This window comes from Papilio polytes, unplaced genomic scaffold (genome assembly GCF_000836215.1).
Source record: "Papilio polytes unplaced genomic scaffold, Ppol_1.0 DF821511.1, whole genome shotgun sequence".
NCBI classification, from domain to species: domain Eukaryota; kingdom Metazoa; phylum Arthropoda; class Insecta; order Lepidoptera; family Papilionidae; genus Papilio; species Papilio polytes.
Genome location: NW_013527693.1, coordinates 3,394,003 through 3,449,846, shown reverse-complemented (window position 1 = coordinate 3,449,846; position 55,844 = coordinate 3,394,003). Strand labels below are relative to the sequence as shown.

Below are 55,844 nucleotides of genomic sequence, written 5' to 3'. Positions count from 1 at the left end.
TCGGTGAGTGGACACGTCCGTTCACCTCAGCAGTCTGTAGCGGAGTGCTGCAGACGCTTGTAAGTCTTGTTGTTTTATAGTCTCGTATATCAAATGATTCTCTTACAGATGAACAGTGGAAGGTGATAATGATATGTTTTAATAACTAACTGTTCCCGTGCGACTTCATTCGCATAAAATTATGTAAACTTTACTTTATTGTTTACATGTCTCAAATTATCAATTGCAAATGTCAAAATGACCTGACGATGACAAACCACGGCAACCTTGCTTCCTTGATATTGGCAGCAACTTATGGTGTCTTTCGCACATTAGGGTTTTTATTTAAAATATTTACCCCCTAAGTTTAATGGCATGAAAATACATAGCCTAAAGCGTGACGTAAGTGTAGGGCTTTTTATTAAAAAAAGAATAATTCGAAAAAATGCAGTAATTGCTGACATCTTAGGCAACAAAGAAGTGTGTGTTTACGCCTTATTATATTAGTATAGATTGAAATGAATTAAGGATATTAAGAATTTTATGTAACACAAACTTCTATTGTTCGATAAGAGTTTTTTATACTCATAGTACTATGAACTTTAGCATATTCAGAAGACCTATAATAATGGCGTGTGACCGTCAAGTTTCTTAAAGAAAAAGAACCGATGCTTAAGCACGCTTTGTGGAGACGCTCGTTATTCCAATAAGTGGATCCTTTGTAGTAAAAATAAGGTTCTTTAACCGACGTCACACACAACAGGGACGGCGGGACTTGCTCTCTTTTGATATAACATTTAAACGAACTTTTGTCAAAATATAGATTACTAGCTGTTGCTCGCGACTTCGGCCGCGTGAAATTAAAAAAAATATAGCCTATGTTATTCTCAGATAAATTACCTTTCTGACGGTGAAAGAATTTTTAAAACTAGCCCAGTAGTTTTTGAGTTATTCCAATACAAATGTTTATCATTAAAATGTAAGTATAGATGACAAATATATTGTAATTGCTGACCTCAAGTTTTTGAAATAACTGTAGTAACGCACTTGTTACTTTAGTTAAAACTTTGAAGTTACAAAGTCCATCTAGAGTCATAATGTATTTATTTAAGTACTATAAAACGAAAAAACTTGATCGTATAGTGAAAATTAGACAAAGTGTTAAATTTGGTTTGATTTTCATTTGTTATTAAATGAATTATTCCCTTATGAAGTTTTGTGACGATGTCGGAAAATTTACTGACGCGGAATTGAAAGGCTGATTTTGTTGGGCTCAGTTTCATGCTCGAATAACTTTCGGCTTGCGTAAACTGTGAGCAAATATTATGTTACGAAATAAAATAGTTTGTCAATATTATAATTTTCTTTGAATAATATCGATTTATTAATCTAGTTAAAATTTAGTTTTTACGCTTTTAATTGTGAATATATACACGTATTTTACCTAGTATGGAATTTATTGATAAAATTTTATTAAAAGCATTAATTTCGTTTCACAGAATAAAGGAAATAAAATGCAGTGATTTTGTTATCAAATACAATAAAAGGGAACACCAATACAGTCATTTCTATGTAATTGAACCAAATGCCACTACGAAGTCAATATTTTCAGGAGCTTTCTTTGACTATACGATCTTACAAATAATTTTAGAACTAAATTAAAAACTTAACTACCATAGTTATTTTCATTCGAATGATTTGATACGTGCTTTACAGTGGTGCAGGAAACCGTAGAAAATGAGTATGTCTGGAAAATATCTCACGCCGGCAAGTTGAATTGTGCAAATTGGCAATCTGCCTTGGCAGGTTATGTCCTTAACTTTCATTAAAGAATAAGAAGAATTCTTTTAGTCAATTTTGAAGTTATATAGTTTTACAGAGCGTCGATAGCTCAGTGGTTTAAGCACTTGACTTGTAATCTACAGGTCTTGGTTCGAATCCCGCCATGTACCAATGTGATTTTCGATTTTTCTAATTTTCATATGTATATAATTTACCCGACGCTCTTACGGTGAAGTAAAACATCGTGATGCAACCTGCATATATCAGCGAAGAAATTCAAAGATATGTGTGAAGTCAACCAACCCGTGGGCCAGCGTGGTTGACTATGGCCTAGTCACCCCTTACTTAGGGCAGGCTCCGAGCCCCTCGGTGGGGACGTATAGTGAGCAGGTGATGATGATGATAGTTTTACAGAGATTTTACAGAGACCTGTTGTTAGACCATCTTGTCAGGCAGAAATCATAAAATTTCTTCCTAATCCTATTCACTCGATTCTAAACCACTAGCATCTACAACCATATTTATTTTACTTAGTTATAATATAAAATACATTGTTAATAAAATGCATATGCATTACGGCATACGGTATATACCATAAAAAATCTATCGTACAAAGTTGACAAGTTTGGTCATCAACCGGGATGACTTGATTTATGGATCAGATTAATGGCTCATCGCTCCGTAAAAATAAATATTAGATTGCACGAGAGAAACAGATGTTCGTGTTATATTTATATGAAATTTCTTTTTTAACTCAATTTTACAGAATGTGATATTCAAAAACCAGATTCCATACAATGAAGCCAATTTTTCAACGTGTCAAAACATAACAAATGCAATCGAGATGTTTTTAAATTGAATGGATTGTGCTCGTAGACTTTAGTTTTGAGTTAAAATATGTATGTAATTTAATATTTTTATTTAGCTAACATCTGATATTATAGCTACGGAAAATATGTTAAGCTTAGAAAAACTGATATTAGACTTTATGCCTTTACATTATGCTTTAAATTATGATTACCTACAGATGAACAGCTATTTACTAGTATGTAGATACTAGAGATTGTATTAGTTTTGTTCCTTTTATAAAATTAAGCACAAAAATATCTGTTAGTTACACATCTTTGACGCTCCATTCAATCATAAGGACAACGACTGAAGTTACCAAGATATTTTAATACTATCTGTTGCCAGCGACTTCGTCCACTTAATATTAAGATAAATATATTGACACTACTGGTACATTCAATCAGACTTTTGAACTTGAATCGGAAAAAAAAATTGCTAAGTATTTAATCTATTTTCATTAAAATCAGTTTTCTTAAATGTAAATTAAAGCCTTTGTTTTCTCTTTATTATATTGTAGTTTATATTTGAGCCGTTTATTAGAACAAAAGCTTATTCTAAACTTCGTTAGAATAGAATACAAATGGTTAGTGAATGAGGCTGAAAGATAATAATTACTAAAACACCTGTCAAGCTGACTAGCTTGTGTTTCGCTTTTAAAGCAATATTGTGTTACATTCAAATATTTAATTATAACTGCATTCAATGCTACCGTAGCTTTTGATTTATTTTGAGACTTTAGTTTTAAAAAAAATATGTAAATGTCGTGTTGAAAGCGAAATTATTATGTATCCATATCATTTCTCAACTACGAAATATCGCCCGTCCACGTGGTATTAAAAAATATAACTAAGTAGCCTATGTGTTCTTCTTGACTATGCTCTACATCTGTGCCAAATTTTATCCAGATCCGTTTAGGCTACAAACTCTAACAAACATTCATCCATCTACTTTTGCATTTATAATATTAGTAAGAATAAGATATATTTATGAAAGCTTACTTTTGAAGTTGATTAAAACATGATTGTATGATTACAGTGACGTCACATTTCGTTCAATTGAAAAACGCTCAGTCAGTTGTTTCGTCATTCAATCGTTCAGTCGTGTACAGCAGCATACGTAACGAATCTGTCATGTTAGTTAACTTTATTAAAGTAAATTCTAACTGGAATATTTCAAACGAGCGAAATCAGAGCACAAATAAAGGAGAAGTTGGAAACTCTGTTTCTCAAACAAATCAAGTCACAGTGTAACACCGCTTTGTAACATGCTTACATTTTGAAAATGTTCATATAAAATTATGTAGATTTATAAAGTAATTTCTAATGGTTAAGATTTTATTTGTTTATTTCAGCGCCCTCATTAAGTTTTCTATTAATTTCAAAAACAAGTTTCGATGGATAGAAGAAATCCATACTAATATTATAAAAAAGAAAGATTTTTATTTTTGTATGCATTAGATTGACGTAAAAACTACTGGGTTGATTTAAAAATTCTTTCACAAGTAGACAGGTAATTTATCTGTGAGTAATATAGGCTATAGTTTTTTTTTTTAATTCCACGTGGATGAAGACGCCAGCATTCTCTAGTATAGAATATACTGTTGAGTTGATTTTCACACAACAATGAATAGAATATTATTTTAAGCTCTAGTTAACAAATTAAATAAATTGTTATACTGATTTGTTCTGTATAATAATGTCAGTACTAATAAAGCTTAGCGTGTGAACTGTTCCGATACAATGTGCTCGATTGTGTCCGAGTCAGAATTTTCGATAATCACGCAAGCCCGTTATTGGATGTTGCGTGTAGCGACGCATGCTAAATAAGCAAGGGGAAAATGGAGCTCAGAAATTCGTGGCTTGTTCCCGAAATCAAATTAAAACGTGACTGGTTAGTTTGCTTGAAAATTTTTGCTATCAAAAGTTATATAGGTTGGTCTAAATCTCAATATCAAATCGATATCAAACGTTGAATTTAAACTTTTCAAAGGATAAATGGGTTTAAGCTTTTAGATGTTAATAAACTTCAGATAATTAAGAACAGTTTTTTTGTCATTGACAATAAAAAATGTACAAACATAGTTACATTTTAAACTAGCTGATGCCCGCGACTTCGTCCACGCAATATTAACATAAAAAAATAGCCTATAATATTGCCTTGTATATCGTTATCAGCAACGCAAATACATCATCTTCCCGAAATCTTGAATTTAACAAACACTCTTCATAAAAAATGTAGATTAAACAGAATGGATGTATATCTGTAAAAATATATATATGTATGTATTTCGTTCACGTATTCTAACTCGCCAGCAAAGTGTGCAGTTCAAATGTAGGAAAATTTAAACTTTGTTACTAGAGAAAATTCGTGATAAGAAGCAAGTTACATTTCTGAAAATCGAAATGAATTACGGAATCTTTGAAATTTAATATTTCTATAGTTTATGTTCAGTAAAACTTTAGCATAAATTCTTATTCCAATAGGGTGAATTTTAATCAAACATTCACAGTTAAAAGACATACATAAAAATCTATTTTAATTGTAAAAAAAACTGAATATTTCTATTTAAAGACTAACTTTCACTCACGACTCCGTCCGCGTGGAATTAAAAAAAAAATAAGTAAGCCTACATGTTCTTCAGAAAATTGAGATCCATTTAGTAGGTTAGACTACAAACTCTAACAAGCATCCATCTAAACATTCGCATTTATAATACGAGTAATAGAAAGAATTAAGATTTGTTCTGCATCGATATCATGTTTTACAACTCCTTGTACGGATGTGACGAGAGTTAAGTTTGGCATATTGCCAACACTTCGATAGTCGTGCTGCATGAATTTGCAAATATGTAAACATGTTCGCAGGTTGTCTTTACCTCTTTATTGTAAGAAGCTGGCCAATGTCCATTTTATTCACAGTCTTTTATACATCCTGTATAAGAAGTGTTTTTGAAATTGTTAGAAAGACAAATACATTTACTGCCATCAATATGAGACATTGATGATAGATATAAGAGCAATTCGCACAACTGTTGTGCGATTGTCAATTGTTTCGCAGCCAATTTAACTGTTTAGTTGCACAATTAAAAATCGAGTAGTAAGCTCACTTCCACATATGCTCTTAGGACTTAAAGCGAGACAGAACAGTTGTGCGATAGTTTAGTTTCAGGTGTGCGCACGCTCTAAGACACGTAAATTAACCATAACAACACAAACAAGATGAGAACGTTACGTATTTTCTCTACATTTTGACTACGGTTTTTATATGTTTAACGAATCTATGAAAAACTATACAATTGGCTACAAAAATGATAGAAGTGTTTTAATTACAATTGCTTAAATTACATTAAATATATTTCAATAGCTACTACTTTATGTATTGCACGTTGAAAATGATACAGTAATTACTATAAGGCTTAGTAATTGATTTTATGTGTGTAAAAAACTATAATAAACATTTTGTCTAATAATTACGTCGGCGATTGTTAAAATAAGTTAGAGAAAAAAACATAACCACAGAAGCAATTTCCGATAGCAAAATAAGATTAAAAGATTTAATAGAATTTCAATATTTGTATCAATCAAAAGGGTAACAACCGACAGTGTTGATTCTATTTAATTGGAAACGGATGCCGTTGCTACGTTTAAAACGTGAAATGTCTACCAACTTATCTGGCTGTTATCAGGTGATTAATGAACGCCAGCACACGTCGCTCTCATTTCATTAATCACATGTGATGAAAAGCTATTGGCGAAAGTGAAAATGTATGTTCCACATTGCTACGACTTAAAAAGAAAATCTATTTGCTAGGGACTGAAATGCGCATTGAATTTATACATATGTGAATGTATCTATGAAAGAGTTTGGAGAAATGACTGGCAGTTTTTGTTAGTATTTTTTTTAATTCGCGTTTTATTATGAAGAATTAAACGTATATGGATGTAAAAAAAGAAATAAGTCGCCATAACTGAAAGGGGTTTTAAGGCCATTATTTCTTATTGATAGTGATTTGTTTTAGAGACATGGACGTCTTTTAATTGAATCAAATAAAGCAAAAAATTCCCTATGTGATTCAATTATTTCGTTGATTGTTGGTGATATAAAAAATCCCATAAATAATTTCGCCGATTCATACATAAATGTAGTTGAATAGAGTGAATTAAATATATTTCAGAATACGCTCAATACATTTGTGATATTTTGGGTAAAACATTAATCCTTTCACTCAAATGAACAACACAAGTAAACAGTGACATTCAAAGACACGGGTAAATCCGAAGTGAGCTGCAAACACTACCCGTGTCAACGTTGTGTGGGCTTGCCACGACATCATCTTATTACATACAAATTGATTTCAATTCTCAAAGGTCGAGAAATATTACGCAAATGTACTGAATATTAAATATTGTTGAAATTGAGCTTTCAGTCCTGAAACTATACTATCGCATAACTGTTTAGTCTCTATTTAATTACTATGAGTTACAGACACTACTAGATTTTTAGTTGTGCGGATAAACAGTTGTATCGGCTGCGAAACATTCGACAATCGCACGCACAAAACTTGTGCGATAGTCTACTGAAAGGTGTGCGTCCGCTCTTAATCCTTGTAGAGAATAGATTTACCTTGCTTTTCCCAAAGTATACAAAATTTATCTTAAACTCAGAATCGAATTTTATAATATCACAAATATTCCTACCACAAAAGTCCTTATTACCATTTTTGTCCAATAATTCTTAATAATAGCGAAGGGTACTTTATTATTTTATAAGATACGTTATGTACAGGTAAAACTTCCAAGCCGAGGGACTTAATTAGGGCCATTCATTAAATTCGGGGCAATGTCTTGGAAAATTTGACTTTCACTTTATCCCAGGTTACCTTATTTGCCTAATTGTTAATAAGCCGCTTGATAAACGGCTCAACGATTTTGAAGATAAATTTTATTATGAAGTTCCAGATTTTCTTTATTATTTTACACAGCAGTGATTTAAATAATATTAACTTAGTATTATACAATTTATTAAATTGTTTATTTGGTTTTATACATAAGAGTGAAAACTTAAACAATTTACATTAAAAAAATTACTCTCATATTTTAAGCGTAAATCATGGGAAATCATAAAGTTGTAAATAACATTTTCTTATTTATTTCGGTTATCACAATAAAAATATGGGTACTTAGAGGAAACACCGTTTTCCTTTCACTCAAGACGGGGCATTTATTAAAAGTTTTACCAAAACTCCGACGTTTATTGTCTTGTTTGGAGTGAATGTGCCATAAATTAGGATCTAGTTGCAGGCAATATACGTATTGTTTATAAGGAAGTTTGACTTACATAAACTACTTTAGTAAACGTATATTCGGATGTTATTGGAAACTATATAAGTATAGAGCTGCCTCGATGCTGGCCTGTTTTCGTTGTCACAATGTAGTCAATATACCTACGAAAACATCTTTAAGAACCATGGTTTACATTTATTTTTGTAGGTATCTGAATCGTATAAATTCTCACTTATTTAAACTAATTCTGACCTTGATTATATCATGCATACATAGAGCGGGCGCACACATTCGATAAAAATATCGATTGTCGATTGTTTCGCAGCCCATTCAACTGTTTAGTTGCACAAATAAAAATCGAGTAGTGGTCGCAAGTCCATATATTCGTAAGCTCATATGAATCAAAACGTGATTAAACAGTTGTACGATAGTTTAGTCACAGTTGTTCGTGTGCTCTATTTTCTAATCATTTACTAATATTGCGTTTTTTATATTTTTAACAATCATAGTAAAATCTCATCCTAAATCATATCTCCAAATGTTTGTCCGCTTCCAGTCAATTGCGCTCGGACCAAATAAGTCGTAATACATTTGTGGATATAGGAAACCCGTTTTCTGTCATTATCTTAAAAGCAGCTCCAGGAAGGAAACTATTTCTTCTCCTCTATTACGCTCATAATACTTAAGTGGATACTATTGTTGCGTATAGAAAATTGAATCATTTATTGCAGCAATGCTGTATCAGGATTTGAGTTAAGTTAATGCATATAGCTTTTACTATAATAGAAATAATCAGAAATAAAGGTCATTTTAATCTTACCTTACCTGTTAAACATTTGGTGAGCGATTTTATTACAAAAAAACCGGTTACGAAGAACGTTCTTTCCTCTCCATCGAATCTCTCGTGAAATCCTACTACTTCGTCATTAAAATGGGATTACAAGGGAAAGAGGAATAAAATTTGGCATTAAAACCATCGGTTGGAGTTTATAAAAGGGTGTTAAAAGTAAAACGTAGTAAGGTAGTCACTGGCCGGTGTTGCAAGTACAGTGTAGTTTTTTTATTGGCTACTATACGAGTCTTGTAATGCTATTTGTAAGTAGTCTATATGTGTATCAGACAGTGTGCGTGACATGTCAAAGTTTTCTGTTATCGGCAGATTGTCGGAGCTCAACTAACGATCGTGTCGACGTCCGCCCCTCAAATGTCACAGTGATTTATGACCTGAGCTTGCACCCTAAGCCAACGTAATTATTATGATGTTGAAGCCTCGTCGGTCGTTGGTGACCGTAGTTAGAAAAATCTCCTCAAAAATATTATAATTAAATAAAATGTTCGGTTTTAAAAAAATGTGAAACCAACATCACTTTCTTCGTCTATTTGCAAGTCTATATTGGTGTTGTTACTAGTACGAAACTGGCACTAGTCAAATAAAATAGATAAATAAAATAAAACCTCTTTATTAGACAAAAATATTTTGACAAATTCATTAGGTCTCTGTCTTCTGAACTAATTATAACAACTGTGTTTTATGATGAAAATTCTCTTATTTATTATCATATTAAGAGTAAGTTGCTACATTGCAAAGAAAGATAAATTATTATGTGTTAAAAATTTAAACCATAACTATCACTGTACGTCGTAATAACTCAAAAGATTACTTCCAAGTTGTTCGCGTACAAAGCTCTGGGCACAGCTTATTCACAATAGAGCTAAGTCAAGACAAATGAGCTCGTTGTAACTGACAGGTGAATGGATATTTTCTATTTGCACTTCGATAAATTGGAAAATGTTTTAGTTTAAAAAAACTAAATGTATCGGTTAACCATTCAAAACTATTTTACACCCTTTTCCATGCACATGTATGGAATTATCCAAGCTTTGTGCAAGAAACAGTAATGTTTGACTTTTAAACAAAAAACGCTCGGTTTTGTCCGTTTAAAGGGTTATTTATTAATGACATAAAGTTTAGTGGTTTCATAATACATTGAAGACAAACATACAAATGGTTTCTTTATTTCTATAGAGATAGTTTTACTTTAAATGTGTGTTGTATGGGAAATTTTCATTTTACTTGTCAGCTAGTTAATATTGTTAATGCGATGTTGAAGTATTTGGTTCTCTACAAGTCGTATCTTTTGTGCTTTTAAGGTTAGAATGTTTGTGAATGTTTGCTTATGGCACTTTCGAAGAACTTTTGATTTATTAGAATCATACGGTTTCAGAATTTTTATTCGTTATAAAGAAAACTTTAGCAATAACTTGGCACGTTTTATAAGTTGCGAGGATTCGTTCAGTCGCGTGCATCGTAGAAACTTTTCATGCAAAAACTAATGAATGCAAGTTAGTTTATTAATATTATGGGGAACAAAGTTAATTAATTTGAAAATTATTTTCCACTAGCTTCAGACTTGGAAACAACAGCTTAGTGATTACTTTAAAAAATAGACGAGGATTTTTTAAACTTATTTTTTTAATCTGCTTTATAAAAAACAATAAAATACCTCTTTAAAATTATCAATACGTTGTAATTTATTTAGCACAATCTCAGTCAATTATTTTTACATATAATGTTGTAACGCTGTTACGATCTTACTAACTCAAGTTTTTTTTTATGAGTACTACTATTCGTGTATTTGCTGAAGTATAGAATAATCCAATAGCTTAGTCACGTGCTCGATTTAAATATCACGCAGCCCGATCGGTGTATTGTGAAAGGGCTTACAAAGCTTTCCATTTTAGGTCATATTTTCCTGTTATCGGCTACTTGGTAGAGCGCGACTAACGATCGTGTCGAAGTCGGCCTCTCAAATGTCAATGTAATTTATCGCGTATGCCCAAAAGCACTTTTATATAAAGAAGTAAAACGTTGAAAATGTATACTGTTCGGAATTATTTTATTTAATACTAGCTGTTGCTCCCGACTTCACCCGCGTGAAATTAAAAATAATACAAAATATAGCCTATGTTACAGATAAATTACCTTTTTAATGGTGAAAGAATTTTTAAAATCGGTCCAATAACTTTTGCGTGAATCAAATACATACAAAAATACAAATGTTTCCTCGTAATAATATTAGTATATATTGCCTTATAAAATACCTTCCACGATATCACCAATTTTTAAAACAGCGTTGTTAATTGTTATTTGAACCTTTGCAGCTGATGAATTAAGCGTAAAAAATTTCAGAACATTTTAATTTGATTTCCGATACAGAGTGCTTTTTTATACATATACTTATTTTAGTAATACTAAAAACTTCTAAAACTAAACATTGTAGGATAGATGTTATCTTAAGCATACATTATCAACTAAAGTAGATGCCATTGTGTTACTATTTTTTTTTACAACGATGAACACACTCGTTACGAACCCTGACATAGTTTTCTATCTAGCAGCAGTGAGAGCGTACTTGTTCTACTGAAGATAATATCAAGTGTGGTTAAGAAAGTATAAGACCACTTTAGATAGATCTCGAAAATCTCGATGTAATGATGTATATGTTTAAGAACCGATAGTAGAAATACCAACATTTTATCGATCCACTTGTACCTTCTTACTACTGAAACATCATAAACATGTTTTCAGCCAATCACTAATAGACAACATAGTATAATATTATTATGCAAGACTTATAACAAGAGAAATGTGAAAATAAATGAGCTGCAGATTAACTACAAGATATTAAAATATGTTAACAAACCTTTTCTATCACTTTTCTATCTCGAGACTGCGCTAAAGTATTCGCGTCTTGTTGCTATCCTCAAAAATTTTCCTTCACCGACAAGGCATTGTAATTTAAATTTCTTATTAAAGTTACCAGATTATTAAAAATATCCAATCTATTTATTATATCGGCAGCTTAAATATATCGGTATACTCTTATTTATTAAATTAATTTTTAAATATTGTTTTTAAATCTTTATTGGATTATTTTATGGCATATAATAACTTATATCAATAAACATATTTCTTTTATAAGATTTCTTTAAAAATGTTGTTACATTTTAAGTACTACTTTAACACGTTACGACAAGGTTAACAAGGTTAACTTCACATTGTAACTTTTAAACTAACTACGAAGTAAAAGTATTAAGTGAGTCGAGTTTACATTCCACTTGTAGTTTATGCTTAAGTAAATCTTGTATAAAGTTTGTATTAATACTTCTAAAGGTGCCCAAACTAAAATCAGAATTTAGCAGAAATTATTACAGAAAACATAATTTAAAATTTTGTAAAATAAAATAAAAATATTTACTTGAAGCTACAAATTCAGCGAAATCTAAGCGAAATGAAATTTAGCGAAAACAAGCAACATCTATTGAAATAAAATTAAATTTACGCTGTAATAGGATCAATGCAGTGTTTGAATTCGGAACAAACCAACAGACATCAGACGGCATCAAGATTACATCAAAGAACATTCAAATTTCATTAAAGCGAGAAAATATAATAAGCATTGCTCCTTTAATATTGTAATATTCACTTTAGGATTACGGCAAAAATAAATATTAAATCTCGAATCATTATTCATAACATGCGGTATTTTTAATCTGCATTTATAATGGTTCGTCATTTGTTTCTTTAGGCGTACTAAAGATCGCAACAGCAAGCGAAAAACTTGATCTATTTTTGTATCTATACTCTATACTATTATAATAAAGCTGAAAAACACACTTCTTCGTTGCCTAAGATTTCATCAATTACAGCATGTTTTTGAATTATTCTTTTTTTTTTTTTAATAAAAAGCCCTACATTTACGGCTTTATAAATTTAGGAGTTAAATATTTTGGATAAAAACCCTAATATGGGAAAGAGATCTTTAGTTGCTGCCAACATCGAGGAAAATCAAGATTGCCAAAGTTTGTCATAATGTCATGTCATTTTGACATTTGCAATTGATCATTTGACAAATGAAAACAATAAAATAAAGTTTTTATATAATTGTATGCGGACGAAGCCGCACAGGAACAGCTAGTTGCAAATATTTTTAAACAGATATTGATTTCACCCGTAAGTTAATTGTTATTTATAAGATGCTTAACGTTTCATTAAAACTAAGCGTGATCAGCACAAAGGGCTGATTAAGATTAACGGCGGCAGGGGTCGGGACTATAAGAACCTCTTTTGTAGCGCTAGATTGAATGACTTGCTTAACAATGACAATATGTTCCTTAAGCGGATGCATCCAAGCTATTATCACGAAAGATAATAAATAACAATAGAGTATCAATTGATTATAATATAATAATATTATACTAACTCCGACTAAACTAGGTTAAAATTGCAGAGATATTGAAAGAACTGTTTTTCGACAAGAAATTTTTTAAAAATTATGTTAGTGTTTGCAAAATTTACGTCTACAATACCCTTTACAAAGACTATGACATGTAAGGCTCTTGGAAGCACTTTATTATGCAAGAGCACGGGCATATTGTAACACGAAAATTAGGTAACTAAATTATGTCTAGTGGTGTTCAGCCTTCACCTATATTGTTACAAGCCATGCTGCAGTTGCCTCTTTAATCCCACACCTTTATTTAAAAAAATACAACTAACTTTGTTTAATCTAATAATATTAAAATGAATAATTCTAGTGTTTGAAATAGTAATGGCCCACTACGTTTAACCATTGGTTAGAGTTTTGGTTCGATGAATTCATGAAATGCGTTTCTGAACTACCTAACTCGAGTATTACTCCCTCAAAACATAGGTCAACCTAACACTAATGAACCGCTAGGTAACGTATCAATAAATGAAAACTTCAGAAACCCAGCATTAAAGCTTTAGACATACGTTTATAACTTGATTACAACGCCATCTATTAAAAAACCGTTACGAAAGAGCACATCTCGTTTTTTATACAGATTATTATAATTTAAAGTTAAATTAAAAAGGCAATTTCACGTAATTTGAATAAGCTATTGGAAAGCAAACTGTAACCAGTTTTCGGTAAGCTTATCCGTCAGTCGCGAGCGAGGATTTTACCGGTCAGTTACTGCCAAACTCCGAACGTAGATTAATGAGTGACGCATACGTTATGAGGCTCACTGCTACGACTTTACGAAAACCCATTAATAATTCTCTATCAAGTGCGTAGATTGTGAATAAAGAGTAATAAATCACCGGAGCGTAATTTTTTTACTTTTTTAAATTCTACTTCACTTGAAGTTCCAACTACAGTCTGCTTTTGTTTTTATTGTCTTTAGAAGCAAAAAATAGGCGGTTAATTTGGTGTAATGTCTGGTTTTCAATATGCTACTTTTCAACTGTACTGACATAAAGACAATCTTAATACTTTAGAGTGCATATATAACTTCTTTAGAACTCATCATTATTTATTTTTTAAAGTTTAAAAAAAAAAACATGTTACAAACACTGTATATTGTTATCTGAACCTGTTATAAACCTTTAGTTGCAAACAGATCATCCAAGATCTCATGGAACGATAATCATTAAGTCATAACATTACGAATTCCGTGGGAGGTTACTTTAATGCGAGTTATAAATGAGGTGCTACAGACACGATAACAAAAAGGATAAAAGATATCTTAGTGTCACTCGCCAGATTGGTATTTCAATATTCTAATGATAAAGAATGTAAGAAATAAACGTAGTATATTATGTTCTCCACGCCGAATTCCCTGATTTAATATATTTATACCTTAAGCACTTTTGGTACGTTTTATGTACGTTATCCATTATTCTGAGACAGATGTGAGAATTGCAGTTGACAACTCAGTGAAGATCTCCTTTTCAATTTGCGCTCGAAGAAATGGAATAGCGCAATTCATATCAATGAAAACGATAGAGCAAATTGGTTTTCTTTTCAATTGAAGGAACTGAGGCTCTTTGTTAATCTCGTACTTTCACATCGACGATAACGAAGTTATAGGGCATTGGGATAAAACGAAGGGGAAATCTTGAACCAATTGAGTACGAGATTATAATTAAAGGTTACGCTTGTTATGTTAAATATTTTTAAACTGAAGCTCTGCGGTGTTAGAAGGTTTATGTTTGTGAAACGTTCAAAAATATGTTATAAGTTCTATTCATAAAAGTGTGTTCTTAAATATATCCGTTGATATTGTTTTCTTTCGAAATACATCTGTTTTTATAGAAATTTAGAAAAAATAACCAGTTTGCCAAAAAATCCACTTAAACATTAAAAATGCCGATATCAGTTTTAATCGCTATAATTTTAACGCCGCGTTATACTTTAGTTTAATAACATTTTTAATGTTTCAAGTAATCTCTTCTAGAAAATCTTGGTTATATAAATAAAAAGATTAAAGAATAATCTTGGCTCGCTGTGAATACTCACGTACAAAATCCTCTCAAAGCCGACGCCCGCGAACTTACTCCAGTTAATTGAAAAAAGAAAATTTGCAACGAGAATGTTGAGAGAACAAACCGACGGAAAACATTTGCCTCTGTTGCGCCTCGAATCGAAATTTCACAGCAAATGTAAACAGTCTGTTTCAAATCAATCAAACTGATACAATAAATTTACGCCTATTGTTTTCTTTTTCATTAAATTTATGAATACAAAAGTTTTAACTCAGACTTCTAGAGAAGTTAGTTATTAACGTAAGTTGAATAATAATACGTATTTTGGGCTAGTATTAACATATTTGTATTGATATAGCAATAGTTGAAACCAAAACTCCAATAATTACTCACATTACCTCATGATAATTTGAAGAGCAAAACTAAAAAAAACAACACGTTCAAGCCATTCAGGTTTTAATAGGCCTTAAAGTGAAAAACAGAGCTCGTACGAATAAAATCCCATTGTCTTTCTAAAAACAACTCGCACAGTTAAGATATGCATTTATGACGTTCCGTCCTTTTGAATAAATTACGAAATATAATAAATATGGACACAGAAAACCCTGTTAAATGTTGCAAACACAAAAAGCCAAGAGTGAAGCTAAGCATAAACTGCTCCAAACGATGCTGCCCAGGTGACTCGTTTTAGCGACTGGTCTGTTATTTCAAATAGGTTCTTGTTATAAGGGGCAAAAGGTTTCTTATCATTTGCACACGTATGACATGTCAACCCTTATTATGTTTGCCCAGTAAGCTTCTTATCAAGAAGTGTATGGTGAAGATAAAACGGACAACGCACCAATGGCCTCCGTATATGTAACGAAATGCACAATGTACAATCGTTTACGAAAGTAATTTTCTTTAAAATAACTTAAATACATCTTGATTCAAGTAATTGTTTTTATAAATAAAATCCTATTGAATTTTAAGTTTAAGATCAATATCAAGTTTTATGTTGTTTAATATTAAATAGGTAAGGTGGAAACTACCGACTTCTTGACTTATAATTCCTCTAGTAAACGACAGGAGTATGCCAAATTTACATTCATATTTATTTATAAAGGTTCCCTATAAATTTTTAGTAGCTATGATATTCATCTTTATGTTTCGTTATATGTTTTAATATTTTTTTTTACAAAATGCCACTTCAGTTTTATGTCTGTGATTGTACTTGTCCGGCTACCGGCAGAATGAAAGATCATTGCTGGAGCTTTAGTGCATGAAATTTGACAACGCCCACCCGTCTCTCTCCACCGTCTCCCACTTCCGCCAACAACCCCTTCACCCTTCTTTTATTAAGCTAGCGTTTATCAGACTCACCTCACCGGACAAATTAATAGACATAATTGTGGTGCGTGGTTTTAACGTTTAAAAAGAATCCCGTTCAGGTAAAAATGTAAAAAAAAATTGTTCATAAGAAAGTGAATACACGTACCATTTTAATTAAGCAAGATTGTTATGCGGAGAGATGATCACTTTAACAAGAAAGTATTAAGAACGTGTTTTAGAAAGTATTAAGAAATTAACTATTGATTGCCACAAAGTTAGAGGAAGACCAAATCCATACTGACTATTATAATAAAGCAAACACACACTTATTTGTTGCCTAAGATGTCAGCAATTACAGCAATTATTTTAATAATGCTTTTTTAATAAAAAGCTCTACACTTACGTCACGCTTTAGGCTATATATTTTCACGCTATTAAAGTTAGTTGGAAAATAAATTAGATAAAAATCCTAATGTCGGAAAGAGACCATAAGTTGCTGCCAACATCAAGGTCATCATGTCATGTCATTTTGGCATTTGCAATTGATAAATTGACAAATGTAAACGGTAAAATGAACTTTTTATAAATACATGCATGATGAAGCCGCATGGGAACAGCTAGTATTAACATAAAACGATTTATAACATATCAAACAAGACTGTATAGACCATTTCAAAATGATTAACACGAGAACTAAGATGTAATCTTTACCTTAAAGTGCCGTTACTGAAAATAGGGAAAGATTTTATTAGCATTTTGTTTCATAAATACCCACTTTAAATTAATTTTACCTTGTAAGGCCACTTAAGAACATTACCGTCTCATGAATATTCAAATTTTATCATCTTGCCGGATTAATAGGCCTTATTCATGTCAGCTTTTCTTAACTGTAGCTTTTTACTTGACGAACAACTGTATTTTTGGGCTTCATTAAAGACATTTTAAGACCTTTAAGTTTCCTAATAAATTTTATCTCCTCATATTATTGTAAGTGTACAGAGACAATGTTCTTGTTCTTGTGTTTCTACAATGGAAATTCGTTTCTTTTACATGTGGGTTATGTTTAAAATCTATGTTCTCTGCGTTATAAAAAGGATTTAGATAGGTTGCAGTTAAAATAGCGTTTAACAATATTTTGAGTTTAAATCAAGATCAAAAGAGAAATGAAAAATAGTTTCAAACCCTGTAACATGGAATTACAACGAAACTCTTTTGTTTATATTTAATTAAAAAAATCAAATTGAATAAAACAATTTGAATTTCGAAGGGATGAAAAAATATTACAGGATTAGGCGAAAATGAAACTTTAGAGAAAGTATAAGAAATCCCGGTTAAACTTTCCTTTGCGAGGGGAAACATTCGGAATCAGTACAAAGGCAACTTCATAAAAACGGCGAAACTTCATTCTTTGTACAGTAATCATCTCCTATTCCCAATTCTGAAACTTTTTTCATCTTTGTTCACATCTGCTCGGGTGCTTAGTGTTACATTTTTCGATTAGCTATCTTTATGGAAACAATTTGTTCAAATAGACTTAAAAAATATTGAATACATACGTATTATAATAGTCAAATATTTTTTTTATCATACTTTTTTAAGTATATCTTTGTGTCAAAAGACAGATGTTTTGGTAGAGTTTAAAAATATTTTCACAGAAACACTTGATGTCGAACTTATATTTGTCATGATCATAGAAGACATTTAAATACCTCGATAATTTTGCCATGAAAATAAAATGAACAATTCCCCAACATTTATATAACCAGAATAATTTATTATTCAATTTGGGTAGTATTAATTATTATTGATTTTTAGCTTATAAAAGCTGTATTTCAAAAAGCATTTCGATAAAATATGGCTTGTGTGAGCTTGATTTTTTAATTTGGCTTTCAGCCGAGAAAACTAGCCGCACATTGGCGAATAAATTATTACGGGCGCCGGAAAATACGTAGCTTATTTACTAGTTGGAACGTTAAATGCAACGTGTTTAAAACATTGAATATTTAAAATGCAATGCTTAAAATACTTGCTTCTTTTACCAGATCAATTTTGCTATGTCGTTACTCTGAGTGGTCCACTTAGCGTTCTCTATTTTATTTAAGCGTACAAAGCGTTCTTCTGAGTATGTTCTATTGAACAGAAGTTGACGGTTAAAATAAATATTTACTTCACAAAAGCTATAATAAATAAAGAATCTTTTTACTTTTTCTATTTATTGTGAAACATCAGTTTCTTGGAAAAATGCTACACAGAAGCAGAGAGAAAAGTTTGCGATTTAAGTTTATACAGAAGTTTAGATAGCCACTCTTTCTGAAGCTTCTTTTATTAATGCTTACAATTGAAAAAAAAGTTATAAGTAGCGAAATGTAAATTAACATTCGGAGATAAAATCCAATACACGATTATGAAAACTATAGTAGTTAGTTTAAAAAAAGTATTCTGTAATTAATTTAATATTTATTTGATTTGAACAATTACGTTCTGTAACATGAAATGGATTCATTTGAAGTACCAAAGGGGTTCTAGGACTTATTTTAGTGAAGTATGTAAGTAAGTTGTTAAATATTTTATAAGAGTAAGCTGGTATTCACACTTTAACGTATTCCCGTCTTAAACATTGTCGGCGATTGGTCGAACAGGGCTGCAAGTGTTGTGAGACGTGATCTGGAAACAGATCGAAAAATAATGTTTACCGACGTACCCGTAGACCAGTACATATACATCTTACCGTTCTAAGTAAACATAGATGAAGTTTCTAGATTAAAACGTTTATAAAATAGCCATTTTCCTTGTACTTGTTTCTGTACAGGTCTTAATATCTCTATAATCAAGTACATAGGTAAACAAAGTATCGTAAAATTCTGTGAAGATGACACTAAGAGATAACCAGTACGCTTTTGTTGTAATCTAAACATAAAATGTTACAGTTAAGTTAACGTAAAATTTCTTTTAAGTTACCAGTTTCGTGGATATCGAATTAAATTTTATTAGATTCAAAATTGAAAAATAAAATTTTATCTGCATATCTAATTTGTAACATGTTGTTATACCCAGAGTTGTAGAAAATAACAAAACTTAAATTTCTCTAACTAAACAAAGCAAACTTTATTGGCGACGTAAGGGTGTTATAAAAGTTGCTTACAAATTATTCTTCATAATTTGATTTCAAATCACGTTTCTCTGAAATCAAGCATTTTGAATCAACTCAAACAACAAAGCGAGAAACAGTAATTTAATCTTTTATGAATATTTTCTTTTAGTATTAGAATTCGAACTTATTTTCTGGATAAAATTTAATTGGCATTTTCTCTAAATTTTCCTAAAAAAACCTTGGATGGAAATTAGATATTGGATTTTAAATTAAAAACATTATATTTTGAGACAAAACATGGTTACTTAATATGTATAGTAGTAGTAGATCTAGTTTTAAGTTTTAAGATAACCTAACGAACGATTTCTGCCGCCCTAACCTTGTATCATGATTTTTTTAAAGTGATTTTTTTGGTTTATGTAAACCAAAATTTCCGTAATATCGGAAACAAGAACTTACCAAGGTATTATTAAACCAAACACTTGTTCATGATTTATCGTATACTCCTTTGTCGCGCATCCCTCGTGCCAGCTAAATATCAATGACAGTGGGAAAGATTTATTATGTTTCGCAAGAAACGGCGAGGGTAAAGTTTCCCTGCAGTTGGCTAACCGATAACTTGCGACCGGGAGTCGCTATTTAAGAGTACTTAATCTGTAAAGCGTCACTGCAAACACTCTGACTCGAATGCAAATTGCCTTTATTCATAATAATTTATGCTGAAACTTTGAACTGAGCGCAAAAAGTTTTAAAGAAAAACTAGTACGAATTCAATTGAAATATACTTTAGAAAATTATATTTATATTTTTTAAGATATTACATTCAACATTATTGTATAGTTACGTTTTAATATTGGAAAAGACAGTTTTCCGCAATCCGACTGAAACCTTTTAGTTTTATAAATACATCCATTATGTACAAATAACTTGACCTATAGAGGAATACAATGGGGACAATAATAGAGTAGGCATTTTTCCAGTAAGTTTACTTTTACGATAATTGCCAACGACCTCTTGGCAGCATCGTACTCGTACCTACTTTCAATAAACTGCGACGATTTCGGTTTATAAAGCAATCCATGGAACTATTAAAACAGATTAAGATTTATAAAGATAACAAGTATTTTCATAAATGTATTCAAACGAGTAAAGAAATTTCTCTAAGTCTCAGTCTCTTTAATGCAAAAACAGAAATTCATTTATCGTTAAACTTTTCAATGCACATTTCAGTCCAACAATATGGGGATATGAAAATATTACGCATGTGTTTTTTCATTTGTTTTTATTGTAAAAAATCAAAACGCAAAATTAAGTTATTAAATGAAACAACCAGCAAGAGATTCCTTTGTTTTACTTGAAATAAAATCAATAGTCGTTATACTGTGCGATGGCGTATTCGCGAAGAAAGTCCGGTCACAAACTCGAATGCCCCCGTACAGACGGTCGCTTAAAGAAGAAAATGCGATTAAATTAAATTTCCGCCAGCAGGAAGTCTCAAAGGGCTCTCCTATAGCCGCAATATCTTAAGCTAACTCCAAAAGGTCCGGCCATCGCTGCCTTTGCTATTCGCAAGTTCCCATTTCTCTTTTGTCTTCGGGTTTTTCTATCTTCATTATTGTGAGAATATTTAAAGCACATAATTAGTAATAAATTTTCATTTTTAATTGAAACCACAATTTGAATTAACTTTAATATTCTCAAAAGCCAGTTCTTAGTGCTCGCATTGGACTCCATTGCATAGATTTAATGTTGTTAGCTCTGTACATTTCAGTACACATCTATTTTGAATAAGCTAGCAAAAGCAAATATATTACATAGAAACTATGTGTGTTATGCGACTAAAGTAGTCGATGTTCTAGTATGTAAAATGTTTTTTCTGAAAAAAATATAAAGAAATCAAAAATTGAGTGTGAAAATATATGAAGTCTTTAATTTAGGAAACGGGGACGCTCACTTTGCGCGTACTGTCTTAATAGTTTTTCACATTGCCTTTCCGGTCGTTGCCTTTTGTGAAAAGCTCCGAATCGGCCGGTAAGTGCGATGCCCAGAGAATGATCGCTCTCTAATGCCCGATCCGATTACAAAACAGTGTACGACGTGGACTCCGGCTATTTTATTCAGATCTTTACGGAAAAAGAATGTTTTTATTTTGTGACAAATTGTTTTAAATGGCTACTTTGTAAAATAAAGTGAAAACTTGTTTATTATTTTAAGATAAGTATTAAAATTATGTTTTTCTAAAACTTTGCACACGTCAAAAACCTCAATCAAATTTGAAATAAAATAAAGCTATAGTAAGCTTAAAATGATAAAGGAATATCTCAAAACAAATAAAAGAGATAAATGAAAATTTATAATGCAAACTTAAGAAAACCTCTCAAAGTTTTCGAAGAATTTTTTCTTATAATGGCTATGTTATTCTTTGTACTATTATTTTATTTCTAAAATCCAGTATTTTGACACTCAGATATATTTAATATGAATTTTGTTTTATCTAGAATCGATTTGTCGTGTATCAGAATATTATTAAAAGAAATTGCTGTCTAAATCATTACTAAGATTAAAATAAAATATTAAATATACTCGTATCAGAATAAGTATTACATTCTTCACTACCGTATGCCGTATAACGACCGCTGTATAATCTCTTAATCAATATAACAGACATACTGTCCAGTCATTACAATATTCGATATGACAAAATCAATACCAACACCAACAAATGAAAAAGTGTTATCGTGTATTGATTAGAGTTCTTTGAGAAGCGCCCTAATTTTCCAATGCTAACGAGATAGATTTATTGAAAATTAATTGCGACATCTTTGACGACACTTTTTAATAAACTTTGATGGCTTAAATTTTCTAAAGACGAACTTTGTTGTATGTCTGCTGGGAAAGTCTGAGACGTGACTGATTGGCTATTACGTAATAACGATTTTTAAGGAATCTCCTACATTTTGCTATGTTCTTTTTCCTTGGAATTTTCAAGGTCGACCTTCGAACATAGAGCTACGAATCTAATTTCTAACAGACTTAAAGAAATAAATCAGTCATTATACAGGATGCTATTTTTATTTTTATAAAACATGAACTTTAACAACAATAAATAATTCGAATGGCAATTAAAGAAATCATGTTAACATTATAGCATCATGTATAGTGGTTTTATTTTTTTAAATAATTAACCTTTAAAAAATAAGATAATATAAGTATAAATTTAAAAGACATAGAGTGTACTGAATACATAGAAGTTTTGTCTTCAAAAATCTGTTACTATTTTGGAATAAAGCAAATCCCTTAAATTCAAATTATCGTTAGGGATTACAAGTTTAAATCGTTTTCTCTGTGTACGGTAACAGGCATACTTGTGCGTCGGCATTCGTTTCAATGTGTGGGTGAATCACCATTAATGTGCACGTCATTTACAAGCCCAAAAATGTTACTTTCCCGCTTCCTCTCGTAGCTCTCTTGTAAGAGTGTGCTTGTGTGCGCAATTTGGCGTGTACGGATGGCTCGGCTTTATGTGTGGGTGCACAGTCCGGGACCGCTAGCCCCCTCCAGTAGCGAGCGGATCGCAGCGGTAATACGACATGTTTGTGTTGGATGGAACCGCTCCATGTGCCCCTGTCTATATTTTCGGACAATAGCATCGGCGACGGATTGAACTATATTTATTTTTTGTAAAGTGTATAAAAGATAGTGACTAAGCAGCATTGAGATATTGGTAAGGAACTCTTCGTCTTCAAAAGAAATATTTCAGTGCGTTTACATAATTCGAACCTGAAAATTTATTGCCGAAAAGACACGATCGTTTTAATAGTGTTATGAAAATTACCCCGTTTTGTTTTATCGCGTAATAACAACAGATCATTGACTATTATAAATTACAATGACTTTTTAGTGATTGTGGGATAATAAACGAAACTGAACAATTTCTGCTCGAAAGTGTCATATTTTGGAATTTGGTTTAAGTTATCTTCAGTTAGTGTTATAGGTAAGATAATTAACATACTTGATATTAAAATATGTTTTTTTTTTTAAATTTCACTGTATTTCTTAAATACATTATTCTTTATTTAACAGAATATTGTAATTTTTTATTTGTATTGTGTTATATTTTTATTTGAAGTTTATTTAACTGCAAAATAATAATGAAGATCCGAAAATTTAACTATGAAATCAAATGTTTATTTTAACTAAAGTGTTGTTACAAATGATTAGTTTTAATTTTATGTACTTTGCAAAAGTAAAGGAGATTTTTTCCAATGTAGTTTTAGTAACCATTCACAAATAACCATTAAAGTGTTTATTTAGTGTGGAAAAAAACATAAAAATATTTCATTTGCGGATATTGTTGAATCTTTTCGCTATAGGGTCAGAGGTTTTCTGGACTGAAATCTGTTATTAATAGTCATCATCCACTTGCCTTTATCCCTTATGGAGGGTCGGCACAGTATGTGCTGCTCTTCCATACATCTCTATCAGCCGTCATATCTGAATTCACTCCTTTCTTAAGCATATTAATAAATCTGTTATTAATAGTAGAGGAATTATTTAAGCAATCGACAATTTTTAGGAATTCACCTCTAAATGTATTCAGTATAGAATGTATTCATATAGATGAAAAGATTATTTCATTAATTTCAAAGAAAAGTTCAAAATAATACAGATACAATGCACAAAACAATATTCGACGTAGAGCTTCGATACTGCTACCATAACTGCTACGGTCGTAGTACCATCTACGATGACTACGATATAATTTTATTCGAAGATTTTTACAAACATTGAACATGGTAAATCCTTTTGAAATGCTTTTTCAATTGAATGTACATTTGCTTAGAACACTTGAATCAGTTCTGCTGTTGTACGGGTCGTTTGTTTATAGAAACGAGCGATACCGCAATTGACTGGAGTCATTGTTTGATGCCGCAAGCGTAAATCTATTGTGGAGGGAAATGTCATAGAGCTTGCCGTATGCAAAGGTAACGTTACATGAAAAAGAGTTTACCTTCACGTTGGAATATAAAATGCGAGCCCTATTCAAATGTTTGTCATGTAAATTTTAACCACGTTTTATGTATTCCTTTTTTAGGTTATGTAGCTACGACTAATTTACATTAGTAATTGTTTCTGTCATCCTGTTTTTAATTTGTTTGATGTTCAGACCTTTTTAGACGTTTTAAAATTTTAACTATGCGATTTTAAGGGACTTTCCCACCAAATTGTACATTGTCTGTTAACAATCCAATGTGTAAAATGACGTTATATGTAATTTTTAAACTATCTTAACCTCTATAAGCCAGTGGAGGGACAAGCCCTAAGAGTTACTAGCTACCAATGTTACTCAGGTCCAGTCTACTTTTACTAACGGCTTCCAAATTATCAAAATTCACCAGGAGTTTAAAAAACAAAACAAAACAAAACCGCTTCAAAGATTATAATGGGTACAGATTAATGAAATAACCAAGCAACGGAATGCACGTAGCTAGCACTGGTTTAGGAAACATTACCATTTTAAAGAGATAAAAATGTTACATATTTCCAAGTTTAAATAAACTGCAAGTAGTGTATGATATCGTAGCGCGAATGTAACACAACACAATAAAGCTCATAAGCTACCGCCTTGAGAATGTGATCATGGCCGCGTCTTCCTTGCTACACTTTGGGCAAATATTTTCCAGGAAATTGAATTCAGTGTTGGCAGTTTACATTTTAACTTGCCTTTTCTATGGAAAATAAAAGATTTCATATATTAAAGAATATGTAATTTTGGTGAATTAATTTAAAATTCAACCTGTTCATTTTTATTTGAGACAGACTCAAATTTTATCCAGGATACATGCTAAATATAAAAACTTGATTACTTTTTACCGTAGCAATGACTCTAGAAACACATAATACATAATGTAAACACACATACAGGAAACCCACGAAAAATATTACCCTCTTGTCAGTTGGAAAAAAAAAAGAATAATTTAGGACAATATCGTGCCTTCAACTGTCGTATTCCACGTTATAAACGTTATAAATGTCATAACATTTATTATGCTCCAGTATTATTTGTAAATCTTGCACGAGATGATTTGAAATCACTTTTTCATTTGTTCTTCCTGCGGTTATTATATTTCAGATGTCACTGTGTTGTGTGACTAGATGAGATTCATTGTTTTGTATATTTTATACGAGCTTTTTCGTTGTTACAACCACGTTGAAAACGGTTTGCACGTCAAATTCAACACAAAAAACGGAAAGCTATGCGGGCTCTAGCATTCGAATGAATGCATAGAATTTAAATGTTTATTTATTTGAAGGTACAATTTTATTTATTTATGAAAATACATAGAAATGTAAAAAGATTCACATTTCCATGTTAGAGAAATTAATAGTCGCCTTTTCATAGTTACAAGGAAAAAAATTTAATTTAGGCATATAGAACTTAGAGTATTAAGTAAAGCCTAAAACATTTTATATGTTTGTTGAAATATGAAAGAAATCTATTATACGAGTATAATAAAATTAGAGTGTTTGTTTGTGATATGGAAATAAAATCCAGATTACGAGAAGATGATGTATTTGCGTTGATGACAACGAAAATCGCATTAAAAAATATTTGTCTGTCTGTCTGCAAGCCGCTTTTGTTACGGATCATAATCGAAACAGCTGGGTCCATTTCGACCGGACTCACTGAAGGGTAGCTGATATAGACGGGCATATTATAGGCTACTATTTTATCTTAATATTACGTAGACGAAGTCACGGTCAACAGATAGTCTCAAATAAATGAATACTTCTATTCAGAAAATTAAATTTTTAAAACATTTTTGCACTTAGTTGATATTTAATAAAAGTGTATTTGTACACGTAGACGTAAAGTTATATGGAACATTAAAGCAAAACTTTACATCATTAATTTAATGAACGCCACTTATGCATTCATATTAATGTCCTTCTACGATCGTTATGAACCTCGCGTGCATTTCACTCGAATAATGTACTCGAAAAGTAGTAAAGATAAATTTAAGTACCTATTACGTCCAAAAGTTCATCTGGCGGACAATTAAGCTATTTCCATATGAGATTTGCATACAGATTTATGATTATTGCCGGCAATTGCTTTAAACCGTAATTATGACGTGTAATTCTAACAGATACGTTGGATAAACCAAAGCGTCAAATGAGCGCACCAATTAATTGGGACATTTGATGTTATCTGTTTCATATTATAGATGCATGTCCATTTATTGTAATTAAAGTGAACATTTCTGTGTTACAATATTGCTCCTCCTCTCTTAATCTCGCTACAGTCAAAGTTCTAGTCCTTTTATTTATACTCAAGGTATTCTGCCAAGCTAATATTACAGATATTTTTCATTTTATATCTTAAAAGAAAAATATACTTTCCACTCTTTTCAATTTAATGTGCACAAACATCCTTGTGCCTTAAGAATTTCGCCCATTCTCTTTCGAAACGTGTACATATCTGCCGAAAAATCACCTTAAAAGGCAACCCCTATGTTATACAGCATTTTAAATTATTTCTTATCTCATAAAACATCGCATGCATTCCAATTCGCTTAGAAAGTAATATCTATTTGGAATGCAGAGGGAGGTTCAAACAGCTATTGATAACAAAATGTGTGGAAAGATAGCTATCCACTGGCGATCTCTATCGACGCTGTCTGCAACCCTAAAGAACGAATAGGCCGGCCCCTTTGTAATCAAAACAGTAATCAAACGATATGAATTTGAGGGGTTGTGAGTTAAAAGTTTATTTGAATTTTAAATGTGCCCTTTGGCGATGTACTGTTATTTGTGAGTGACGTAGAAGAATATTAATATTTCAATGTTATTCTTTGTGCTTTACGAAACGGGTCAGACCGCGACACAAGTCCCCTTGAAGTAAGTGTTGGACAAACAATATAAATAAATAATAATAGTTACCTCGATGCCCATTGCTGGTTCCGTTAGTTATGAAAAATCTTATAAACAGCTCCGCAATAAAAGCGACTGAGTGTATGATAACATTATTTCACAATACAAAAACATAACTCGTTCTCGAAAGTTCTAACTAAATTTGACAAGAAGAAATAATTTATAAGGATAATCGACCAGACTTAAATTTCATACGACTCAGAGAATACATAATACATTTAAATCGAAACTAACATCATAAACGCGATACTTTAGATGGATGGATGGATGGATAGATAGATGTTTGAGAGTTTGTTGCCTAAACGGCTGATCGGATTTCGATGAAATTTGGTGTAAATGCAGAGGATAGTCTGGAAGAATACATAGGCTATTCCCTTCTGTTTTTTTAATCCCAAGCGGAGTCGCGGGCTAAAGCTAGTATATACATAAATTGGATTATAATGAACCAATGAACAATTTATTGCGAACATAAAAGGAATTTTCATATAGAGATATCGCGTTCGGGCTTAATTTGGGCCACTGTTCGCTCGCCAAGCAATTATCCACTTGAAATAGTGACTGTATTAGGACCACTCACTTCGTGCTAGCTTAAGCAGGATTATGTTAACCGTCTGTTACTAGTTACTACACGCAGCGAACTATCCAAGGCTTTACGAATATTGCTCAAATAAGAATGTACGGGCTTGATAATCATAGTTTATTGCGCCTAAGTTAGGATTAAGTTTTGAAGTATAATTTTTGGACGGTACCGCTAACTTAAATGGTATAAAGTTACTTTTATGTTGTAGAAAGTTCACATTCATCGAATATCTTTATTTATTGTTTAATTTTAGAATATTTGATGTGTTCGGCTGGTTAGTAACATTAACCAAATCAAGTTTATTTGTAGGACCTAAAATAAATCTAGTTTATTTTGGTATTTGTCTTTTTTGACATTCACAGTTACACAAGAAATTAATAAATTGTAGTTTTATTTATAGTTAAAAATTCATGAATATTGATTTGCAGAATAATGAAAAGGTAATCAAAACAGGGTATGGATATTTTTAGATAGATTTATGGAAACGACTTGTTAAGCCCACATGGCATCTTGTAACAGCAGACAGAGCTTATGCAAATGAATAAAGGGTGTTTCAAATGGCTCCGCGTCCTGGATTAAGCCAGCTGACGTAACGGTCTGTTTTTACAACATCACTTAGTGTACGGAATTGTAAATAAAACAAGTTAATTGAAATAAAGTGAAAGCCTTAATACTACGTTTTAGATAAGTATTTTGTAAAAGAGAAAAAAATATTTTACAACATTAACTGCTCAGCCGTTTAACGATATTCCAATAGTCACTGAATGCTCATGCAGAATCTAAGCATCTTTACCTATTGTTTTTATTATCTAGCGGGAATCTACAAAAGAAGATAAATGTTTATTTGAGAAGTGTTAAGCTTACTTTTTGGTCATAGATTAACTTACTCTGATTATTGTAGTAAGTAAAATTCTTCTCCTTAAAGTGCTATCTTCTTTCGAAGTTTGCATTATATTTGAAACTTGCACTCTTGACACCTCAGCTCTAAAAAGTGATACTTTATACTTTAAGATAAAAGAACAGTAAAAAATAATCTTGTATTGTTATTAAATATTATGTTAATAATATTAAAGATAAAGCTTTGAGAGAAATAAAAGCGTACTTGTTTTATCTAAATCAGGAGAACTATTCTGAGGAACACTTTGGCGTAAAGTCTTTATAGCCCCGTCTTTCACAAGTCCGCGTGTATCGCTTCTAATCATCTCGTGCTTTCACGCTTTTGTTTTACGGAGACCTCCCTTGGGTATCTCGGGGCTGGCTCGCCTCTATAGCTTAAGGAAACATGTATGTCAATAGTACGTAATGGGAGAGCCGTTTTACGAAAACATTTTGTGATATCATATGTATTCTTAAAGTAAAAGACCCATGTGGGAACCATTAAGCGCGTCGAGATTTCTGGCCGACAAAGGGCCTCGATGTAGATATAAAGCTACGCATAATAGGGCCGTTCCTTTCCATTACGGGCCCTTTTCGAATTTAATACCTGCGGAGTGGCCTATATAAGTTATTGTGGAATTGATGGCTTGTTCCGTTTATTCCGGCTATTTCAATAATAAATGTTTAAATTATTAATGCTATTCATAATGGTATTAGTAGATTACTGAAATTTGCAACTAAGTTATAACCCTTGGGGGTGGTTTTCATTCATAGTGGATTTTAGATTAATTTGAATTAAGTTCATGATTGTTTCTAACGTACTAAATGATTGATGAATGGATGGATTTCTTACTACGTATCCAAAATAGGTTAACGGATCTCAATTAAATTTGGAATAGATTTAGGACATAGATTGGAAGAATACATGAGATATACATACAAATGTCTTTTTTTACATTCCATGTCGACTTTAAGAATTTATTTATATTTCGTATTTTTACTCTATTGAAAACGGTATTGTAAAAATGAGACTTCTAATATATCTATGTATGTGGCTTATACAACGAGAAAACATTTCAAAACGATTTATGGTTTCGATTAAAACAATAACAGCGAAAGTCTGTTCCATTTAGTTACGAAACTTGTTATTGAGTAGAAAATCAAATATATGGTTGCGGCATTAAAGGGGATTGATATTGCCATCGAAACTTTTATTACGCTCGATATACTAGCTCGGATCATAAGACAGCGATACAAAAATGGCTACAATTGACTAAAAAGAGAGGCCACGCCACAAGTTCATTCAATAAATATTCCTAACTGCCATTTCGCAAGGAAACAAATGCTCGAAAACACAATGATGGCCCCGACAAAATACAATACTGCTTGTACCAACTGAAGCGTGTTCAACATATTTTGTTTGTTGGAGAAAATTGTGACCACAAACCAGAGCTATTTCTACAATTCGTTTCTTTTCTTTGATCATTTATTTACTAATAACAGTCTATATAGAGATGATGTAACATGATGAATACTTTTTTGCTACAATTTCCATAGCTGTTGGCATACTTTATATTCATTCATCATTTATGTATTCATCGACACTGCTATTATACGACAAATGCATTTACATTTTCACGCTATTTGCGGTTCGTTATTCTTTGAGAGATTGGATACGTTTTGCATTTCGGCATTCACGTGATGCGGTAAATAATTTAATGTGAGATTTATACGAATCGTGTCCAAATTACAAACGAACAGTTTATAATGAATTTCTGAAATTATTGTCAATCTAATTAGAAAACGTTTTTATTAACATTTATAACTTATAGCTTTAAATCTTAGTAATTACGAATATTATATATGCGATAGATGGATGGCGTTAGGCTACAAAGTCTAACGAACTGGATGTTTGATGGAACGTACTGGACGGATCTCGATGAAATTTGGCATATATGTAGACGATAGTCTAGGAGAACACATACTTACTTTTGTTTTTTATTATTCCTCCTGGACGGAATCGCGGACGAAAGCTAGTAATGTTATAATACGTACCTTTTAAAAGGAACAACACATATATGTGTAGTAATAAAACAATGACATCTCCAAGTTCACAAAAGAAAAATGAAATAGCTAAAATTAAAGCGCGTAAAGAGAAAATTAATCAAAAACATTTTATTTCAAGGCTCAAGTCTCATCTGCGGTTGCCTTTGAATAATGTTTCGCATTAACAAGCTCGGATAGTTCGTCCTACCAGACTGAATGGAGGACGTAATTAATTACGTTGGCCGAGATAAGGAGACGCAGGATAGCAAGAACCGTCTTTTCGGCGGGATTGTCTCAATATCTATTTGGCACAACCTAATTCAAAGGATTAATAAGATTATCTAAACAACATTAAAGTTATCAAATAATTCTAAAGTACTAAATAACAAAATGTAATTCTGTGAATGAAACTTTTGAATAAAATCCTTTTGAGATAATAAGAACATGGCAATCATTTCATACTAATATTAAAAACGAGAAAGTTGAGATGTATGGATGGATGGATTTTTGTTACAGTTTGTAGCCTAAACGGCGAAACGGTTTTCGTTGAAATTTAGTACAGATGTAGAGGTTAGTCTAGTACACATAGGCAACACTTTTGTTTTTTCTTAAACTCCACTCCGATGGAGTCGCGGACGAAAACTAGTTATTAAATAATTGAAGGCCATTTTTATGGGGACAATTATTAACCGCGTAGGAGACATTGGTAAAGATATATTCCTTGTTAATGAATAGCCCATCAAGAAATGTGGTTTTCCTAGTTGGCAAAACACATCCAAGATTTCTCTTTTTAACTGTATTTATAATTCACTCCAAAATTTAAGCTTTTTCAAAAGAATTATAAAATAAAAACTGTAAATGTAAATGAAATAATTTACATTATTGAAAGTTTTGAGACTTTGCCAAAAATGTTTTTATTGGTATTAAAATAATGCAGTTACATTTGGCGCATTTCTATTATTTTCTTTTCATTCATGAATAATATTCATCGTATCTTTCGAGATTAATTTATCGGCGCGGCGGCAGAGTATTGATTTTCAATCAGTCACATGTGTTCAAAGTTTTTATTACGTAATATACGGTTCGTTTAACTTCAGTACATTTCAAATATACGAGTACTTATGTTTGAAAGTGAACAGATTTTAATTTTGCAATTAAATTTGGATCAAAATCTTCTGCTTTGAGTAAGATGGGAAACATTTTATTTAAACAAACATAAGACGATGTCATTAAAATGCCTATCGAAATAAATTTCAAAGGGTATGATTTTTTTTATTGTACTTACTCAACTGTTATTTTATGCGTGTCTATTTTCTTATTATAATAGGACTATTAGTAGAGAATTCAACCATACGCGTGTTGTTTCGAAGTTTCTCATGCTAGATGTGTCAGGGTCATTTATAATTGTAGTTTGTACTCAATCTTGTCACACAACGCGGAGACAAGCGTAATTAGTATACATTCGCTTGACAAATCACATTTCAATCTTTACAATCCATCAAATTAATAACATCGTATCCATCGCATTCAGGCAATTATTAATTATATTAATAAATACGAAACTTTTAACAGCCTTTAAAGTTTAATATTCAAAATTGAATTATTATTTCCGATTGCAATACGTATCTCAATTAACAACGAGACATGAAGGGTTATGAGTACGTTGAATTGCTCATTGTTATTTGCTAATTGAATGAATAAATTGCTTTTTTTAATAATTACATACTTTGAATGACTATTAAAACATACTTTGATATTAAAAATGTAAATACTTGATGAATTAAAACAGTTTTTATTTAAATCTATATCTTTACTAATGTTATAAAGAGGAAAGATTTAAAAGTATTGGAATAACTCAAAAACTACTAAGTAGATTTAAAAAATTCTTATACCAATTAAAAGCTATGTTATCTGTAAGTAATATAGGCCATAATTTTTTCACGCGGGCTTAGTCACGAGTAACAGCTAGTGCTTTATATTCTTACTACCTGTTCCTGTGCAGCTTCATTAAGGAATTAAAAAAACTTTATTTTATTGTTTACATGTGTCAAATTATCAATTGCAAATGTCAAAATGACATGACATGATGACCTTGCTTATAAAAATATATAGCCTAAAGCGTGACGTAAGTGTAGGGCTTTTAATTAAAAAAAGAATTATTCAAAAATATGCTGTAATTGCTGACATCTTAGGCAACAAAGAAGTGTGTGTTTACGCTTTATTATAATAGTGTAGATAGTGTAGATAATAAGTACCTGCTCAATAAAAAAGTTGTACAGTACTTTATTTAAATGATAATATAGAAGAGGAAATGTTTTTTAATTGTACAACTAAAATGTAAAGTGCAATTGTACGGTACCGTTGAATGTGTGAGCATTTATTTTAAAGGACTTATCCCTCTTTAGTATTTTTAAGTCCCGACTTTTTGTAAGCAATCATTATCACCGCTTTGTTCGTCATTAATTTGTCACTGTCCAACAAATTATCTTGGCTTATTCGAAGGGAACATTAACCTAGATTTATCTTTTTACAAAAACGGTTTAAGTGAATTGTTTTTTCTTTTTTAATTTGATTTTTAAAGCGCAATATGCAAATGTGTAGTATTCTGCAGTTTATTTCTAAAAAAACATTTAAAACAGGAATTAAAACCTACCCTATAGTTACTTTAAGGGTGTACAGAAAAGTTGAAACCAAACGATTGTAATAGGCACACATATATTCCTCATCACCAGCTCACTAAATATCCCCAATGATGGGCTCGGAGCCTACCTTAAGTTAGCGGTGACTAGGCCATAGTTAACCACGCTGGCCCACTGCGGGTTGGTCGACTTCACAGATATCTTTAAATGTCTTTGGCGATAATTACGACGCATATATTACGGGTATGTAATCCTAAACGTACATACTCTAAGATAATGATAAAATTCAAGACTAGCAGTTCGCATTTAGTGTTAAAAGCCACAGAATCAGTAGATTTATTCTTAATAATTATTTTTTATCCTGGTGCAAAATTTGATCACTTCAAAATGTTAGGCATTATTTGCGTAGCTTGTATGATGGATTTGCAAATTTAAACCCTTTGTAAGCACTCCGCATTTGGAAACACAAATTCGCTTTTACGGTCATTTGCATGTTGCTGTGTCACAGTTGCGGTGACTTCTGAATTGCCTCGACAAAATTGTGCGCCCAGTTTTACATTCACAAATTATTACATGCATGCAAACATTGCAGTTTAAAGTGTTCCATATAGTTATGATAATAACTATATCCCAGTAATCTATACTTCTATACTAATATAATAAAGGCAAGAACAAACACGGCACATTTTTGAAGAATTCTGTAAAAGGCTACACTACACCTGCGACACGGTTTAGGCTATATATTTTAACACTATTAAACTTAGGGAAAAATTCTTTATGTGGGAAAGGGACCACAAATTACAAGCTGACAACATCAAGAAAGCAAGGTTGCCATGGTAATTACTATTCAATGTCAAAGGCCTTCATTGCATTTGAATTTTAATATTTGCAATTGAAAATTTGACAAATGTAAACAATGATAAAAAGTTTTTATAATTTCATGCGGATGAAGGATCAAGGGAAGAGCTTGTCTACAATAAAAGAATCTTAGTCATTCAAAGTATGTATTTGTTTAAAAAAGCAATTTATTCATGCAATAAGCAAATAAAAATGAGCAATTCAAAAGAGTAGTCACAGTAGTAGAGTAGAACGGGCTCAAAACAAGTATTCAAAGGTCTTTTAATGCCTTGACTTATCTTAAGTTTTGACACGAAATTATTAATAAATCTTGTTTAATATTTTAAGGTTACATAATCAAAAATCACTTCAACAAATAACTTTAAACTACATTTATATAACTTAAAAAACAATTCGCAAATCTAAAAGGAACAGAAATCTCGGTTAGAAGCTATAAAGATTTTTTAAACAATAAAATGGCTACGACACATTACAGGGTATAAAGTTTAATATCAAAGCCCTTACATAACGAAAACAAAGTTGAATGTTAGACGTTACGAACAGATGTACACATGGTAAGTGCGAAAGCACAATCGACCCTCAGTAAGTAGGGCAATACATTCAGTAACCCTCGCCGTGCCGCCGACATGTGTGCACACCATAAATAATACTGCGCACCTGTAACTAGTTAGATTGTGCCTAGATAAAGAAATTTAATATTCGCATATGCAGTACCGTTGCTGATTTATGTTACGGCGAAATGTGCGCTACGGCCTCGTGAAATAGTACCGCGTTGAGTTATGAGGTATGAAAAGTAACACCGACTGCATATGTATGCAACTAGCCGCTGGTAACTTTACGTAACTGCGAACTTTAGATGTGTTGCTAGATTAACAGTGTTTCTATTTAGTCTTATGATAGCTTAATGAAGATGTTTCATTCTGAAAATTATCACTCAAATAGCATTTACATTTGCAGTTTTTAATTGTTTTTTTTTACTGTGCGTTTTTCTATCAGCATGATATGTGTTAGAGTCATCTAACTATATCTCATCTTGCTCGAAAATTTACAGAATTGCTTTCGTAAAATGACAGCTCTTTGCCTAATTATCTCCTACGTCAAGGGAGTTTTTTAATGTAACATAATTAATAATAATGTTTCTTTGTTTCAGATCGTACATCGATGTGGTAAAGGATGTTGTGACAGAGTAAAAAACGGTATAAAATGTGTTCTAAATTCTTCAATGACGGAAGTGATGTAAGAACTTTTTTGTTCATGATTGTGTTATTGTCATTAAAACTGTGCAGTCCACAGGACTTGAACGATGAATTTGTTAACGACGAAAATGTAGATTCCGTAACGGATGTTAGTGTTAACACAGATAATGTAAAATCCCCTAGCAAGGGTACAAGCTCTTGCAGATCTAGTGAATTGCTCTGTGATACAGGCCAGTGTATATCATTAGACAGATATTGTAATGGAGAAGATGACTGCGGTGATAAAAGCGATGAACCAAAAGCCTGTACACGTAAGTTGTTACTTTATTTTCTTACGTAGATAAAAAAAAATCTTTGATGACCTATAATTTAATTAGCAGAGAGACGGATTGTTAAATATTAAATTCGTAGAAAAAGACAGAAATTCCGTTAAGTGACTTGTGTGGTGTCTATCTATAAGTGGACTATCCTTTCTAGTCGTTAGATATAAAAGCCGCTGAATAATCTATTGATCTATGGTTTTTTCCCAAGATTTCGATCTAAATTAAGTGTAAAGTAATTTTATACTCTATGATCTTGTGTTAATAAGTCTATATAGAGTTGATTACGTAATATCCCCGACATGGAAATGCCAATAGCCTCGTTAATACGTTACGTAACCACAAAAAGTTATAAAGGGAAATGAGTCGACTTGTCGCAGACTTGTAACTTCACGGGGGACCGTGGAAATTGCTCATTTACGACATTCATGTTCCTAAAAGTTTACGCGAAGGCAATTGCAAGTTTTCCAAGTTGATAACGAACTGTGTAGGTCAATGTATTAGTTCATCAAAAGTATCACCGAAATGTTTCATCAATAAAGCGGTATATAATTATTTTGGGAACTTGTTATCTTAGTTTTGAAAGTATACAACATTTTTATACATATACATCACGTTTACACTAAGAAACCTGAAAGTTACGTTATTTTTATGAAAACGCATTTAAAGATAATTTCATTTGACAAGGTACCAAAAATTATGAAATAAATCAATATGTGCAGGTTGCATTATGATGTTTTCCTTCACCGTAAGAACGTCGGGTAAATTATGTACATGAAATTCGAAAAATCGAAAATCACATTGCTACATGGCGGAATTCGAACCCAAGACCGTGCTGAAACCACTGAGCCACCGACACTCTGTAATTATTATAATGAGGATCAAATTAGAGCAATATTTTATATAAGAACCCTTCACGCATAATATGCATATAGTGGAAAATCTCAAGACAATAAACTTTATATAATTACGGAGGTTAGCTGAAACGAGCTTACCCTTTATCGTTCCCACGTAAAAGGTCGTTAACCTAAAATATGACTTAGCAAAAACGCCTACAGTTTACATTAAAATGATGTTCAGAAGTTTTTGTGAAATGTTTTGGCTTTTTACGTAGATATCAAATTTTGTAATTCGCTGATTTTCATACTGAAATTAATTTGTTACTCAAATATTTAAAAACGGGATTTTTTATCCATATTCGTTGCATGATATTTTTTTTTATTCAAAGTCTCAAACGAAACATAAAACGTTCTAATGTCTGTTGAAAAATGTAAAATGTTTTCGTACCTATATTTCTATGAATCTCTTAAAACAAGAATAATTTATTGGCCTAATACTTTTTTGTTTACAAATACGTAAGACCTAGGGTGTAATGTAGTGCAGCATAACGAGCTAGTATGCACCTAACACCGACCGCCTCACGAATAAATTATGACGAAATAACGCGAACAACTGTTACTCTTAGGCGAGTACATAACCACGTACACAAGCGTGTCTAAGTATGCCATTACTCTGCTAAAATGGTCCATTTGTTTCGAGTCAGCACGCGTAGAACATAATGAAAGAAATTGCCTGTTTTTGTGCGAAATTTTCTTCGTTTCCAAACCAAAAAAGCATTTGTAGGCAGCGAACGAAGGTGTTTTTATTTAAAAAGGATTGAATTCGGTACTCCAGGTGGTTTTCTTTTACAAGTATTAACCAGTTATATTTATTAAAAACGTGTAAACTCAAAAACATTTTTTTTATCAGCGTGCGGTTATAATTAAATTATTCATACATAATATACAGAAACTCATAGAGAAATAATAAGATTAACATTAGTATTAACACAAGCAGATAAAATCATTGTTAATTTATTTTTCTACTTATTAACCTATGAAATAAATTAATTGGTTTCGTGGTAACAACAGAATAGCGTGTTTTATAAAACTTATAAATTCAACATAACCTTCTTAATATGTGACATTAATGTTTAAATAAATTTTAATAAATAGTAAAAAATAATGAACTATACTAATGTACTAATGGGTAAATTATATTTTGTATTGTAGCGTGTAACAGGACCTACATGGGAGATGTAGGTCGTACTTACGAGTTAGAAGTGCGCAGGCCAAGAGAGGATCATCTGCCGTTTATATGCAACCTCAACTTCACCGCAACCGGTGGAAATTATGGAGATATTATACAAGTAAGCTGGTGTCTGCTTAAATCTACAAAAACTATAGGAGTTTATCATATCGTTTGATAAATTACTACTTTTGTGCAGCAATGTAAGAGGCTACAATTGTCAGCATTAGATAGATTGCATTTATCAGCATTACACATAGCAAAAGTAACAATAGAAATGGATATCTCTAGCAATTGTTATTAGCTAAATTCACCAATTTAATTGTACATTATAGCGCCAATAGCTTAATGGCTTGGGGTACGGACTATCGATCTTGCGAGGTCGAGGGTTCTAATCCCGCCATTCGACTATTGTCGTGAACCATATTCTAGCACAAGCCTAAAGCTTAGTAGGAATGGTTAAATTAACAAAAATCTACTAATATTTTTACAACAAAAAAAAAATAGTACCCAAAAAGGACAGTCCATCTCAGATTCCTTTTGGTGTTGTGTGGAAATCAGCACGACTGATCATCAAACATTGCTTGATGGTTCTTCACTTCCTAGGGGACGTCCTAAATACGTCCATTTTATATATCTTAATATTTTCAGTTAACCTTCGACACATTTACTGTGGGTAAATTCGTGTCGTTTACATCTGACGGGTGTCCGGACGGGCACATGACGATAGTGGAGAACAGCCCTTCGCCCCCCACTGGGCAATGGTGTGGCTCTGCTTGGGGATACACCGTGTACTTCAGCGAATCGAATTCTATCAATATGTCGCTACGACTCGATAGATTAAGTCAGCAGGTAATACGTATTTGATTAGCGTTTAAATTTTATGTGTTACATGTTTGTACGTAATTTGAAAGAGCAATTCTATGTATTTTTGTATTTGTTTGAACTACCAGAACTGTTTATTATGTGACTAATTCTATATAGTTATTGTCATAACCCATAATTCTATTGCAATGCTGTTATTAAATATTGCATAATAGTTTTAAAATTATACGCTAACGTTAAAAGAGGGCATCAGACATGACTATCGATTAGGTAAATATGTAATGGTATTTGAATTTATTTCACGTCGCCGTTGTACTCGTAGTTCCAATGAGTCATCGATGTTAATTTAGCCATGGCGTGTGTACTGTAATTACTATTGCCTTTATATGAAACCCATAATTTCATACTTTGAAAGAATAAAAGGAACTTTCGCCGGCGAGTTGCTTTAAAGGAAAGTTTACCCTTCATGCCATAAAACCATAAAAAGAACTTATAAAAATGGATTAGTTTTGAAAAGAAATAGCTATAACCGTTCGTTCCTATTGCCTTTTAGACTTAAAACTAAATATAAATCTTTAGATAAGTTATCATACTAATATTATTAATGCGAAGGTTTAGATAGATGGATATTTGTTTGAGTGTGTAGCCTAAACGCCTTAACGCATTTTGATGAAATTTGGTATAAATGTAGAGGACGATCTGAAAGAACAAATAGGCTGCTCACTTTTGTTTTTTTTTTTTAAATCCCACGTCATGGGAGTCGTGGGCAAAAGCTATTACGGTCATAAATAATTGTAATTTGATGTTTTTATTCGATGTTATATTTATAGGTGTTCGTAATCCAAGTAATTATCTTAAATGATTGTAGTATTTATCACAAAAAGATATACCACTCGGTTAATCCACAAAATAATAGCTTTTACCTTAGTACAGTAATTAACAGATCTGATACATGGCAACATTAATCCCAAAAATGAGCAACGATATTTATCTTCATTAAGAAAGTTCGGCCCAAGATCCCTTTATGTTCTACGTTGTAACTAAGTGTGGGTTTGCGCCTGTGACTTAACTAATATTTCACATCGTCCCGCTTTTAACGCCTCGCTGCCCGTCCTTTATCTGGCGTTAGCAGTCGAATAATGTGCACCGAGGGTTGAACTTTCGATCAATTAATTAGACGATGATTACGGACACCCTCTAGAGGCTACGATAAGAATTTCCCCGCCTCAATAATTTTGCTTCAACAATTTGTTATGCGTCAAGGTTATTTATGTCTTTATTTCGTGTTTATTAACCGTGAAATTTTACTAAAGTAAAGAAAGATTATCCCTTAACAGTTAATAGAGTTTTTGAGGTTATTTACGCATACATAGAAAAGCTACCGATTTCAGATATGAACAGCTAATTATTTATACGTTGATATTCGGATTTTTCCCCGAGCAGAGTCAGTAAATTTGAAGAGGTTGGGGTTTAATGTAAGACAGTCTCCACTAATATCGTATTAAAATCAGTATGTTGTTTTATCTTCTTACTTATATATAACTTGATACAATTTCGTTCTCCAAACTAACACGTTTCGTGTTCAAGTTTATCGCGTGTAATCACGTCGCGTCAGAAATAATTACATCGGTACTGACGACGTTTGCTTTTAGGGAGTCGGGTACAATTTCGACTTCAAGTTGGCTTACAAGTTTCTACGTCGGAGCGAGGCCCGTCTGAGATACGGAAACGCTACGGTGGGCGCGTGGCGGGGAGAACGGGTGCCTGGCACTTACTGCGACCGCATTCTCACCGACTGCGATCTAAGAGCATGCCGCATCCAGTCTCCCAACTTTCCCGGCGTATATCCACGGAACGCTACTTGCACGTACCGCATTGAACATACTAAGGTACACAAAAGATACAACTTTATACGAGACCACTTCAGTCTAAGTTCTCTAGTGTGTTTGATAACATGCGAGTGAACATGGAATGAAAATGTATTATTGAAATATTTGAGTTGTAATAATACACAACTATTTTCAGTATTTCTGTGTAATAACATCAGTTTTTATTTTTAGATACCAGCGGACAAACATGTACTACTAGCTGTTAGACAAACGAACAGTCATAAAATACATATCAAAGATCAAATAGTTAAATATGACAGGAGTCAACGAGTTCTCAAGTGAGTACATGAATTCTTACCTAATTTAATTTGGGAATGAATTCGCAAAACACACTTCAATGGATCAGTGCAGTTAAATGTTAAATTGAATTCCGAACGTCGACGGAATTTCATTTTAAAATGACTAATGCTGGGTTTCTGAAGTATCTATTTATTTTATCTTTCATTAGTGTTCGTTTGACCTTTGTTTCAACGGAGTAAAATTTAAGTTACGTAGTTCAGAAACGCATTTCAAAAATTTATCGAGCCTAAAACTCCGAGTAATGATTAAACGTAGCTGGGGAATTGGCCATAAATATGGGGTGTAAAAATCTGAATTTAAAATAAAAATAACCTTCTTAGGATTTGGGATCAGTGCAATGTGGTTCAAGATTATCTCACTGTATGGGATGGAGCGACTCGCGAGTCTCCCGTGTTAGTTCGTCTGTGCGGAGGTGACGCGGTGCCCGACATTGTGAGCCGAGGCCCGCACATGCTGTTGGAATTCCACACATCCCCGTACGACAATCCCTTTCATCCGGTACCGCTGAGCTATTTACCGGGATTTGAACTCGAAGTACAGGTTGGTTAAATGTACTATTGATTAATGGTTTATTCTAAAGCTAGTAAAATGTAGTTTCTATAAAAATATAATCGATTCTTTATTGCATTGAATGTGTTGTTTTCTTTTACAATAAAGTTTTAGTGCGAGTTTTAGCAAGTGCTCAAACGGTTTTTCAAGTGAACATGAGCGTATCTAATGTTAAATACTTAATGTATTTTTTTCTATGGACAAGGCTTTTTTATGGCTTTAAGAACACATGTAAGTTAGTTTGTAAAAAAATAAATTATTGCTAGATAACCTACTAAATAATTTTGTTTAATAAATATTAATAATGAGTATGCAGCCCAATAAAGCGTGGGCTAATTCGTCCAGTCAGCCGTGTGAGCAACGAGGGTGACACTAATTCGATACATTTAGGTTTCGTGTTACGAGCCGACTCGACGTGAAATAAGATTGATGTTACTTTAGCGTGTAAATTTGATTTGGTAGGTCTTATACGTGGATAAAGATTCCCACTCGTACGTGCGCGCCGACGGACGATGTCGGTTTATTCTGCGCTCGTCTGACAAAACAAGCGGAATATTGAGGAACCCCAGGCATTCGCTACCGCCGAATACGTCTTGCGTTTATTTCTTTCAGGTACGTATTTAGAATACAGTTATTATGAATAAGAAATAACTTTTAAGAAATTGACTACAGAATTATACTGAAGACTAGAAAAATACAACCTGAGACAGACCTAAGGGATAAACAACCGATACAACCAAGTTTGTATAAACGCGCATACACCTTGACTAAACTATCGAACAACTATTTAGTCGCGATTATAGTAATTTATGCTTTTATGAAGGCGTGCACGCTACTCAATTTAGTGGTGCAACTAAACAGTTGAATTTCCTGCAAAACAATCGACAATCGCACAATAGTTATGCTATATTTTAGTCAAAAGTGAGCGCCCGCTCTAAATGTTGACTTTGTTATAGCTTATGTGTATAGAGTCGCAATTTGAGCTATGTTACCATTTTTACAGTTTGATAAAATGACAATCAAAACAAATAGAAACATGTATCATTCAAAAGTTTTTCGTCATATCCGAATTGGCTTGAAATGGTTTCGGCAATGTTGACTTGTTTGTGTTTGTAAAAGGTTGCACCGGAGAGCCAAAAGTGCAAAACTAAAACAAAAATTGCAGTTTATTTATGCAAACTGCAGCTAAAATAACAATATTCTATACCACTTTACAGAATAAACTTTCGCGTACAAGTCCAATGAAATTGTTCAAGAAATTTTTATTATTTTATACACTAACTTTGGAAGCGACTTGAATCCAGATTTTATTTACTGAATGGCAATATACTACCGTTACGTCAACGAAACATACCATGTCATAGACAATAACACATTGAAATTAAAGTTTACTATAACAAAATTGGCCACGTATCAAAACAAAACTAAATAAATTGAATGTAATTTATCTGGGTAAAAAAAATATGTTGAAAAGATTTCCCTTTTCCAGGGCCGTGCCAACGAGATTGTGTGGGTGTCATTTGTGAAATATCACGCTACGGGCACGGATCCGGCGGGTTTTGATCAGCAGAAAGACTGCTCCTCGCAACTCACCATTTGGGACGGCGCTGCCCCTGATGCCGATCTCGATAGGAAGGTATTCTAATACTTCATCATTTACTCGTATAATACTATATTAGTTATACATTCATATCGGAAAGTGACGTCATTTTTAAGCTATCTTAGCCTCTATCAGCCAGCGGTGGGACAGGCCCTAAATGTGCAGTAATTTCGCCTTATTGCAATTGATAGATAAAGTGAAAAGAGCATCAGTAAGAAGGTTAAGTATTGTAATGTTATGAAAGAAACAGATTAAACATAAATTAAATTTGCATTCATTGAAGTCCAGTATTAAAGAAGATTAATGCGATGATACAAATAAAGAAGTAGTATAAAATTAGGTAGCGTTTCCACTGCCTTTATTCGTGCCATTTCACTTTGCCAACTACCGCTACCTTACCACTTGACGGCGGCAGCCAAACATTAATTTTCTTTAATGTGTCTGAGTACTCTTACCGAGTTCTCTACTGACTGCAGTGCGGTGTTTCGTTCCATTCATTCGCAATTCCTTTGCTTGCATTAAGAACGGATGAACACTAAAACTTCCGAAAGAGTTTTTTTGGCGTTTAATCAACTAATTTTACTTTTATATTGAAAAGACTTTATTGTTTTATCTGATGTGAATAATACGGCTCTTTGGCTTTGTATAAGTCATAGAGCAGTAATAAATGTTAAATGTAATGAAATTAAAATAAATTTCAACAGAATTCTACTTCAAATGCTTATACTTAAATATTTTTTTTAATGATATGTAATTTTGTTGGATTGTTTAGACTCGAAAAAGTATCATTGTCAAGATTTTAAAATACAAGCTTACTTTGATTGCGAAAGACCTAATTACGTGTATTAAGAAGTTAAATGGAGGTTAATTAATATTTTTCTTACAGTTAGACATGAGCGATAAGAAGTTACTTCTGGGCTCATTCTGCCGCGAGGAGTCGCCTCGGCTGTGCGACCATGCACTCCTCTCCAACGCGACCAGAGCAACAAGACCCTGCGCGCCAAGCGAGAGCTATATAACTACGGGACCAGCATTAACAATATTACAGGTCAGTTGTAACTGAGCTGAACTTGACAATGAGTTACAAGGTTGTTTACAGTTCAGACACACAATTATATGATAAGATGCTTTCATTTCCGGAACCGATTCTGCTATTTTAAAATTACTAGCTTTCGCCCGCGACTCCGTCCGCGTGGAATTGAAAAAAAGAAAACTGAATAGCCCATGTGTTCTTCCAGACTATCTCCTACATCTATGCTAAATTTCATCGAAATCCGTTTAGCCGTTTAGGCTACAAACTCTTAACAAACAAACAAACAATCCATCCATCCATCTATCTAAACTTTTACATTTATAATATTAGTAAGATAGTAAGCATAATAGACAAATCACCTTCTTTTATTCGCACTGTAATCTGCACTATTTAAACCTTTCTCTATCTGTTATTCCCTTCGAATGTAGAATTCTCGAAGCGTTGAAACATTAATCGGGAAGTAGACAGATAAGTCACGCGCGCGCGGGCATTGCATTTGCCATAGTGAATAATGCAAGGGACACGTGCGGACTCCACTTTGCTCTCAGTCATGGAATGCTTAAGCGCTGTCGTGTTATTTCGAGATATATAAAAGTGCAACAGAATGTAATCTCATTTGATATGTATGGACAAAAACGTAACATATTAAAATACATGTGTGAAGGTGTAAATCGAGTGTTATGTATTCCTTTTACTTTGCGTGAAAATTGAGATTTATACAAGAACAAAACTTTTTAGATATTATTCAACAATATCAATTGAAAAAGTATATTAATTACATCCATATAATTTATATACTTTACATAATAATACAACCTGAAAATTTAAATGATTTAAATATACTCGTAGTAATAGATTATGTCTAAAACCATGCTTTTCAAGTAACCTCCTTTGTTAAGAAATATGAGTAAATCATATTTTATAAGCCATTAATCATAAATAAAGAAAAACAAAAACTAGTTAATAATTGTCAAAAGATATCTAACGATACTTTTGCACTACTTTCTTGATATTAGTTGTCTGAATTGTTCATTGCAGGCGAAGACTCAACTCAATATAGGAAAGCAGGTTTAGCCAACTTGATAAAGTCACTAGTTTGAAACTGTTTTATTATTCCACACTAAATACAGCGCAGTGACTTCGGGAAGTTATATAACTTTTGTATTCGAAGATATACTCGAAGTAGATGTTATTATCTTTTTATTTGAGTACATTAAATTAAAAATAATCTTTAAAATTATTTATTTCAAGCTAATAAGGATAAATGTGACAAGAGTGTTATTTCTGTTTAGTAAGTTTACAATTAAATAAACGAATTAAGCCATTTTTGGATATTTATTACTAAAGTTTATTGCAGGAACTACGTCAAGGATCCGCTCTGTATCCCGTATCATTCTTTCTCCGTTACGAATTTGTCGACGTAAGTGAACAAGGACAACCCTTGACGGACTCTCGCTCCGCTTGCGACAGAGTTTTCAAATCCGCACAGACCTATTCAGGAAGATTTCAAGCACCTCGGGCTATATTTTATTACGGTAGAGGAGGCGCACAAAATCTTACTTGTATTTTGAGGTAACATAGTCCTATATTTTGAGATGATATTTCGGAATTTTAGTTTTTAACTCGAAATTTAATTACAGATTTGAAGCAAAGTATGGAGAAAGAGTGCAACTCACATTTACCAATACATATTTTGGTAATAAATATTGTATTACTTACAAAGATAGCAGAAGCAGTCGCTGGGTATGCGACCAACCAATAAAGAGAACGATCGGAGGCGAGGGGTACGCTCAAATTATTATTACAGAGTATCCTTGGGAGGGGGTACCCATACAAAGAGACTGTCTTTGCACCAATCGATCGGAGCCGTTAAATATTCATACCTTAACCGCTCCAGTTGTGGAAGTAAACTTTACTGTGACTATGATGAATATTACTGAAGATTATGACGATTTTGCATTTGATGGTGAATTTAAATTTGTTCCCACTGGCTCGAGTGATGAATCAATTTGTTCGTCGGGATGGGGAGAGAGACGGTTACGAGGAAGCAGTGGCGAGATTAGACTATATGATAAAAGACAGATGCCCATACCGCCAGAAGTTATTGGTGACCGTAATGTTATATCAGAAAGCGTCAGAGCAGAAGTCGCTTGTGTACATCGTCCATGGCTTATCGAACCTGGAGGTGATGAAGTAACTCCACTACATGGCAGATATTTGTATATGAAACTGCCAGGATTTAAAATGTCATCTACTTCAACATTTTGTCCGACACCCAATAGAATATACATTTACGAAGCTCACGATACATCAAAACCAAATGAAATTTGTCCAGACGAAAATGAGTCTATGGAATTGTTTTCCCCTGGTTGGAGCGCGTCCCAAACGAATTTAGAATCATCTCTCAAGCCGCATGCACGGAGTTACGTAATTGATTTTCTACAACACGAACCGGCCGATTATTCAATCAAGTGGATAGAGGTCATGAAAAAATCCGCAATGGAGAACGAAGCTGACTCGGTATTTTTTCAAACGTCCATTTCCCTCGAGTGTAGATACAAGTAAGTGATTATAATTATATTCCTTTTTACTAATGTTTGAGTTTTTAACTATATTTCAATTTTAGGTGTCCGGAGTTGAACGCTTGCATACCTTACACATTGTGGTGCGATGGAAACGCGCATTGTCCTTCAGGTTATGATGAAGAAGACTCTAATTGTTCCTTCAGAATATCGTTGCCACCTCCTTACGTTGCCGCCGCTGCTGGCATAGGTTTGCTATTATGTGCTATAACTGTAGCACTATGTGCGTGTAGAAGACGGCGGAGAAAGGACAAGCAGTTTAAGGCGAGATTAGATGGTGCATTACCATCAGAAGAGAGACCATACGATCGTGTTAAGAGTAATGGGGTTGCAGAAACGATACCTCAATACGCGACCGTTCAAAAGTATGCAACTTTGGATAAATATAGTTTAAGTCAAAAATATAGCGCCGGATTAAATGACGCAAGATATTACGATGAAGTGTCACAAAGAGATAAATTAGCAGATACTAGATACGCTAGTTTAGGTCGAGGTAGTCGATGTGCTCGTACTGAAAGTATTCGAGGTAACGTTTCTAGAAGGCCTAACCCCGATATAGGGTATCCAGATTTAAAAGATGGTTTCTGTTGATACAAACTGTTATGTATCGATTGTACTTCTAATTTGCAGTATTAGGTATAAAATATTCTGTCTTATTTTAGTTTTTGAGAAATTAATATACTAAAGACTGAATTGGCATAAAAATCTCTGCTAATAGTCATGCTTTTTTATTTATTGTAAGATCTATGCTCACTTCATTGTATTAAATGTGTAAATGTAAATATTTTTTGTTATTGTTCGCATCATATTATCCAAGTAAAATATAACAAGTTTTCTGGAACAATCGCGAATAAGAAAAATCGAGTTTTCTTGGAGAATTCTTGTGACTTGTACGAGGGTTAAATAATTTATAATGTTATATAAATAAACAATTTGATGTAAGATTGCAATGCGAAGGTTGTATTTAGTATTTCCAATATTATTTTATTTATTCATTTATTATAAAATGCATCATCTACTTACATATCTGAATGTAAATAAAATGCTTGACAATACAAATTTAAGGTAAAAAAAAAAACTTGTTCTGTAAAATGATTTAAGATAATTGTAGTAAATGGAAGTTACGTATAATATTATGTATGAAAATATTCCTGAAATGAATATGTTAATAAAATGCTGAAATCGTAAATTATAAGCTTGTATAGGTATTTTAATACATAACAATAGTTTTTACATTAATAATATATAAAAGAAATGTGATATAGAGTGTAAAAATAGACCATAAGAAACTCATAACTGAATATAACTTATGTAACTGTTAAATAGGTTATGAAAATTTTGACATACTGTAAATTTCACTCAAAACAATATGCGTAGTATTAATTAAGATAGCGTAAATAAAATCAACATGTACATAAAATAGAATAAGGTTTTTAAATCTGTAAGTTATAACGGGATAAGCGTGTAATTTCAAAGTATGAGGAAAAATAAAACCGTTTATAAAAACTTTGCATTTTCATTTAACTCTTAGAAATCACTCCTAACCTCAGTTAAATAAGGAACTCACTAGATTTTATTAAAAATTATCCTGTATAAAGTATAAATGATTTTTTATGCTGTAAAGAGTTATTACATTTTTTCACGTTCTATGATAATAATTTCTGTAATTTGTGATGGATCGCTGATAAATAGATGCAAATAATGTAAGAATTTCCAGTGAAAAGTATATCTTCAATAGATTTTACATAAGTACTATATAATACTGTATACTGTGAAGATCATGCATACTCATACATACGTCTCATACATACGTGGCTTAATTATCATTTATTCGAGTAGTGATTCCAATCGACCTATAATTGCTTAATTGAATAATACAGTTTGCGCAGCGCTTGCTGAGTCGGAGAAGTAGAAACGCTAATGCATCAGCCTATAATCTCATTACTCGTCGACATAAAATCAATCGATAGCATCAATTTGTCTACGAAACATTAAAATTCTTCAGGAATAATGTAGGTGTGGTTTGAACTGGTGAAGTACAAAACAAGTACATAAATTTACTGTATAATTACAGTCAAATAACATTTGTTTTTCAACGGATTGTATAACAAACAGCGTACTGAGCTACGATATATAGTCCAGTACGTATGAATAGTGCTATGACAAATTGTAATTATATCGTGAAAGTCTAATGACATTTCACTAAGATCTGTATATCTCCTGTGCAATTTTTATTGTAAAACATCTATGTATATCTATACTAATATTATAAAAAGGAAAATTTTCATTTTTAGATTTGTGTATGTATTGAAATAACTCAAAAACTACTGGGCCGATTTTAAAAAATCTTTCATTATTAAAAAGCGACGTTATTAGTGAGTGATATAGGCTATATTTTTACTATGTTTTAATTCCACATGGACGAAGTCGCGAACAACAGCTAGTACTTAAATAAATTTCTAAAGTAAGCCATTTGTTTTTAAATATTCGCAAAAATTTTGTAACAAAAAGTTTTCCGAAATAGAAAAATAGAATATAGTTGTTTTTTTACTTACACGGAGCGCGGTATTATGAAAACAATAATCTTAACATTTGTATGTGTAAAAGTTTGTCTAGAGCATCCAATCGATAGCTATTACTTAGTAACACGGCCAACTGCGATGTCGTACACACCAACTGGATTTCCATATCTAAATGGAATACGGCCTTCCACAATCAATTTCGTTCCCACATTCCATTTGAAAAGTGCACCTGTACCTACAGGTAGGAATATAAGATTTTTTGTTGTTTTAGTTTGGTATTGGAATTGAAAATTGAAATCTACGGCCAATAACTCTTTATATTAGTGCGACGTTTGCTTTGTAATCGTGTAGAATGCAAATATAAAATATATATTCATAGTGCATTCTGCCAGAAAGCATTGTTAGGTTTTCAGTTAATTTCGTAGGAACAAATTCAATAATTTTAAATAGAAGTAACATTCGAAAATCTCATATTTATTAAATGGAAATTTTCCTTTATATTGGATTCGTTGACCTCTTGTTAAATCTATGTTCTGATATATGGTAGAAATGTTTTTGCTTACAAGTGGAATCCGATCCAGTTAACTAGAAGTTATTCGAGCGTGGCATGAACTTTCGAGTAAATGTAGCATGTGTTTAACCACGACCATAATTCCAGCGTAACGACCTTCTAGGGGAGGAAGATAAGTCGAAGTTTCGGCAGCGAACTTCGGACGGGTTTATCGCACGCACGTTGTAAGAAATTTTAATGATTCCGCTACAGTTGAACGAAGAATTTATAGCTACGAATACTTCATTGAATCTTGTAACTACTGATCAGTACTGTAATAATTCATATGCTAAAGTTTAAAATGTTATTTTTATCCAAGGACGTATTTAGTGTTGAAAAATAACTTCACAATTATAAAAATATTCTGTTAAAAGCTAGCTCATTTTCAATTAACTGATATTTTTTTGTCAACGTAGATGATATTAATAATGGAGCATTGTTTCTTGTGACAGGACTCACTGTCAGTCCCGGGAGGTTTTTATTTTATTAAAGTTCCGCCGTCACTCAAGCTTTCAAAGAAACCGAGATAACATTTTACGCAGTACTGTACATATTATGGACCATAGAAGAATAGTAGAATTGAGTGGGTATACAAAGATGATTTCATACTCTACTTTTATATTATTTAAGCAGAGGTAAGGAAAATAAAAATTGCGTTGGAAATACTAAAATTATGTCTCTAAATACATACTCGTAGATTATTAATCTTTTGAATAAGGTTTCTTAGATATCTGCAAATAAAAAAAACATTTATTATTTAGCAGCAAATTGTGTCACATGATAATTTAAGTAGAAAATGAAAAGCATTTTGAAAATTTTCAGAAATTGGTCTCCTTCTCTGAAGTCTCGTCGAGAACTGTCCTGGCCTCTGGAGACGAAGCCTGTTTTCTACGGTTGCATTATTTTAATATGCCTTTTAAAATTTTAAGATGACATTACAAAAACATGCAGCATTAAATGTTTATTTTATCATTTGTCCACAATGATTCAATCCACTTTTTCTTGGAAAGTAGATATTCTAATTTTATTAAATACAATTACAATCCTACCCAGGGAAAAAAACTTACGACCTCTACGCTGCCGTTGCGGTTGGGGACTTAAAAGATCTTCACACGTCTGTACACAGAGTAACAAGGCCACAAGCATCTCCCACAAAAACCACCGCAAGCTCCAACATATGAGATTAGCAAAGGGTGCAAAAAAGATGTAAAAGTCATTTTAGATACAACTGATATATTATGGAGTCAGAGCATAAAAAAGTACATGCTTAACAATGTTATTGAACCAATAAAATAAACGATAGTAAAAACTAAGATAATCTACAAGGGGATAGATATCATGTTAATCTTGGGTTTTGTAGATGTAGTAACAAACCCTCTTACGAACATCATGTTTGTTTTTCACAATTTAAAGTTACATCTTTGTAGACGTTTTTAAATTTCATGCGAATTAGATGGGCGGCAATAATTTTATTTAATGCTCTCTTTCCAGACTTTTTTCATTAATTATATATCTCGTGAAGCGATTTTCAATCCCCCCTTGTATTTGTAACTCGTGAAATATTGACGACGGGCTTCTGAAATATGGAAGTCTTAAAAGCAAAAGTGGTTTTCTGGGAGACTTGTTTGAAACAGTAGCTGTACCTTGATTTATCGCCCTTGAATTCCCTGTCGTAACGTCTGACCAACTTTACTAATTAACCCTTAACTTGGCAGAATTTTATTTTTTCAAATATCAAAATAATATTCATAGCACTTAACCTTGATGACCTAAAGTGTTTAGAAAAAAAAATTGATGTATCTCTACAGATACACTACCAAGAAAAGGGTTAAGAGAAAGATTAATTTCCTTTTCCCCTTAAATAATTTTCTTTAAAAGTAAAAGTTCCAAATATTTTAAAAATAATTGAAAAACTTATGAAACTAATTAAAAGATACCATGAAAATTATGTTTTAAAACTTTTAAATGCTTAATTCAAATGAAGTAATCAGAAGCTATTGAAATTAAACGCTATTTATCAAATCTGCAGTAACTAAACATATTGCACTTTTTATAAGGATTATTACTAAGGTGTAATGTCAATAAATGTCAGGTAAACAAAACTTTTTCGACACAGAAAAGATGCGCTTATACTCGAATTAATGACAGGATGAGCAAGAATTATTAACACGCTATAAACTCATTTAGCACGTCTCTAATCTTAGTTAGCTATGTAGTTAGTTTCTCATTTGAGAAAGCGTTAGCGAACTTGTACGAAATTAATACAGACTTAGTCGAATAATGAACTAACAAGATTAATAATGGTAACTATACTGTCATACTTAGAGTACAGAGAATATTTTATTTATATGTTTATGTTAAATTACACGCTATTGTGTAGAATTTTAGACGTTACATAAAATGTATTGATCGATGCTTGTATCGTCCCATTAAAACAAAAAACGATCGTTTCAATTTCAATATTACGAATCAAGGTACTTCATCGTGAAGTAAGCCGATGCTAATGCATGATTTAATAGCTTTTAGAACTTAATTCGTTAATAATCCGAACGTTAGATGGGGGATTACATCTTACTTTTGTTAAAGCCCCGAAAAATCTCCCCTCCCTACCAATTTAATATCCACATTTCCTTGTAACAGATGTTAACGTATTTTATGTGTTCTCATCAAATATGTACGGTGGCCGCAAGGATTTGGGATCGTTTCAGAATGACCTGTATTACCGTTCAATAAGATGCAAGTCGGTGGGGGCGTTACATTCAATACCTACGAAAGCGTACCGTACGCACATCGAATTCAGATCAACCGCGGACCCGCTTTCCACTTGATGGAATTTTGATGTCATCCTTTTGCAGCCATTATTTATTGCAGAGTCATTGATTTTCCCCTAAGCGTGTACTTAGATTTGTGTTCATTATAATACGTTTGTTGCTTGAATTGAGAATTAGACGATATTTTCTTTAACTCAGAATTTTAAATTTTATATACATTATGAATAATATTAACTGTCTTTTGTGATTACTGTGACAGAATTTAATTTCTTTTTCTTGTATTCAGTAGTTTATAGGGTCGTGCTTTGCTATTAATTTACCCATTAACAAGATTTTAGTTGTTCGAAACTTTTATCATGGAGATCTAATTCAGTCGTTTAGAAAACGACAGATGTAGGTACAATTAGTATTTAATGTACTTGTTGAATACATATTACTACAATATAATACATCAAATTAGAATACAGATATCCAATTTAGCATTTAGCGGTTACCTATCAATACGTCAGTTCTCGGTAAGCCGTCCCCTCATGTCATCGGATAAGCACAATCAGCAGGGTGGGATCGTAGCCCGGGCACGTCGCACCTCTTACGTCACTTGTCTTGCTCACCAATGCGAGTGCCTAATGGGCTTAAACAATACCCAATAGTCCCTGGACTACACGATTTATTTAATATAGATATCGTTATATTTACAGGGTGTAAAAATAAGAAAGCTATTTTTTTTTATTCGTAAACATATTAAAATCTTAAAGAAAAAATTATGATTTTCTTTTGCAAATAATCTTTTTATCGAAGTCGTTGAACTTTATTTATTCATGTGTTTTGTTACTAATAAATATAAATAATTTGTCATTCCAATAACTTTTTCTGAAGTGCCTCTCGCTATTTTCGAAGTAGTTCGTTCTAAAAACAACTAAAGGAACTGAGCAGCACCCACACTAATTTGTAAGATCTTACGGGTTTTTCCAAAGCCCACTGGAGTCCTTGTAACTGAAGAGACCTATTTACAAATAAAATTAACTCGAGTTGTTTTTTGTATAATTCTTTAAAATATTCCATTCATCAATCTGATTATTTTAGAACAGTACAAAGAATTCATAAAATCATTTTATACGTTCATGTAAATACAATACACAACATGAATAAATTTATGTTAAGTTATTGTATTGATATACTTTCATATCTAAAAACCTACATCAAAACATTTTCATAACAAAAGCTTTATCGAAGTATGATGATTTTAAAAGAATGAAAACATTTTAATAAAAAAGTACAAAAGCTTTCTACTCTTTGTGCTTTTTATTAATAAGTATAAAATTGCATCGACTGTTTTACTTTATTGTTGGTTGCAGTTTGAGTATTGTGCGTGAATATGTATTATAAAATACTAATCGAAATTTTAAGAGCTTCTTATCGGGGTAAAATAGATGAAATTCTGTCATAACATCGACTTAATATGAACCTCGCAAAACAATAATGACACTAAATAAATTTTGTTTCAAATCAATCTATGAAAAGGCAATAAATGTAATTTAAGTTACTAAATTAACTCGGACAAAGCAAGTTAATTCGATTTTAATACGTAAATATCGATTAAAACAGAACTAACACGATATTTTTTCATAAAGGAAATCGTTCGACGAGTCGACAGGATAAAACAATTGTCTGCTTTGCCAATAATCAGAATGGAGGTGCAATCGACGTTGTTAGATGGAACTCAAGTCACGTATGCAACGTGACACTCACTTTAAACGAATCTCCTCTTTGTTAATCGGTAATACCATGTTTCGTATAGTTATAACTGTCGCTTTAATTAACACTTATTATATGAAACTAAAAAATTGTTGATTATTAAAACATTTTTAGAAGAAACTTTGTTTGTTAAATTTTTACAAACGCGTTTCTCTTTGTTATTAATGAAATCGTAATTAAAAGTAATTTTCAAATATTGCAAACAAAATACAAAAGTTAAGTTTTTAACAAAAAGGGTAGTCGAATAACGTACTGATAAAATCCTTCGTATTGTTGAAAAAAACATTTTCCTTTCGCAAAGGTAAAATAGGGTGATACAGTATTGGATTGCGTCCTAGATTTGTATTTCTCGGGTAACTGTGGGCAGCTATTTTATGTTCCAGCTCGCTGAAGCCAAACGAACCCACATTTATTTACATACCTACACTTATCTAACATGATCCTATAAATATCATCCCACAGGATTAAATTATGTTGGATTCTTAAATTTGATTTAGCATCTCTTTGAGATGAGGATATATATTTATTAGCCTGACTGTATAAGGTACTCAGCAACTCACAGTAAGAAATGGAACTAATATCTTTGCGATCATTAAAATTGATGTACGAGTAATAGAGAGGCAGATTAAAACACTCCAATGCCAGGATTTTTATATTATAGGTTAAGCTATAATTATTAATTTAAAAATCTGCAATCGTCAAGTTTGTAAAACATCATAACTTTTAAATGTTAACATTTCCTTTTTTATTTTTCTTGTAATATTCATAAATAGTAGTTCATTTAATTAATTTAACTACCATTTCTTTTACACACGTAATACGTAGAATTACATAAGACGTTCTTATGAAATGTGTTTTAGTTGTTCGCCGACGTTTTAACGGGAATCGACTGTAAATTGAAGGTTTACTGGAAGAAAATTCTATTGAAACAACAACTAAACTCAATTAAAAGTTGGAAAGCCCGCGTAAGCCAGTATTGTACCCGCCGATGTTACATCAAACTAAAAGAGTTAATTGAAAGAAAAATAGACAATTTCGATACTGCAGTTTCTTTTACGTAACAAAGAAACTACGATATAATAGTAATCTTAGGATAAAAAGTGTAATTGTTTTTAAATAAGGTCGAACCTAACCTAAAATGTTCTCGTGAAGAACTTACTATAGAAATGATCCTATGAAGTAAGGTCTTTAAAAGTGAATAAATAAATAAAAAAAAGATAGTTGTTAATATTATTTTTTGACCGACTTCCCAAAAGAAGGAGGTATTCAATTCGTCGGTATATTTTTTTTTTTTTTATGTGTGTTACGGCATAACTCCGCCGCTAGTGGACCGATTTGGATAATTCTTTTTTTATCCGAAAGGTAA

At 32.2% G+C, this 55,844-nt stretch overlaps 1 protein-coding gene across 1 annotated transcript; it reads left to right on the top strand.

The window, feature by feature from the left end:
- Positions 1-23,169: 23,169 nt before the first annotated feature.
- Positions 23,170-47,832, top strand: LOC106108660. Its single transcript, XM_013289917.1, has 13 exons — positions 23,170-23,579; positions 35,670-36,026; positions 38,087-38,223; positions 38,754-38,954; positions 40,580-40,816; positions 40,988-41,094; positions 41,437-41,656; positions 42,128-42,277; positions 43,155-43,301; positions 44,152-44,313; positions 45,656-45,870; positions 45,939-46,859; positions 46,925-47,832. Exons 2-13 carry the CDS (start codon positions 35,723-35,725, stop codon positions 47,469-47,471), a joined length of 3,348 nt encoding a protein of 1,115 aa, XP_013145371.1. The 5' UTR covers positions 23,170-23,579; positions 35,670-35,722; the 3' UTR covers positions 47,472-47,832.
- Positions 47,833-55,844: the final 8,012 nt, after the last annotated feature.

What these genes read in the sequence shown, in the direction of transcription:
- LOC106108660 (XM_013289917.1), top strand. Translation starts at nt 35,723, where the DNA reads ATGTGTTCTAAATTCTTCAATGACGGAAGTGATGTAAGAACTTTTTTG. An exon ending in TGAACCAAAAGCCTGTACAC is followed by an intron (nt 36,027 to 38,086) that starts GTAAGTTGTTAC and finishes TTTGTATTGTAG; the next exon opens with CGTGTAACAGGACCTACATG. An exon ending in TCCCTCGAGTGTAGATACAA is followed by an intron (nt 46,860 to 46,924) that starts GTAAGTGATTAT and finishes TTTCAATTTTAG; the next exon opens with GTGTCCGGAGTTGAACGCTT.